General features: G+C 51.2%; 2 protein-coding genes across 2 annotated transcripts; both read left to right on the forward strand.

The window, feature by feature from the left end:
• The first annotated feature begins 15,377 nt into the window (after nt 1-15,377).
• Nucleotides 15,378-32,096, forward strand: LOC139826628 (uncharacterized). The gene is made up of 9 exons (XM_071802980.1): nt 15,378-18,069; nt 18,625-18,789; nt 21,699-23,169; nt 24,979-25,402; nt 26,073-26,134; nt 26,634-26,790; nt 27,653-27,909; nt 30,935-31,096; nt 31,419-32,096. Exons 4-9 carry the CDS (start codon nt 25,339-25,341, stop codon nt 31,728-31,730), a joined length of 1,014 nt encoding a protein of 337 aa, XP_071659081.1. The 5' UTR covers nt 15,378-18,069; nt 18,625-18,789; nt 21,699-23,169; nt 24,979-25,338; the 3' UTR covers nt 31,731-32,096.
• A 29,721-nt stretch (nt 32,097-61,817) lies between these two features.
• On the forward strand, nt 61,818-65,531 carry LOC139826629 (coiled-coil domain-containing protein 81-like). Its single transcript, XM_071802981.1, has 5 exons — nt 61,818-62,051; nt 62,722-62,783; nt 63,283-63,439; nt 64,302-64,558; nt 65,520-65,531. The coding sequence occupies exons 1-5, from the start codon at nt 61,988-61,990 to the stop codon at nt 65,529-65,531; spliced, it is 552 nt and encodes a 183-aa protein (XP_071659082.1). The 5' UTR covers nt 61,818-61,987.
• Nucleotides 65,532-70,369: the final 4,838 nt, after the last annotated feature.

Genomic DNA, 70,369 nt, shown 5'->3' on the forward strand with positions numbered 1-70,369 from the left:
AAAAGACCTCTTTAATTAGCCCTCCTGTTACTCATCTCTTCATTTTGCAGGGCTTACTGTGATTGCTGGCTTTTGGCCACACACTTATTCAGCTCATCTGAACAGAACTTCAGCTGTTGCCTGTAAGTTAGAGCTGAACATCCAAGTACAGGTATAAACACCAGAAAGTTACAGAAGAAGAAATATGAACCAATTTCTTTACAGGATATCTCACTCTGTCTGGTTTGCCGCCTCCTCAGGCGCAAAAATAATAAACCCTATTAATTTAAGTCTTATTTAGCTGTTCCATCTCTCTGCAATAATTGATTGGGCTTTAGACACTCAGCCAGAAAACACAATCAAATCAGGTTTGCCTGGTGACTGCGCCATAGCAGTGCCAGAAACCCCCAGTCCCCACACTTGCTCTAATTGACTAAAACATTTGGTCACTCGCACATTTCTATATAGACAATTAAGCTAAAGAGACACTACAAACGCAGCAAGACCAGCTGAGAGCAATAATGGATCTTTTCAGTCTATTTTTCTAGGGAGAATTACGACTTAGCGATGTTGCAGTAACTAAAGCGGGTTTTGTCTCCCCTTTGCTCCGGATGCAGCAGCCTCAGGAGCTCAACGCTGCACAATCGCTGCCTTGCAGGGAACCACACCAACGAATTATCTGCTTTTCCTGCCCTCCAAAAAAGCTGCCACGTGCTAAATCTGCATCTGTTTGGCATCTATCAGGGCTGTAGCACTTCCAGGAATGAGGGGGAAGGGCTCCAGTGCAGAGTCAAGCCACATTTTTTACAAATACCCCCAATTTTCTGAGTGCGTTTGGATGCTGGCTCCGCACCTGCCGGCTGGCACGGGGCCAAAATGTGTCAGTCACAACCAGGCAAACACAACGATACCCAGTTCCCAGGAAAGTGGCTGAACTGCAGCATTTCTTGCCAAAGTGATGCACAGAGAACAAACAGGCTCCTCGGACTCTTCCTCAGAGATCTTGGGGGAGCTGCAGCGGTCGGAAACATTGGCAGAATCTACAAGTGTCAAAAGCCTAAAAGAAGAGATCCAGAAAAAGAAAAAGAATTGCAGCCGCCTTATCTGCAACTTTGTGCACACGAGACAAGAACGGTGAGGCATGACATTTGTATTAAAAACATTTTGCCAACAGTAGATCCAAACTATCACTTCATACGTCTCCAATGGCACAGGTGGTACCTGCTAATAGAAGGTAACGTTTATCCTACCCAGTCACTGGTCCCTGCAGTTCTACATTCAGTCTTGCGTGACTAAGAATCTGCAAACGTGGTTTAAAGCAGAAAGCGTACAGCTAGTCCTGGCTGGAGGATTAGTAAGCTGTGCTGACATGCAACCAGTAGAGAGGAGCGTGGGTATGGAATTCCTGTCTCCCTGCACCAAATCAAATGACCAGCACAGCTCACAGCCACACAGAGGCTGTAACACCCCAACCACAGGGTCTAAAAAAGAAACAACAAGCAGAGAAAGCTTCAGTTCTGCTTTACATCAAGCTTAAGGTGTGCATGATGTGAGACTTGAGATGAGTGTCAAAATTAACCTTTAAGTCTTCCTCCTCAGTAGAGATCTGAGAAGACAGGCAGCTGCAGTGCATATGGAAAATCCAGCAGCTGAAAACCCATTTCACCTGCAGCAGGTCAATAGTCATAGAATCATTTTGGTTGGAAAAGCCCCTCAAGATCAGGGAGTCCAACCATAACCCACGCCTGGCACTGCCCCATGTCCCTGAGAGCCTCATTTAAACACCTTTTAAACCCCTCCAGGGATGGTGACTCCAGCACTGCCCTGGGCAGCCTGCTCCAATGCCCCACAGCCCTTTGGGGAAGAAATTGTTCCCCACATCCAACCTCAGCCTCCCCGGTGCAACTTGAGGCCGTTTCCTCTGCTCCTGGCGCTTGTTCCTGGGGAGCAGAGCCCGACCCCCCTGCCTCCAAGCTCCTTTCAGGCAGTTCAGAGATCAGAAGGTCTCCCCTCAGCTCCTGTTCTCCAGCTGAACCCCCCCAGGTCCCTCGTGAAGTGGTTTGGGATGGAAGGGACCTTAAAAATCACCTAGTGTCCACCCCCCAGCCATGGGCAGGGACACCTTCCACTGGACCAGGTTGCTGAGCATCCCAACATGGCAAAAAGTCCAGAAGAAAACCCAAAGACACCTTCCGGCACAGATCTCTACACCACCAAAAACTCATTGCAAGAAAAGGCTTGGAAAGCATACACAAAAAGGCATAATTACAAAGGAATGAAGTAGAGCAGTGGTTGAAAAATGCCCAGAAGTCACAAGAAAGACTCAGCCATCCTCCTCCAAAAATGCAGCCACCATGAGCTCGGTTATAGCCCATCTGATGTCACATTGTGCTTCACAAACTCCTCAACGACCTCCAGAGGGCTTTTCTTCTGAGGAGGGAAATACACAGCTGGCAAATCAGTGTGGGTCTACCAAGCAACCTCCACAAAAGCCCTGGGGTTGGAAGCAATGATTGTCTGTTAAAGCTGAAACATTTCGGTGCAGAAAAGAGAGCTTCACAGCAGGAGATCTTTACAGGGGGAAAAAACGTCCCAGTTTCCCGCTGTTTTACAGGAGTGTGCCGGAGCCGAAGGTCAGACACAGCGGCAAATCCATCACCACCGACTTCAGGAGCATTGGCTGGAACACAATTGCTGCACTTGAGCCACCACCCAAAAGAATGTTCTGACTAAAGCGAGAAAATGTCACTGTTGGTGAAAGGAACCTGTTCAAATTATTTCAGCGTTTTATACCAGAATAGAAGTGGAATCCGGGCAGCGGAATTTTTCAGTTTGCCCAAGTGCGACAGGAGAAAACTCCAGTTTCATTCCTAGGGCCGCTCAGTCTTTGAGAAACCCTTGAAAGGCCACCAAGAGCTATTCTTTAGGCTTCCTCTTTCCCTTAAAAGGAAAGAAAGCGCTGTTGAAAAGTATAAAAGGCTTGAGATTTGTGGAAGGGTTTGCTTCCGTGAACTGAAAGCAGGAGTGAGAACATGAGAGGGGATATTACAGGGCTCTACTTGACACGCAAAAATACTGCAGTCGCAAAATGGATGGAAAGCTTGGTCTTTCCGTGATGCTGCTTCAGATCCTTCTCGTCATACAGGAAACTAAGAACACCTTGGACATTTTTAACACGTAGTAAAAGCCTGCTAAGGTCAGTGAAAAATGCAGCTGCTTCAGCAGGCAAGCCAAGCCGAACCTGGTGTCAAGAAAACGAGACTGGCAGAGTTCAGGGCTGGGAATGCCAGGAGCTGTAAGAAATACCAACCTCACCAGCTGAGCAGAAAAGAGCTAACAAATTGTTAGGATCTGGCTTTTTGCCTAAACCCAGATGCCCATTTTAATCCAAGAGCCCCTTCTGCTTTGCAGCAGGGGACAACAGGAATAACAAAAATTTCCAATACATAAGCGCATAATTTCTTGTCAAACTAAGCCTATGATGGGGTGTCGAACATTTTCACCGGAGGCCACAGCAGCCCCGCAGTTGCATTCAAAGGGCCGAATGTAATTTGAGGATTTGGCCCACAGGGCTTGTGTTTGTTATGTGCATCGTGCTCCTTTATCGCCGACTCTGTCTCGTAACACAAAAGACATACTGGCTTTTCCTCCCTGAAACACAAACACGTATTTGCTTTCCCATCTATCAATAAATCGCCTTCCTTCCACATCAATCTTCCTCTTACTGGACATTCTGGGATTCAAATTGCTCCACCAAAGACGGTAAGATGTGTCACCTAAGTAAAAGATCTAGATGATACTTTCACCTCCATCAACTAGTACTGAAGAAAAACCAAAATCCTGGACCTTTCACAATAAGCCCCGTGGTAAGTCAGAACGCTTGCTGAGCCTGTCGCAAAACATCTGCCATGAAGATCTCACATTGGTGACCTCCACTAGTGGCAACCACGGCAAACCGTGTCTTACGGAAGTGAGGCCATGGGTATCGACCACACGGCAGCTCATCCCATTTCAATCCCTCCCCCAAATCTACCTGCAAGTTCTTGAGAGCTCCTCTCACCCAGGTGAGATGGAGAAGAGACATCCGTCCCTCAGCCCAAGTAGATTCACTAATTCCTACATTGGCTTCGCCATCCCAGGCTGCTCCCTTGAATTCTTGAATTAGATTCTGGAGGAACTGTTACTCTTTTAGCAACTAATTTGAATGAAAAAAACCTATTGCTATAATAAAAGCATTCTGAAACTAATAGACACTGGCAGATCATCTTCTCAGGGCATTTTGTCCATTAACAGCAGCTGTGTCACACACCTGTGCTGTTAGATTGCCCACAGAAGAATTCAGAAGACCTATGAAGATGTCACATATTTCCTTATTTGGAGAACAGAATCTACAATGATTATTGAAGTGTATCACCACTATCCATATAAAATAAATGAGAGATACTCCATAGATAGTGTGAGGACATCACTATCATCTGTATCACACTTGACTGATGAGTTCTCTGCCCTTACCTGAAGTTTGAGGCCAAACTTTTGCCAAGAGATTTTAAATTTAAAACCCATCACCATCCGCCAGAACAATCCTAAGAAAACAGAACTAACCAGCCACCTCCAAAAACCATCTTCCAACTGCTCTTGGACACTGCACCCAAGAAAAAGACCAGCAAGACAAAATCCCCTCAAAGGGTCCCCACGGGGAGGTTGGGAAGACACAAGAGCGCACGCAGTTCACGTTTGGGCTGCAAAGCAAGCAGAAAAGAAAAATCCAAATAAAACCACAGGATGGGACTCGAGAACAGGTTGTGTCACAGAAGAACCAGTTTCCCGGTCCCAGCTCCCCTGCCAGGGCCAGAGCAACGGGACCCTGGGCTTTCCCCTCACACCCATCTACTCTCCCCACGAAAGGACATCTGGGTTCCTCCAGCGCCCACCACAGCCCAGCCTCATATCCAGCTATCGCTCCCAATAAATCATTTGGCAAATCAAGGAGCGGTTAAAACTAACGATGGTGAACAACCCACCAGAGCACAGGTCTGTGCTGACTTTACAGCAGCAGGGAAGTCTAAAAGACAATCAATATTTTTGCACCCATAAAATAAGAGGACACTGAAGGAATATCTGTGGAGTCACACTGGGGGTTTGTTTGGGGTTTTTGCTGCTCTTGTTTTTAGTTTGGGTTTTTTTTTTGGTTGTTTTGTTTGTTTGGGCCCATTTTGGTTTTGGTTGAGTGCCTTTTTTTCCCCCAGTCATCTTTCCTATGAGAACAGCAGCTTGAGCCTCCCTCTAAGGCTGAAGAAAGATTTAAATGTACTTCCTGGGAAAAAGAAAACCACACAAAAAACCCACCACCCAAACTTTGAGCCCAGCAGGAACTGTTTCAAGCAGCTACAAGCAACTGCAGAAACAAATAAGAACGTGTTAGGCTGTACCTACTAATCACCACAGGAGACACTAATATGAAAAGTGCTTCTATCTGCATTTTAGTTCCTGACACCTACCTGAACAGATTAAATTACTAAAGCGTTCACACAGCAAAATGGAAGCACTGCAAATAGAACCCAGCCAAATACCTGAACCATCAGCCTCTCTCCAGCTCTGTGTTGCTTGCAGGCACTTAGTTTGTGCTGTATTTGTATTTTTATGCAAGACTGAACACTGATGGAAAGGGAATCAGCATTTTCTCAGGCTGCAAGATTGGCTAACAACCTCCTTTCCCATTTCAAGGGGCAGCACACTTGCTTCAAAACTGCACTGCCTGTGCCCTAAACCCAGTCCACACAAAGGCTGCAAATCTCACACAAGCTACCAGTTATCATTCAGTTTTGGAGCATTTTGGGAAGCTCAGCCTTTCAGCGGAGCAGAAACTTCAGAAAGGTGCAGAGCAGATACTTACAGTGTTGTAATGATCGACATAAACCGCATTTCCCAAGCCAAACACAGCGTATCTCAGGCCTTTCAGATACGTTTTCCCAAAGCGAAAGTCACGCGCTGCCTCTTCTAACCCCTTGCAGAACCACGCTGCACTCTCGGTTGGCTGCCCGTCAGTGTACGTAGCTACCAAGAACACACAAACGTTCCTGCCGGTTGTCTAATAATATCAAGAGAATAGAAGAGATCGGTGCATTTCTCAGAACGCTTCCCATTAGTAAGACAACTGGAACACATGGGGAGTTGGAAGAAGTTAAAAGATGAGGTTTTTTCTAAGTGGGATTTTGGTGTGGGATGCTGCAGGTGATAACCCCAACAGTGGCGAACGGCCATCCCCCCTGCAGAGACGCCTTAAATTAGCCAGGAGAGATCAAACTGTCTGTCTGCTGCTTCACAGAGGTGGTACAAGAGAACAGAACATCTCCCTTCCCCACCCCAATCGACAGCTTCTTGAGCAGACTCTTGCAGCAATCAAGTTTCTCACTGATTCAAAAAAACAACTATCAATATTCACAGAAGAAAAATGCCTCAAGGATTACTCCATCTAAATATGACCAGCAAGGAGTTTTTAGCTTATGAGCCTGTGAAGGCTGCAAATTGTCACCATCTGCTTGTTCTGGCTTTGAACCCTTCCCTGGGGATACAGAGACAGAACAGAGGGACCTGGTGCAACCGCTCTCACTGAACTCACACCTGAGTTACAGAACCAGCTCATACCAAGTCACTGTCACCATCAAAATACTCTAGGCAATCCTCTCCTAGGAATATTCAAAATTTAGGTGTTTTCTGCTGAGGGTTGATGGGCTACACTTATACAGAAGGGAAGCGACTTTTAACACACAGCATTGGGAATTTCCAGAATAATAGGAGAGAAATACAAGGGGAAAAGAGCCTTCGCAACACAAGGAAAAGCTTTTCTTTATTAGTCATATTTATAAGGTACTTACCTCCTCTGGATCATAATCTCCCATGCTGATGACTTCCACAGGCAAGCAAAGTGAAATAACGGCTTCAGCCAGACCTCTGGCAAACCTCCAAAAAAAAAAAAAAATAGGAATTTATCAATTGCTTCAACCCAAGCATGGTAGCGACCAAACAACCCCCCACACGCCCAGTCACAAGACACGTCCCACAACAGAAAGAACAAAGACATCCGAGAACTGGACACTGGACCTAGAATTCCTCATGTTAAGAAAAAAAAAAATCAAGTATATTGGCTGCAAGAAGAGAGTGACATGAATTTTAATGACTAATGATTTCACATTTACACACACCATTTTTTTCAAAAGCACCTAAACCAGTACTTGTCTCTGAGAAGACCCGCTCACAACTACGGGTACGGCAAGAGTAAACTTTAAACTTCATCATCAATGTCTCTACTGCATGCGCCATTTAAAGCAAGTAGAAAAAAATGTTATTTTTACATAATTTTACGTTATCTTTCATGTTGGGCAATGACTTCTCATGAGCTAATGAACTTTCTGATGTTTACACTGTGCAATACTTCTAAGGCAAGCAACAGACTTGAGTCTCAATATTTCAAATTACTTCATGTAGGTGGGGAAAAAAAAAAGTAACTGATACCTTTGCTGTGCCAGTCTGAGACCCATAGAAAATCTTTACTTTGCCTCCAGGGTGGCTGATCCATTTACGAGTTTGTCTTCTATTCCTTCAGAAGAAGCTGGATTCCCATTGGATTTTTCACCCTAAGAAACAAGCACCACTTCTCATTCAATCCCTTTTCAAAGTGATGTTAACCCCATTCTCCCAAAACCACTTAAAACACCTATCCTGTGAACAGACTCTCAGCACTAATTAAATGAGGCTATCAAAGCATTTTAGCTTCTCACACCCAGAGAAAGACACAACCACGTCTCTGAACTAGGCCACGCTCCAATAAACTCAGGTCACACGCAGCCGGATCCAGCTGAACGCAGGAACCTCCCAACTCGCGCAGCAGAACTTTGCTCACCTGCGCAAGGAGCTTTTACCATCCTGAACAGCCTAATCCCACTCCCGTCCTAAAACCAGCCCAACCTCATCAGTAACATCAATGGAAAGAGGAACCCGAGAACTCCAGCACAAGTAGAGTGATTGATTTGCAGTGACAGAGCAACCCAGGCTGACACGATCTCTCAGTAACGACGGGAGAAGCGTTCAGCAGAGAGCTGCTCCAACATCAGAGCAACGAGGGCACCGAGTCACCCACAAACATGAGACCGTCCAGGCTGCGGATTATAACCCTCAGGTGCACTGAACTGTAAGGAACGTTCAAGGAAGAAACGTTGTTTTCACAAAACTGGGGAGCTGGCACCTGACCCCAGCGAGGGAAGGGACCGAGACACATCAGACTGTGAATCCTGAATGTAAAACAAAATCTCTTCAAACTAATCCCAGAATGCAAACTGACACCTGTATTTACAAGTTAATCTAGAGGGAAGGACGGCCAAAGAGCCAGGAACCCATTTTTAAATAGATCAATAAGGGAAAGGGTGTTGTTCGGATTAGATGAATGAAATACGTAAACTGAGGCAGGTGTCGGGTGCTCTGTAAACCCTGAAGAACCGACCAGTGGGCAACAGGGGAGGGAAATTGCACCCAGGGTTTGGGGGGATATAAACGGGGGCTTTTTGCCCTATTATGCGTGCCTGCCTTTAGGGAGAACACCCGGTCTTGCAAAATCATTAACAAAATGTGCTTTGCTGAGAGATCCTGCCTGGGCCTGTTCTATTGGCAAGGTGATCGTTTCCTACACGACCACACCTGGGCTCCGCAGTGACCCACGGGGGGGCCCACAGTGGGGCAGCACGTGTCACTGCACCAGTGGGGACCGTCACCCGGCAGCCACTCGCCTCCACACGCAGATTTCGGGGCCTTCTTGGACAAAAGCACTTCCATCTTCCCTTGCCTTCTTTCTGGTTTTGGTGGTGAGGAACTGAACGATGATCCAAATGCTGATCCCAATGATACAGGGAATTGACCTTCTCCCCTGGAGAAGTTGTAGAAACTGAGGGCAACAGAAAGTAGAAATTTGGAAAGGTTGTTAGATGAAGCTTGGAGAGTATTCAGTAACAGGGACAAGGAAGATTCTTGAAAGGATAAGTAAGTATGGAACTGAAGAGGTTGGAAGGCTTTGAAAGCCTTTAGAGAGAAGTCAGTATATATGTTGGGAAAATGAACGTTGGGGAAGGTACAGAGGAAGTAGGCAGAGAGAGAAACAGACAGTAGCAAGTTTTGAAAAAGAGTGATGGGAACCTGGAATGAACAGAAACAAGTGGAATTTTTGGTGGATTGACAACAAGTAACAATTACATAGTAGGTAAAGGGAGTCACTGGCCAAAGTGAACGGGCATATTTTTGTGAACCTTTGAAATACAAATTGGGTAAACAAGTAGGTATTGATAAATTTCTATATATGTCCAATTCCTTCCAACCTTTTTGGGAGAAGGAATTTGGCCAGTAATAGAGAAATTAATACAAGTCAGGTTATAAACAGAATAATAAAGGACCTCTACCCAGTGGTAGCAAACACCTTTCTGACTGTATTAACTCTAATTTGATTTGGCTTACTGTTTTAGATTTGAAAGATGCCTTTTTGCCTCTCTCTCCGTGAAGCCAGCCAGACAATATTTATGTAAAACCCAGCTCACCTGGATGGTGTTGCCACAAGGATTTAAAAACAGCCCAACAGTACTAGGAAATCAGCTCGCTAAAGATCTTGAATCTTGGGAAGCCCCATCTGATGAAGGACAGATGCAACAATATGTGGATGATCGCTACCAGGACACAGAAGACATGCATAACCTGAACTGTAAGCTTATTGAACTTTGGGGGCTCCAAGGATACCAGGTATCACAGAAGACAGCCCAGATGATACAGCAACTCATGAGTAACTCATTTGGGCTATGAAATCAGCGTAGGGCAGAGGACCCTGGGCCAGGCTCGAAAGGAGGCCGTATGCCAAACATCAAAGCCTCAAACTGTAAAAGAATTACGGACCCTTCTTGGGCATGACAGAGTGGTGCCGGTTGTGGATTTATAATTATGGATTGTTTGTCAAGCCACTGTATGTGCCAGCAGCCACAGATCAGGAACACCTGCAATGGAATAAAGGAGCTACACGAGCCTTTGAAGAACTTGGTAAGGCTTTGACAGCGCCTGCTCTAGGACTCCCAGGTGTGAGTAAACCATTTTTTCTATTCTCTCACGAGAAGCAGGGAATAGCCTTGGGTACACTGGCACAGGATCTTGGCCCGTACCGACGAGCAGCGGCCTATTTCTCCAGACAATTAGATGCAACTGCAAAAGGGTGGCCGGGATGCCCGCGGGCAGTTGCTGCAGCGGTACTGAACATACAGGAGGCCCGGAAATTTACCATGGGTCAGAAAATGGCTGTGCTGGTATCCCACACGGTGCCTACAGTTCTAAAAGAAAAAGGGGGACGTTGGCTTTCCCCACAAAGATTTCTCAAATATCAAGCTAAATCATCCTCACTAACACTGTCAAGCCAGCTTCTTTCCTCAGTGACAACATTGGAAAACCAGTTCATCATAATTGCCTGGAAACCATTGAAACAACATAATCCAGCCAAGCAGATCTAAAGGACATAGGATTATGGAGAACACTGAGAACTGCCTTACGGACGAAAGCAGCAATATCCTGAACGGTGAAAGGCACGCTGGTTATGCTATAACTACTAGCCATGAAGTGATGGAATCTGGACCTCTGTCTGAAAGTACTTCAGCACAAAAGGCAGAAATAATCGCCCTTACCTGTGCTCTGGAACTAGCCGAAGGTAAAACTGTGAACGTTTATATGGACTCTAAGTATGCTTTCAGGGTCGTGCACGGAACAATTTGGAAAGAAGAAGGACTCTTGAACTCTCAAGGCACACATATCAAACGTGCAGGAGAAATATCGGCAGCTCAACTTCCTAAGAAGGTGGCAATCATGCATATCCAGGCGCACCAGAAAGCGAGCTCGGAATTGGAAAAAAGGAAATGAGCTGGTGGACAGGGAGGCAAAACTGGTGCCTAAGCAAAAGGTAAAAGTGGAAAGTGCCCTAGTCCCCGACGGGCAGGTTATTTCAGAAGGTAAGCCAGAATATACTAAGGAAGACCAGAAACTTAGTATAGATTTAGAGGAATCATATCATGAGGAAGGGTGGGCTCACGCCCCACAAGAGAAAACTTATTGTTACCTCCTATTTAGTTTGCCCTTTAGTAGCAGAAACATTATACGAACATTTGATCAAAAATAGTAACTACAAATTGGTACACTACTGTAAGACAGGTGACACAGCAACGCGCTCTTTGCCTCCAGACTAATCCTAAGAATATACCTAAGCTAGAAATGGGTCAAATTGGGAAAGGAAACGGACCTGGGCAATAATGGTAAATTGATTTTTCGGAACTCCCAAGAAAAGGGGGGTGCTGATATTGGTTGGTACTAACTGATACCTTTTCAGGTTGGCCAGAAGCACTCCCTACCAGAACAGCAAAAGCTCGGGAGGTAACTAAAACATGAGCACAAGAAACAATACCAAGGCTTGGTGTTCCAGCTGATATATCCTCTGATAAAGGGCCACATTTTAAATCAAAAATTGTACAGCAAATCAGTCAGCACTTGAGAATAGACTGGCAACTACATACACCTTATCATTCTTCCTCCAGTGGCCAGGTAGAAAGAAAAAAAAAAAGATGAAGTGAGTCATCTAATTGAACAACAAATTGTAAATCTGGGGCAGGAGGCAAATTTGGCTTGGTCTCAATCTTCACCTTTGTCCCTCTTGCATATGAACAAGGCCAAGGGCAAAGAAGGGTTAAATCCTTTTGAAATCCTGGATGGGAGACCCTATAGTGTACAGAAGGGGATGTCTGCACAAGAAGGGGATGAAATTATGACTTTTTATATGGTTATATTGCGTAAACAACTTAACAAAATTGGGAAGAGTGTTTGGAACTTGGAGTAGGGGTCTGGATGGGCCAGTACATAACATCCAATTGGGCGATTATGTGTCTGTGAAGTCTCTTGCAGAAAAGGACTTTGGAATCACAACAGGAAGCCCATTTCAAGTCCTCCTGGCATCCTTCACTGCTACCAAGATTAAAGAACGGAATGCCCGAATCCATCATTCTAGAGTGAAGAAAGTCTGCAAAGCACCACGAAGGGTAACCCAGGCGCAACCTGGAAAATGCCGTTTCTTACGGTCATAACCCTAGCACACGGATGGGACGAAAATTGCCATGAGCAAGATCTGAATAAAACCATGGGGGAACGCTTTAAATTGGTGCTTTGGAATCAAAACCATCAGAGTGTATATATTACATTGCCCACTTCCGCAGAAGAAAGCTTTACATTTGTAGTAATTAACCAAAACCTTTCTGAAATTCTATCAAAGAAATTAGGTTATGTCCACCCTGACATGTTTTGGTCCTTCTGGACCTTCTGGGTAACCTTTTGGTCCCTTTGGTCCTTCTGGGTGACCAACCCAAACGGCACTTCCTACCTCAGCAAGAAGAAACCCGAAAGAGAAGACAAATGCTACAGCTGCAGTGAGCGGGGTCACCACGCCAAAGAACGCAAGCTCCCGTCGCAGCCCAGAAGATGCCATTCCTGCCGGAGCACCAGCCACATGGCTGTCAGCTGCCCCCAAAGAGCTCAGCAGCGCAGAAGACAAACACCAGGAGCCTGACTTTTGCATTAACATTAAAAATCTGTTGAAGGATAGAGATGGGTTTTCTCAGGTAGAAGTAGCCTTCTTACCTGCGGCCAGAGAAAACATAGACAATCATCACATTAGTAAAAGAATTTACTAACCTCTTAGCAAAGGGGGGAATGATACAGGGAACTGACAATTAACTAATTAACACTTGACACTTAAGGAACTAACCCTACCCCACATCACTAAAGACACTTAGAGAGCTAACCCTTTAACCCACATCACTATTGCCTAGCCTTGCTTAACTCTGTGTAACTTATTGTACGAAAAACAGGACTTCACTGACGCCTTGCAAAGATCACAATCCTCGGGTGCATCCTTGGGTGAACTAGATTACAGAAACTTGGACACAGTTTTAACCAACTCAGCAGTCTGAGACCCAACCAACTCATCACACTGGACCAAAGGTGATCGGGTACAGAGAAGAGGACCCGGGGTCACGATCACTGCGCAGCTGCAACCAGGAGGAGCCGGAGACTCTGGAAATGGTCTCCTGAACTCATTGCAATAAGAACCGCCTTCTCGGGGACAGGTTATGAATATGTACAGGTGTTCCTAAAACTTCCGTGAATATGTAACGCTTTACTGCATTTAACCAAGCTCACAGCTACTGTAATTTTACACACGTATTAGGTGAAATGATTCCCCGTGTGTCCGGCATCGTACCTAAATACATACCTTCCTTATAACCTCAAGGGTTGTAAGGTCATTCCACGCCTCACCAACAGCAACAACAGAATCAACGTAAAGTCTGTGCAGCCATAAGGACACCAGGGAAGTATAGAAGAAGTTCCACGTATCCATTGAGACATCTAGATCTGGAATAAATAACAGATTTAGCGAAAGCAGATTCCTACAGGATGAATTCAGTGTAAGCACACAAGAAAAATAATCATACAGGTTCTGTTCTAAGGAAAGGCAGAAAATACTTTTGTGCTGTGCAAGTGCCTGAAAGTAAAGAGTCCTTGCAAAACGTTCGCTGGCCTTAGTTTTGCGCGGACCTGACACAGGCAGATCTCTGGAGCTAAAAAGCTCCATGTCAGGGGAGAAATCACTGCCACAGAGGCTGCTGCCGAACACAGCCCTTGCTTGTGTACATGAGACACCACACTGGTTACAACAACAGCTTCGACCCAGACTTTCAAGGCCAGACTAAAACCTGGAAACCTTCAAAGTACTTTTTCAGAATTCTATCATGTGGGTGACGGTTGGTTCAGAACAACCCACACTGTTCTGAACCAACTTAAAAATTCAGGGTACATAACGCTGCAGCCAGGAGTGCACCTGTGCAGTCACCGACACTACCTAGCTCAGAAAAAAAAAAAGCATTTAAGAGTTTAAATAAGGTTTGTTTGCAACACTGATGGACTGAGGAACGCAGATGACAGCCTCCTGCTGTTATCCACAGTCCTCTTGGATCTTGTTTCTGCAGACGTGAGACGAGCTCAGAAACCGAGCATTTCCAAGAGGCTGGAAGCTTTGCTAACTTATTTTTCCCCTGGGCTGTTACTAATGCTAAAAAAGCTTCTTATCCCCCTCACCCCTCCACAATTAATACTGAACCCCAAAAAAGAAAAGAGCCGAGGGGCTCCCAGGCCCGTTCAGCAGCTCATCCTGTGCCTCCAGCACGACTGGTTTATGTGGGCAGCCCACAGGGGTGGGTTTTACCCCTCCAGGGGGCTCCAGAAACCTGCAGCAGCCCAAGTACCCCACACCCTGTGCCCACCCCAGCACGCGCCATCCTGCACCCCCAGCCCATCCCTCCCGTGTTCACCCACCCCTCTAACCCCCCATACAAACCCCTCACACTGACCCCCACATCCCACACCCCAGTAACTGCCTCAGAACCACCCCCCCCAGTTATTACCCCTTCACATACCCCCAGATATCACCCCCCCCCACACACACACACACATTTTCCCGCCCCGTGGTTATTACCCTTCCCCCCTCACACACACACACTCCCAGTTATTACCCCCCCACACACACACTCTCCCCACCTCAACATCATTACACCCCCAGTTATCACCCCCCACCCTACAGCTATCACCCACCCCCCCATGGCTATTATTCACACACACAGTTATTGCCCCCTCCATAGTTATTACCCACACCCACCCCTCACAGCCCCCCCAGTTATTACCCCCACACACTTCTCCCCTCCCCACAATTATTGCCCCCAAGGGTTATTACTCTTCCCTCCCTCACACCCCCCGCCCCCCCAGCCCAGTTATTACCTTCACACACAGTTATTACCCCACACACACCCCCCCGGGGTTATCACTCACACACACACAGTCATCACCAACACCGTTATTTGTCCCTCTCACAGTTACTACCCCTCGCATCCCCCCAGTTATTACCCCCACATGCACAGCTATTACCCCCACACACACACATGCACTCCCCCCTCAGGGTTATTGCTTCGCCCCGTTATTACCCCCACACACCCTACAGTTCCCACTCACACCTCCCCAAGTCATTACCCCCGACCCCGCCGCTATCAACCCCCCACACCCACCCTCCTCTCATGGTCATTACTCCGCCCCTCACACACACCCCTTCCCCCGCCCCGTTATTACCACTGGCCCTCAGAGTTATTTAGCCCAAACCCTACGGTCACCCCCCACAGTCCTCACAGGTTCACGTCCCTCACGGTTATTCCTCCCCCCCATACACCGCAAGCTCCCCAGACCCCCGCCCCTTCCGGCCACCGTTTCCCGCCGGACGGTTCTTGCTGGCGCTCCTGGGGGCGGCGGCCACCAATGGGAAGGCAGCGTGAGGCGGCCCCTCGGCCGTGGCGCAGCGGCGGCCGCCGCCGTGTCCGTCTTCACCCCCACCAACCAGGGGGAAAGCGCCGGGAGGCGCTTCGGGATCGCCTGTTACCGCAACAAGGCCATGGGATGGCGCAGCGGAGCGTGAGTGCCGGCCCGGGGCCTGCCCGAGGGCGGGAGGGAGGCCGGCCGGCCGGCCCGTGTGGGGCGCAGGCCCGTGTGGGGCGCAGGCCCGTGTGGGGCGCAGGCCCGTGTGGGGCCCGGCTGGGGGGGGGCTTGTGTGGACCTCCCTTGGACACTCTGAAGAGCAGAGGGGCCCTGCAGAGGGACCGGGACAAATTGCAGAGCTGGGCAATCACCAAGCACATGAAGTTCAACAAGAGCAAGTGCCGGATCCTGCACCTGAGCCAACCCCGGCTGTACAGACAGACTGGGGGACGAGGTGCTGGAGAGCAGCTCCATGGAGAGGGATCGGGGGTTCTGGTGGACGGCAAGTTGAACGTGAGCCACCGGTGTCCCTGGAGCCAAGAGGGCCCCGTGTCCTGGTGCACCCAGCACAGCACGGCCAGGCGGGCAGGGGGGGATTGTCCCGCTCTACTCTGCGCTGGGGCGGCCTCACCTGGAGCATCCACTGTGTGCAAGGCTGGGGACACAGGAGAAAAGGAGACAAAGCTACTGCAGCGTGTCCAGAGGAGGCTGCGAAGCTGGTGAAGGTTTGGAGGGGAAGCCGAATGAGCAGCGGCTGAAGTCCCTGGGTTTGTTCAGCTGGAGCAGAGCAGACTGAGGGCAGAGCTCATGGGCTGCAGGTTCCTCAGCAGGAGCAGGAGGGGCAGGTCTGAGCTCTTCTCTGTGACAGTGACAGAGCCCGGGGAATGGCAGAAGATGTGCCAGGGAGGGTCAGTGGGACATGAGGAAAAGGTTCTTCACCCAGAGGTGCTGGACACTGAACAGGCTCCCAGGGAGGTGTCATGGCCCCAAGTCTGGCAGTGTTCAAGGAGAGACTGGACAATGTCCTCAGGCACACAAGGTGACCTGTGGGGTGTCCTGTGCAGGGACAGGAGTTGGACTCCGTGATCCTGGTGGCACTGGGGGAGCTGGGAAGGCCCCTTTCAAGCCAAACTATTCTGTGATCCGTGTAGGTGCCTTCCAAGTCAGCACATTCTGTGATTCTATGACCCAGTTTTGTGGGGCAGCCCCGTGTGGGCACCCAGCTGTGGCAGGGGAGAGGCCCAGGTGGGGCCTGGCTGTGGAGCCGGGGAGCTTTTGTGGTACGCGGCTCTCCAGCCCAGGAAGGTGGTGGGATCTGTGTGAATCCGGGTACGCGGAGCGCCCTTGGGCACAGGGCAGTGCCCTGCGCTTTCCTGGGGAGTTACATCTCAGGAGTAGAAGTTTCCAGGCTCGTTGGCAGCACAGGTTGTTCCTCCTTGCTAAAAACTCATGTTCTTTTTTATATTGTTGACTTCACAAATTTTCTAACCGTGCCCTAATCTCTTAGAGAAAGATTTTGATGAGGTCCTGCAGACACACAGAGTGTTTGTCAACATTTTCAAAGGCCAGGTGGCAAAGAAAGATGATCTTGTTAAAGCATTTGTGACGGATGACCAAACAGAAATCTGTAAGATGGTAGGTTTCAACCACTTCGCGGTTAGCAGCTTTATAAAAGCTTGGAGAAGACTTTCCCCTCCAGGGCTGGTGACTCCAGCACTGCCCTGGGCAGCCTGTTCCAATGCCCCACAGCCCTTTGGGGAAGAAATTGTTCCAAGATCCAACCTCAGCCTCCCCTGGGGCAACTTGAGGCCGTTTCCTCTGCTCCTGGCGCTTGTTCCTGGGGAGCAGAGCCCGACCCCCTTGGCGCCAAGCTCCTTTCAGGCAGTTCAGAGATCAGAAGGTCTCCCCTCAGCTCCTGTTCTCCAGCTGAACCCCCCAGGTCCCTCAGCTGCTCCCATCACACTTGTGCTCCAAGTCTTGAATATTTGATATGTATTTAGCTGAAAAGAGTTCTGAATACTCTGTAGAATATACAGCTTTTATACACTGATGTCTGTGGACACAGAAAAAAAAAGAATTACCAGTGCTGAAGAGTTTCTCACCTAAGGTATATTTTTAAGGATGCAGGGGATGCAAAGGGGACAGTTGCTCACTTGGGGAAGTCCAATGAAATGTTAAGAACAGATCTAATTTCTTAGTCCTTCTTGGTAGGATATGAACTGTGGGCTTGTTGTGAATTCAAGGAAATCTGCGCATCTTTTTTTGTAGTTTTTCTGTGGTGAGTTTTTTCTTTGAAATCTCTCCGTGCTGTCTGTCATAATGACATACATTATTAATACTGTTATTTTTTTTATCCACTTCACATCTGACCAAACCATTCAAGCAATTGTTAAATTTAACAGAGTTACTAGATTTTTCACTCTGTAGTCAAACCCATGACATTTATTAACTGGGTTTTTTTAGTTATTTACTGTCCAGATTTTAACAGAAGGAGAGCTGCAGGTATCGGACAAAGAACGGCACACACAGCTGGAGTAGATGTTTAGAGACATCGCGACCATTGTCGCTGACAAATGCGTGAATCCCAAAACAAAGAGGCCGTACACAGTGATCGTCATAGAAAGAGCCGTGAAGGACATTCACTACTCCGTCAAACCAAACAAGAGCACGAAGCAGCAGGTCTGTTTTCTTGCAAAATCGGTTTCAGGTCAGAGGTGGTGGCTTCAAGTGTAATTTCTCTGTTTGCAGCCACAGAGGGATCAGCAAAGCCCTGGGGGCTGAATTCTGCAGAGTGATTCTTCATCCAGCCGGTGGTTGAATGCTGGATGCAAACAGCTGCTGAAACTCGTGCAGTTTGTTTTCTAACAATTCAGGGAAGGGAGAAAGAAAGAAAGAAACTAATTAAAGCAGCAACAGTGATACGCCTGGAACAGAAAGAAAAGTTTTGTCCTTTAGTTTGATTGAGGTAATAGATTGGGCCTTGCATCTGAGCCACATGTTGGTTTGCAGTATAAGTGCTATTTAAGATTTCAGACGGGTTTTTTAAGTGTTGGAGGGATCACGAATAACAAGAACTCTGCCTTTCCTTGTTAATCTACCAAAGCAGCGTTCGAGCAAACTCCCTGCAGCGCTGACAAAAGTGTCAGAAGCTGATGCGAAGGATTTGAGGTTTTGGTCTGTGTGACGGTTTTCAAGCAGGTGTGTAAATGCTCTTTGTTTTTAACACCTTTGTAGGCACTGGAAGTGATCAGACAGTTAAAGGAGACCATGCAAATCAAACGTGCTCACATGAGGCTGCGATTTATTCTTCCAGCAAGGGAGGGGAAGAAACTGAAAGAGAAGCTCAAGGTGCTGATTAAAGTGATTGAGAATGAAGATTTCCACCAACAGTTAGAAATTGTAAGCGATAAAGCCTGGCAACTGTGTGGGAGTGTTATTTTTCTCTGCTAAAGTGGCTGAAGCATTTCAAAGGGTTTCCCCAGCTGTGCTTGGCAGAGAGCTAAAGCCAGATGCCTTTCTCTGATGTCTGCATCACCCAAGACACTTCACTTTTGGTTTTCCACCAAGCTGAGTGGTGCAGTCGATGCACTGGAGGGAAGGGGTGACATCCAGAGGGACCTGGACAGGCTGGGGGGTCCATGTGAATCTTGTGAAATTCATCCAGGCCAAGTGCGAGGTCCTGCACCTGGGTCAGGGCAATACCCAGTACCAGCACAGACTGGGGGAGGGAGGGAGGGTCAGACGGATGGGCAGCAACCCTGTGGAGAAGGGCTGGTGGGTAACAAAAGGGCCATAAGCTGGCAGTGTGCTCTTGCAGCCCAGAAAGCCAAGTGTGTCCTGGGCCACATCACCAGCAGGTGGAGGGAGGGGATGCTTCCCCCTCTGCTCTGCTCTCCTGGGGCCCCCCAGAGAACTGAGTCCAGCTCTGGGGTCCCCAGCGCAAGACAGACATGGACCCCAGGGGGTCTGTCCCTCTGTCACCAGTGCTGCCTCAGGCCCTCCAGCATTTTAGAACGATGCTAAAACCCAACCTGTGGCTGGCAATGCCAACCCAGGCGATGTGATGGTGAGTTTTGACCCACACTTATATTAACCCTCCTAAAACCAACATGGAAATGGCAGATGTTTGTGCCTCCTTGTGTGCAAGCAGCTCTGGCTGCCTCCTCCCACATCCCACCCTTGCAGCTCCAGGACAGACCCCACACTGGTGGCCCTGCCTGCATCTCCCGTCCCAGAACAGCCAAAGGAGCTGCTTGTTTTGGCCTCCAGCTGGCTGATTTAGCCTGGTTCCCTTTCTCCATGAGTGATAAAACCCGGTGCTGAGGCTCCGGTGTCAGTCCCAGCCTGTGCCTATCCTTCGTTGTGTGTCATTTCATGTGATTTTGATCACATCCTTGAAAACAAAAACAAACCTCCAACGCACTCAACGTCAGCCCTCCCAGGGCAGAGATATTTCCGCGTGGTGAACGCTCCCGTGCAAATTCTCCCGTGTCCTATTTTAGGTTTCTCACCGGCAGCGGCTGCAGACAACTGCGCTGGAGCTCCTGTCAAGCCTTTGGCAGTGGTTGTTGTGGAAGGAATAAGGGTCTCTCAGGGCAGAAGAGGAAATCTCTCCTTTCCTTCCCTGGGCTGTGTCACCCCCCCCCACCTGCCACCTAATGAAACCCCAATGGCATCAGCCCTTTCCCTCCCCTGCATTTCTTAATTTATTCCTTACATTATTAATTTTCCTATATTGGAGGGCACCGTGCAACCTTTCTTTTTCCAGTGTTTGGGAATGTGTGTGCTCCCCTGCGCACTGGTGGCGTCACCATCATTGGAGGGGTTGGACAGATGCAGAGATGAGGTTCTCAGGGACATGGGTTAGTGCTAGGGGTGGGTTATGGTTGGATTCCATGATCTTGAGGGTCTCTTCCAGCCAAAATAATTCAATGATTTTATGACCTCCATCATGGGGACGCCCCGACATGGGCTCTACTGCCCCATGGCCCCCATGGGGTGGGGACAGTGCCCTACTGTGCCCCATGCAGCTCCCCTGCCCAGTGCAGGCAGGCTGTCCCAGGCAGGGCTGTCCTGTGTGGCTCAGGGGTCACTTTGGCAGAGGGATGCTCCTGACCCTGCTGCTGCCTTCCTGGTTGGTTGTATTTTGGTGTTTTCTTACTCTAGAAACCCAGGCATTGCCTCTGGTGTCTTCCCACTCGCTCCTGTACCTTTTTGCCACTTGTCACATCCATTTCCACGGCCGCCTCTCCCGGGCCAGGCTAAGACAGCGGCAGTCAGTCCGATTGCACCCAGTGTTGTCTCCCGGGCAGGAGCTCGCTGGTGGGGTGACGTCTTCTCCTCGCCTCGCAGACATGGTGAGGAGTTGGGATGCGGTGTCTGAACACATTCAGGGAATGCTCATGATAAAGCAGTTGGCCTTTATCTTCTGCTCACAACTTAACAGTTTCAGGAGACCTGAAATTCCTGTGTTGCTGCGTGTCGTTGCTCTTCCCCTCCTTTCAAGGCAGCTAAAGCATCTCAGTGTTCCCTTGCATCTGGCAAACAGGCCACAGACCGGATTCTCCAAAAACTGAGATGGAAAAATGGAGTCCAGCTTTGTCAGAGAGAAGTCTTCAACACGTTTTGTGGCTTCTCTGTTGGCCAGAGTGCAAAGACCAGACCAAGAGCCTGAAACAACTGGCACCAGGGGAGGTTTTAGGTGGGATATAGGGGACAATTTCTTCCTGAAAAGGGCTGTCGGGCATTGGAACAGGCTGCCCATGGCAGTGGTGGAGTCACCATCCCTGTATGTCCCTTGGGACAGCCGTGTCATAGAATCACAGACTCATTTTGGTTGGGAAAGACCCTCAAGATCATTGAGTCCAACCGTTAACCCAGCCCTGGCACTAACCCACGTCCCTGAGAACCTCATCTCCGTCTGTCCAACCCTCCAGGGATGGTGACCCCACCACTGCCCTGGGCAGCCTGTTCCAATGCCTGACAGCCGTTTGGGGAAGAAATTGTTCCCCAGATCCAACCTCAACTTCCCCCGGCGCAACTTGAGGCCATTTCTGTTTGTCTTATCGCTTGTTACGCTTAGGGTGGTGAGAGCCTGGCCCAGGTTGGCCAGAGAGGTGGTGGATGCCCCGTCCCTGGAGACATCCCAGGCCAGGCTGGACGGGGCTCTGAGCAACCTGAGCTGGTGACAATGTCCCTACTCAGGGCAGGGGGTGTGGTGGGTTGCAACTTGGGCAGCTTTTGCAACGGATTTGTGGTGTCTCTGCACCCCTGTGCAGTTGTATGGATGTGACTGTGCTTGGCTGCAGGATGCTGGAGGAGGAGCTGAGGGCAAAACTGCAGTCCGAAGAGGCCCGGCGAGACCGGTCGCGAGCCCAGCTGCTGAAGAACGAGGAGCTTCTCCTTGAATTTGAAAACAGAATCGACCGCCTCCTCTTCCATCTGCACGGCATCACCGTGCCTGGCCAGGTATTCACCCAGCGCTGGGTGGCGCAGTGACGCAGCGCGGTGACACTTGGCGCAGCCACCGTCACCCCAGGTGGCTCATTTTGCCCACCAAGGTGGTTCTCTCCGTCTCCAGGATGACTCTCTCCTGTCCCGGGGGGTGGAGGAGAAGCTCCAGTACCTGGGCCAGAAGCTGCAGTACCTGGCACAGCGGGCGGCCCACCTGCCCCCTGAGTGCAAGATCCTGGATAAGAGCAACGAGATACGTGGGATGTCCATCCCTGCTGGGGTCTTCGGGGACCCGCAGCAGGCTCCTCCTGATGGCCCGTCCCAAGTGTCCCCCAGGGGGACATCAAGGGCACCTCTTGGGTTGTAACACCCACCTCCCCTTCAGCAATTAACCCAGGGTGTCTTTCACAGATTTTTGTGAAGGCCAGGGATTTTCTGGAGAAAAAAATGTCGAGTGATCCTCAGAACGTGGTGGTTTCCTTTGAGGAGAGAGACAGCAGCGATGACGGTAGGAGAGCTTAGCGGGGACGTGTCCCACGGCGACTGTCCCTGCCCCTGCCTGTTGGGATTTGTGACCATCCTCGCCTGTCTCTCCCTGTCCCAGCAGAGCCCAGCCCATGAGTTCTCTCCAGACCTTGGGGCTGTCTCCAAGGCTTTGAGCATGGGTGGTGCTTTTAGGTGGGGATGTGGGAGCATGAAGGCAGCTGGCGGGGTGGTGAGCATCGAACCACAGAAGGAACAAGAAAAGATGCTGTGGGGCAAGGAGGGAGAGCCTTGTCTTCGAAATCACCTGGTTGTGAAGAACAACCAGTGCTGGGGTCTGTCTGTGGCCTCTTCCTATTGGATGCTCTTGGAGGAGCCACTGAGTTTCTGAGCTTGCCACCTGTTTTGAATGAAGCTGGAGCTGCGTCCAGCACCGCGTGGCTCCAGACCTTTCTGGGAAGCCCCAGCAGCTGGGGATGGGCCACAGCAGCGGCACTGCCAGGCCCTGCAGGTCAGCCTGGGATGCTGGGCAGGAAGAGCCAGGGCTTGGCAGGAAAGCTCCCTGTGATGTCACCAGCCCTCCAAAGCGTGCTGGCTCTCCCTGGTGACATGGGCACAGCAGAAGTGGCCCTGCAGACCCTCCCCGGCCCGTTTCTCTCTGTTCCCTCCTCCAGAATCCTCTAAATCTGATGACGAAGATGACGAGCACGTCCCCACCCGGGAAGACATCAAGAGGGAGGGGCAGCTGCTGATCCAAAGCAAGAAGACAGCCAGCGTGTCACGGAATGCACCCCGAGATTAGTTTAAGGGACAAGAGGGTCCAAAACAACTTTTATTAAACCGGTGAGAAACAGGGTTTTAGCCCTCCAAAAGTGACTTAAATATAGGTTCGGGTATCAGTTGAGGAAAATTATGAAGGGGCAGCAACTAGTACAACAGGAGGTCCACAGTGTGCATGCACGTGGCTTCACCCAAAACAATGCCGGAACCGCCCCTGAGGCCCAGAGGAGTACACGCTTGCCTGAACACGGTGCGGGATTATTCTTAAAGGGATATAGGTACTCGTAGTGAGTACGGAAAGTGTACGCTCGCGATTCCGCGAGGGTAAATTTATAATACACTCGCAATCCTGCGAGGGTTAATTTACTTACACGTGCAAATGTGCACGGAATACTACACGTGCTTATATGGAAGCACGGGAGGAAAATACACTCGCGATTATGCGAGGAAATAATTTTATACGTGTGCAAATGTGCACAGAAGGTTACTCGTGCATATGTGCACGGAAAGTATAAATACACTCGCGATTATGCGAGCAAATAATTTTATACATGCTTATATTAAGCACGGGAAGTTACAGGTGCAAATGTGCACGGAAAGTATAAATATACTCGCAATCCTGCGAGCCGTTTTACTCACACCCGTGGCGGCAAGGCAAGCGGAGTCTCCATCCCGGGGAGGAGGGCTCTCGGCGGCAGCATCTCGCCCGTGCTCCGAGAGACCCGCGACAATGGGCGGAGTCTCGACGAGAGTCCCGTTTTTTATAGGCTGATCAGACCTGACTCTAGGCATTCTAGAAGCTTCTCTGCACCCCCACACCGGTTGTGGGGTGCCCCTGAAGCCTCCAAACATCCCCCACACTGGCCGCGGGCACCCAGCGGCTCACTGGCGCCTCGGCACTCCCGTCTCCTAATGACCCTGAGCCCTTCTCTCTGTCACCCTCTTCCCGAATGTTCTGCAGGGTATGCTAAATTAGGCTTTTAGACATATCTGTGGAACAGGTTTTTTTCTACAAAGACTACATACAGGTTGCATTGTTTAATGGCAGCATGTACTAATATTATATGCTCAGGTTTCACAGCCACTGATAACATATCCATTTAGGCCAGTTTGATTAACAAATATATCGTTAAGTCTATTACAGTCTCTAACCCCAGGAAAAATACACCCACGTGTTTAGTGAGAAATTATATTACGGATATACCCTTGCCTGAATCTGGCAAGGAATTATTCAAGAAAATCCACGGGTTTATAATGAGGAAAACACCCGCCCAAGCGGCGAGGAATTATTTAATACACTCGCTGATCTGGTGAGGAAATAGCTCAGTTCTACCTAGTAAGTTATCGCTCACCCCAGCGAGGCGACGAGGCTGACCCAATCCCGGGAGGCTACTTTAGGTGGCGATCCTGCCTAAGGGGAGGCTTCAGGCAGACAGACCCGCAGCTCCGAGAAGACCACAAACGGCCATTCAACGGGACCCCGTTTATATCCGTGTCAGATCTGACTGTGGGCGGTCTAGAAGCTTCACGTCTTCTCTGCACGCCCCTACTGTGGCAGGGCAGCCGCGCTCCCCGCTGCAGACACGTTGGGTGAGAGAGGCAGGAAGAAGCGGGGAAGGGTAGAAGAAAGCCCATCGGCGCTTGCAGCCCGGTGTCCCCATGTGGGGACATGGCAGGGGCGGCCTGGGGAAACCCCTCCCGCTCGGGAGACAGTGGGGTGGGGGCAGCTCCCAGAAACCCCTGCCCACTGCAGAGCCCCTGGCAGGGCCTGGGGGGCAGGTGTGTGCAGCCCCTCTGTGACACGGTCCGAGGTCACAGTGGGACAGCCAGACGTCACAGTGGTGACAGTCCCCCTTTCCCTGTCGTGACCAGCATCTGCCCCACTCACCCCGGTGAGGCCGAGTCGACTCCAAGTGCTGAGAGCTGCTCTCGCCACCGCTCTGCTCTGGAGTAGCTGCTCTGCAGTGAGGAGGAGAAGGCGGAGAGAGGGAGCACGACAGCACCAAGGAGTGTGAAAGGTGGAGAAGGAGAAGGAGGAGGAGGAGGAGAAGGAGAAGGAGAAGGAGGAGGAGGAGGAGAAGGAGAAGGAGGAGGAGGAGGAGAAGAGAAAAAGAAGGAGGAGGAGGAGGAGGAGAAGGAGGAGGAGGAGAAGGAGGAGGACAAGGAGAAGCAGTAAAGCCATTGTCCAGCCACTTGCTGCAGTTGTTGACTTGAAGCAGCAGTGGAACTAAGATGGCAAGACAGCTCTTCTTGCAGCCTCACCTGAGCCCAACTATTGAGAAGCTCGAGCGTTATGGTAAGGCCTTCAGGCCCAATTTCACATGTGTGTCTGGGTCAAGGACATCTCTGAAATCAGGATGGAAACCCAAGGACTGTGGGGGGTGGTTGCTCAGGAGTGGTGACTGCAAGGAGGGACCTGCTTGACCATCCCAAAGGGCTGAGGGGCTGATGTGGCAGCCAGGGCTCCTGGTTCCCTTCCTGACGTGGCCCCTGCCTTCCTGGGGCAGCCCAGGCAGAAACCCCTGACCCCAAAGGGCTGCCCTTGCCTGGCGCTGGGCATTGCCCACGCTGAGCTCATGTCTGAATGGAAGAGCTGAAGGTGTTCGTGGGCCACGTGGGCTCTGTGTGTTCAGAGATGTGACCCGGCAAAACTGGCCCCTGCTGGGGAGACACCAGGGCCTGCCCTGAGCCTCCGAGAGCCGCGTGGAGCACAGCCCCGTGCCCCCGCGGGCATGGCAAAGCACTGCCGGCTTCCCGTGGGAGTGGGTCACACCCTGGAGAGCTGCACCTGCAAGGAAAGGAGCCCCTTGGAGGCAGCATGAGGTGTCCTTTGGTTCTTGCCGGGCTGGAGAGAGACCACCTGAAATGCCTGAGTGAAAGATGCATCGCTCCTTGGACAGGAGTGGGCCGAATGGTCTTGAGCTTGCTGCCTCAGAGCATGACAGGTCTTTCCCTTGTTTTTCCAGAGTTCGCTAAGATTTGGGCCAGCACATCGTATCACCTCAGCCTGCAGCTGGCTCTCCACCAGGTGGGCCTTACCTCCTTCTCCCCTCACACCCTGATGAACGCTGATCAAGTCCTGACAGCCCTTTGCCATGGGGTGCAGCTGTTCTTCCCCTGCGTTGAAAGCGGGAGCAACGCCCCAGCACGACACTGCAATGCACACAGTGACATGGACACCTTCTCTGTCCATTCAGATGTACAAGAAGGTCCCCCCGTCAGAGTTGCATGTGAAAACCTGGAAGCCTGGGACACATCTGGATTTATTCCAAGTGTGGGAACCCCCTGCCTTCTATCTGATTGAGCCAGAGGGTGTTTGTCAGCTTTCCCTCACCTATTTGGTTCTTCGTAGCTGAAGGGGGGTGAGAGGGAAAAGCGCAGCCCCTGTTTGTGTTCTCCCAAGGAGCCCATCTTGCTCCTTTGTGCCTCAGGCCAGGGCAGGGCACTAAACGCCATCAGCCTCCTCTGACAAGTCACCCGTCTGCCCCTCCAAGACTTCTTCCCATCCGCCATCTCCTCTGTTCCAGGCTGTCCGCATTCCCGGAATCGGGACTTTTGCGGTTGTCAGAAAGCGAGTAGCCCTCAGCGAGCAGGATCTGGTGATCGTGGAGAGACCCGTGTTTCGACCTGAAAAGGCTGTTGTGCAGGACCATGAGCTCCGCTATGGTTGCAAAGACTTCCCTGGTAAGCAGCGTGAAAGCGGCGCTGGCCCTTGAGCAGGGTGGGGAGGGGTGCTCTGCTCCCCAGAGGTGACTGAGGGGAGTACCAGCCACCCACCGCGGTCCTGCCAAGAGCTTCACTCGACAAAACCAGCCGGCTGTGAAAGGACCCTGCCTAGCTGTTTGTTTTAAAGAATCACCAGAGGACAATACAGCTAAGAGCGCACTCTCTTTGTCCTGCTTCAACAACAGGTTCCCTCACAGCTTCCTTGGTGTGGTGTCTTCTGGTTCCGTGATGCTTCAACTCTTGCTCCCCCTTTCCGCTGCACTAGACCTCCTCCAGGCAAATGCCGGGGCTCTTCCCAGCTCCCTCAGCCTCCTTGCACGGGGGAAAAGCAGGGGAAACCCAGGGGGGTAAGATGGTTCCTTCCAAAAGCCACTGACGGCGACACCTGCGCCTTCTAGTCACTACTGCCTTTGGGGCAGCTGTTGTGGGACCCTGGGGAGCACCCAGAGCTTGGGGCTGTGTTTGGGGTGCGTTTCTCTCTAAAGACAAAGACAGCACCGAGTGTGGGCTGGCACCCTCCAGCTTGCCCTGGGACCTGGTGCCTATCTCCCCACTTTGTCCCGCAGTCACTCTTCTTCCCACCAAGTGCCTAAGACTCTTTGTTTCCCTTTCTGTATCAGAGAAACCACAGCTGTCTGCTCCGCACCTCACTGTCCACTTTAAGAGGAAAGGACAAGCCGAGCGTCTCCTCAGAGGCGCTGGCCCAGCCAGACAGCCCAGTACCAAAGTGTTGCCCGAGGGCCTGGAGGCTGCAGACCTTTGATTGTAGCCTGCCCAGCAGGTCTGCAAGCTCATGTGTTCCTCTTCTCTTGTCTTTCAGGCCATCAAGATTTCGAACAACTGCCGTATGCTGAGATAGCCTCAGAGAACGCTGTCTCTGAGGGCACCGTGCAGCTCTACATGGAAAGGACCACGCACCTTTTCCATGCCTGCCTAGAGAACAGGAAGAACGTTGCCATCATCTGGAGGGACGTGGGCATGCTGATTGCCGAGGGAAAAGAGATAAAAAAGAGATTTTACTTACACTTTTTGGAAAGGCTGAATGGCACTGGCAAGATGCTGCAAGCTCTTCTCGAGGTAGGATTTTCACTTTCCCAGCCCCACTCCTGCTGCTTCTGAAATGCTTTCTGGGGGCTGCTTTCCCCTGGCCGACCATGCCTTGTTCAGTCACCTGGGCTCCTGGAGCTCTAGAGCACAGCAGGCTCTCTGCAGAGCACCTCCCTGGCGTGCAATGGCCTGGCTTTGCAAGAGCCACCCCCAGAGGAGCTGCACTTTGCGAGAAAAGGCCGGCGTTGATGGCGCGGAGCGCTGCGTGCCCCACTCTGGGGGCCGGGAGCAGAGGCACAGGCAGAGCAAGGCTTGCTGAGCCCAGAGCCCTTGGGCGGCTCTGGCTCTTTGCTGGCGCTGGGCTGAGGCGGAGCGAGCAGCCGGCCCTTCCCAGTGTCCGCTCCTCCCGTCATCCGTCTCTGTCCTCGTTGCAGATGCCGGAGATGAGGGACTCAGTCATCTCACGCCATGACACCGCTGCTTCCCAGACCTCCTCTGGACGTGTTATCGTCCTGCCATGGTATGTTTGACTTCACTTGGAGGAACGTGGGACAGTGGCACGGCTTATGCATCTGTCCTACTGTGGAGCTAGAGATGCATTTAGGCAACATTTCCCACTACGTTTCTCCTGCTCCTTTTCTTTCCTCTGTGGGAGAGACTGCTCTTAGGTCCGGAAACGTTAATCTGCAAGGCTCTACAAGGAACTTGGAGGGCAAGATCAGAATTCGAAAGGGTGTTAGAAAATCAGAGCACTAGATAATATTCTGCTCTCCATGTGCACTGTGAGCAGGATCATTTCCCCAGAAGCAGCAAGGGGGTTTTGTGGGAGGACGGCCATTCTCACGGGAAGGATGGAAAAACACGGGCACAGGCTGACGGGGTCTCACCTAGCCCTCCCGGCACTGGAGTTTCTACTGCAGCCCTCCGGGTTGGGCTGCCTTGGGAAACAATGTGGTGTCCTTTCTTCAGCCTGGTACCTTCTTGCTCTTCCAGGTACCAACTTGAGACCGTGCCGAAAATGCCAGCGCTGATAGACCTGAAAGGATGTGTGAAGGGAAAAGGTGATGGCCTGTGGTGTGAACCTGCCCCAGCAGCAAATCTGTGTGCACGGGACCAATGCAGAAACCCCAGAGCCGGATTCCCTTGAGATAAATGATTCCCCTCCCCAGAATGGCTCCTGGACAGCACGAGTATCTCCCATGGAACCCCCCGTTTCAGCACACCGATGAGAGAAAGCCATGCAAACAGTCTTCCCCAGGGAATAACGGTGCACTGTAGGCATGGGGCGTTGGATGTTAAAACAGTGTCAGAAAAGGCCTAAGACCTCCCAGGAAACATGGCTTTCCCCCAAAGGGATGAAAAGGACCACCTTCCCCAGTGTTACCACAGCCCTGAGCAGACCCGCACGTCACTCTCCTTGGAACTGGCACACAAGTGGCACCCGGTTCCCAGAACAACACCGAGATGCTGTTCTGAAGAACCGTCTCCTTTCCCGTTTCTAGAGGATGCTGCCGAGAAGCGCCTCCTCCGTCGAGCAAGGCTTCCTCCAAATCGGTTACCTGCCCTGACTGTGAAGCCGGAGCAGGGTCAGAAAGCTGAGGGGAGTGAGCCTCGCGCCAGGTGAGACACTCGCATAAATGGGTGAGCGTGACCCCCTGCTCCGGGCTCTGTGGGAGCGAGACGTTTCTCCTGGAAACACCCCAAGTGCGCTTTTCCCACGTCCCACTAACTCATGGTTTCTTGCTCATGGCAGTGTCTTGTAGCTTCTTGGCAGACTCTGCTGGCACCACTATTTCTTTCTTCCCTTCCGATGTGCAGATCTCTTGAGTAACCAAGTGCAAAGGTTGATTCCAGGAGCAGAAGGTCATTTTGGCTTTCCCTTCAGGTTGAAATGAGCCTGGCCTTTCTGTTTGCTGAGAACAGAGTTCTGCAGTTAGTTACTGCAGAGGATTGCCCTGAGCAACCAGGAGCCTCTTCTACGCTGACGCCTGTCTTACGCAGAGCCCAGTGGCAGGATGGCCCTTCTCGTGGGGTCGTGTCCTCCTCCCTTTGACACTGTGTCCCCAGCGCCCAACCTGCCCGTACAGGGCATAGCGCTATCTCCGGGCACAGGACCCTGTTCCTCTGGTTGCTCCAGCAAGAGAGGGCCGAGACCTGGGCATCCTGGGTTGCAGGGGGGGCTGTTGGGCACATCCGAGGCTGACAGCTTGGGGTCTTCTCTGTGCCTGGGGACTTGATCACAAGGATGTGAGCAGAGCACGTTCTGCTGCAGAAGCAGGTGCGCCACCTGGAAGCACAGGATGCAGAACCAGCTCCTCCTGCGCTCCTGCCAACACGCCCTGTTGTGTCTTTGCAGGCAGCTACCGGTCATCCAGAGGAGCTGCTTGAAGGAAAAGGAGGAGAAAGGAAAGCTACCGCCTCTGGTTGCACCCAGAGAAGTGGACTTCATAGCCAGAGCCATTGAGAGGAGAGAAAAGGTACCCGACACCGGATGCTGCCGGAGCACATCCTACTGGACTGTAGAGCAGCGTTGCTCCACACGTGCCAGTGCTCACAAGATTCTTCACTGGGTGTTCACGGGACCACTGACCAGTTGCTTTGGTGTTTGCTTGAAGGGAGGCGGGTCACTGTCAGTTGAGAATACACTTGTCACTTCCAGTAGCCTGGAAACACCCCCAGAGCCCTCACTTGAGGCCGTTTCTGTCGGCCAGGTGACTGCAGGGCTTGTCTGGGCTCGCCAGCTGCCGGCTGGTTTGTAGCCCGGTGGTGGCTTATCTCCCTGGTCATTCCAGACGGGCTCCTCGGTGGAGCCTGCGGGAACCTGGGAGCAAACCAGCGTGGACAGCAAGGCAGAAGAGAAGGGAGGGGGGGAGGGAGGGAAGGAAGGAGGGAGGGAGGGAGGGAGGGAGGGAGGGAGGGAGGCAGGCAGGCAGGCAGGCAGGAAGGAAGGAAGGAAGGAAGGAAGGAAGGAAGGAAGGAAGGAAGGAAGGAAAACAGCTCAGCCGTGGCAGGGAAGGCTAATGCTGCCTGCTATTGCATTTTGTTTGTCCCCCAGAATAAATGGGAGAAGAAGGAGGAGCAGCTTCCACCGTATATCCAGAAATACCTGGAAGAACAGGAAGAGAAGGAAACAGAGCTGGCAGAGGCCGAGGCAGAAGAGGAGATGCCCAATGTGGAAGGAAATGGAGAAAAGCCAAAGGAGATGCAGAGGAGCCAGGTACTTGGGATTCCTGCAGAAAAAGAGCACTTTCTCCCGTGGGGCGGCTGAGACTGCAAAGTACCCTGGTACCCAAGCCGTCATAGCAGCCTTGCTGCAGCAGAACCGGGCGGGTGATGCTGCCCTTCCTGAGCAAGAAGGGGGACACAGAGTTGCAGTGAAACCCTGGTGACACTCAGAGGTCACCCCAGGGCCTGCTGAGCTCCTTCTCCCGGCTCTCCCCGTCCCGTGTGGTCCATTCAGAAGTGTTCTGGGGTCTGCGTGCTGGGAAGCAGCACCCTCCGGGTGCAGGGCTGTTGTATGAGAGTCTCCTCCTGTGCAGGAATCCAGCTCCCCCGAGTGCTCCTCAGACAGCTCCTCGAGCAGCGTGGAGTCAGACGAGTCCAGCTGTGACCTGCTGGAGATGAACATGGAGGGCTGGGAAGAGGCCGGAGAAGAGCCCCCCAGCGTCCCTGAGGACAACAGCGTCCCCCAGAAGCGGTACGAGATCTACTCCACGTCGGCCAGTGCCAGGAGACCGTCTCAGGCGCTGAGGCTCGCGAGAGACACGTCCAGCAAGAGCCTCCTCCGGCGTGACGAGCGCCAGTGCCGGCCAGCCAGGCTGCTGACACCAGCTCTCCCTTCTGTTCAGTAAAGCCCCACCTGCAAACCGCTGGGTCTGACACTGTGGGTGTTTCCTTGGTGGCTGTGGAAGCTGCGCTGGGCAGTGGCGCAGGGAAAGGCCACTGCAGGGAAGAGGGCTGGAGCCTCAGCCTCAGCCCTGCTCCAAGGGCAGCCCTCCCCAAGGCTCTGCTGTACCGGCTCGGCTGCGGCCCTGCTCTTTGTGCCCCTGCACCCCGCGTCCCTGGCACGGAGCCTGCCGCAGCTGCACATCCCGGACAGGAGCGGGAGGAGAAGGAGGAGGAGGAGGAAGAGGAGGAGGAGGAAGAGCCTGGGCACCCTGGGGAGCCGAGCTGCAGGGGAAAGCATCCGGGGGCTCGCCCAGCCAGGGCACTGCGGGGCGCCCAGAGCTGTGCAGGAACCACCGTGTGCCACAGGGACAATGGCACCCCAGGCAGGAGCCGTGCCTGGGGAGAGGAAAGCCATGGCGGGCAGCTGGACTCTGCCAAAGCTCTGCTGGGGCTCCCGACCCTTTTGTTCCACAGCCCCTGGCAGGAAAGGCAGGCTGGAGCCGAGGTGGGATGGGGACACCTCCGAAAGCTCCTCTGCGGAGCCCTGGGTTGGCATAAAGCGTGTCACAGGGGCCTGAGAGCGGCTGTGTGGCAGGAGGGAAGGAAGTTCGAAACTGCTGGCTGTTGGGCACCCTCACCCTGCCCGTGCTCTGTGGGGACTCCACGCAGCGGGTGTCAGCGATGCTGGCAGAGCCCAGGCAGGCTTAACCGCGCTACGAGAGATCGGGCCCATTTGTCAGACCTCTGTGGGATATTTTTTCCTGAAAAGCCCTGATTTTTGGGCATCCTGACTTTGCCTCCATAGGAGTAATTCCTACTGCCATTTACACTCTAAACAGCTGTGCCTTTCTCATGGCACCACGCGTGAGGTTGGCCAACGGTCAACAAGAATGGCTTGCCTCTTCTTAGGTGAATCTAAGCAGCTAAGGAATATATGGATATATATATGTATATATGAAGACTTATGTAGATAGGTGCCATGCAAACACCTGCCCCTGAGTTACCTACCTGCTTCCCCTCCTGCTCTAGTAGGCAGAAACGGGATTTCTTCCCTATGATGCCAGTGACTTCAGACACCCACTTTGCTTTATCTTGACGTGCCGCACACAGGATCACCTTTCTTTGCACTGGAAGAGAGTCTGGATCACTGAGAGACAGAAACCTGCAGTCGTTGCTACTCTGTAAATCAGGTCTTTTGCAGTCTTCAAGATGGATATAAAATGTAGCGAGAAGTCACTTGCAGAAATCATAGTCCTGTTTCTCCTGTAGTGTTCCTGCGCTTGCCCAAGGCGGGGGCTGGAGAAAGCGTAGGACAAGCTGAGGCACCATATGGAAGTACAAGAAAGTACAACTTTCACCCTTTGGCAAACAAGATTTGAGCAAATCAGATTGCAGTCTGGGTAATTCAGTGAGAAGGGAAACTGTGCGTGAATTTGGGGGTGGGAGGGGCTGTTTCTGTGAATAAAATGTCACACAGATGTGTTTGACATTCAAGAAGTTAACAGCAATCACTATCCTAAAAAATATAAACACCCCTTCCTTCCCCAAAGCGTTAGAGGCCTTCAGACAATACACACAGACTCACGGAGATTCCTAGATCCAAATCAGTTCACATTCCAGCAACTTTTAAATACAACCTCATACAATATCAAGTTCCCATCCATCATAGCATTTCGGGTTTGTTTTGGTTTTGGTTTTGTGGGGGGTTTTTGTGGATTTTTTTTTCCCCCCAATCGGAATCAGAGTTTAACAATTTAAATTCTTTCCTGGTCTAAAAATTATTAGATAACAATAAGAGTAAATTACCTTAGAGTACCATACTTCATCCCATTTTTTCCAAAGTTCTGCAGAACAACATTAATTGCAATACAGCACTAAAACCCAGAATTCCACATTTAAGCCACATTTGAGTACAGTATCGTTTCAAGTTTCTTTTATCAGAATATTTCCCCAAAAGTTACTCTAATGCGTAAGGATGCATCCTAAGGGGGAGCAAGGTGGTATTTTAGCAGCGGAACCGGTTCCCATTTCGTAATTATCTCCCCAAACAAAATTCTTTTGGTACGAAATACATATATATATATATATGCCAACTAAAATACTGAGCTCAGATATGACAACCAAGTACCAAGTTCAAATATGCAGTTGGATCACAGTTACTTATTCAAGACAATATCTCCATTTTAGCACTGCACCTCAAAATTATTTTAGCATTGATCTCAAAATTATTTGATAACAATAAGAGTAATATTTCCTTTTGGGGTCTTCTGGCTTCTCACTGGGTCTTTTCACTGATATCACGTGTGCCTTTGTTTAGTTCAGCTGTAGACACTGTTTATGGTCCATAGCCTTCCGGGTACTGTTTGTGTGAATAAATCCTTTTCTTCTCAGCAAAGTGCCAAACAGGCCCCGTTCTGCAGACGTCTGTGATGCCTCCACGTTAGCCTTGCATTGTTATTTTTTTCCCCAGTCAGTTCCGTTCTTCCCAGCAAAGTGTGAACCAGACCTTATCTTGCAAGTCTTCAGTGTAGTTTGTAGGTGCTTTTGGTAAATATGAGCAGAACTTTACAGCTCCAGATTTTAGCAAAGATTAGTTACAAAGTTTTCTTTTACAGCAAAGATTTTAGCTTCCTAAGTAACATGAAGCAGCAAGTATATTAAAAATCATGCAACCTTATACTTCCAGATAATTCGTTATTTCTAGTATGCATTTGCTTAAGCTAAACGATTGCTATGAAACATAAATTGGGCTCATCCACTGAGCTGTGAGCAGTAAAACCATGGCCATACGGCTGGTTATTCAGCAGAGCGAGCTCAAAGTAGGCTCATCCAGGCTGTCATATTTATAAAATAAAGTTGTTGGCTCATAGTCAAATTGCAGACAGTGGGAAAGGTCTGCACAAGACCCCCTGCACCCACAACCCATTGGTGTTCAGCTGCTGTTCTGCTTCCCTGTGGGTCTCCTGGAAGGAGCTCTTGGCCTGGCTGCAGCCCAGGCCTTTCCCTCCTCTGGAGTCTGAACCAAACTGCCGCTGGGCTGGCTGGAGGGGGTCAAGTGCATCCACCACACCTGGGAACCTGTATCGTTCCTCCTCGTGCACCACAGCTGCCCCGGTCCCTTCCCTGGAGCCAGCCCCAGGATGGACTCCATCCACCCCAGCAGCCTGATCACCACGTGGTCCTCTTGGGAGTCACAGAATCAGAGTGGTTGGGCTGCAGGAGCTCTGCAGATCCCCAGCCCAGCCCTGCTCACACAGGGTCACAGAGCAGATCACACAGGTGGGTCCAGGCGGCTTTGGATGTCTCAGAGAAGGAGACTCCACACCCGCTCTGGGCAGCCTGGGCCAGGCTCTGGCACCTCCCAGCAAACAAGTTTCTGCTCATGTTCACATGGAGCCTCCTGTGTCACGGTTGAGACGGACAAATGGCATAGACCAAGTTCTCTGAGGATAAAAGCAGCAGATGCCATTTATTGCCACAAGTGCATTTTTATACAGTTTTACCAATTCAAGTGTCTCTTCACTATTGGTTACAAGTTACAGCAGTAACATCTCTTTGGCTATTTTTGCTGTCATCAATGTTACTCTTTTACTCCCTTCTCCCTCCCGGGTACATCCTTAACATCTCCGGATACTCCATCACTCCCATCTTTCTCATGGGTAGGCCTTCATATCTTCAAGGCTAATTTTTGTTCCCATGCCCTCCGTCAGGGAATCCACAGACCCACCATAGTCCCACATAACTGTGCACAATATTCCTGCCCTTCCAAAAATAAGCAAAAAATCTCACTCAAAACCCCCCACACCACAAAGATTTTTATTAGAGAAGTCTCACGATCGTAAGCCCGTATTTTATTAGAGACTTGTCCCAGCTGCCCGCAGAATATTTCATTTTTAGTAGAGATGCAGCGCATCCCCCTCCCCACTCCCCTGGGTATTATTTTTATCAGCTTTTGCTTTATCCCCTCCTATAATGGTTGCTCTGTTCCTTGAGCAATGCTTAGTGCTGTGGAGTCTTGGAAGAAACTTTGAGGGAAAATGCAGCACAGGTATAAAGTATCATTGACTCCAGTGATGTAGTGATTGACGTGGATACCTGCTGGGGACCAAGAAGGTGGGGAGATGCTGGTGGTGGTGACCACGAAAGGAGAAGAAGAACAATGAACATGAAAACTCAAGAAATGAGACCTCCCTGAACCACAGGTGAGATCCCAGAGGAGGAGAGTTGAAGGGCAAAGGAGTTCAGGACAACTGGCAGTTTTTCAAACCCTATTCAGTGCAAACGGTGCCAATAATAAAGCGAAGATCGCAAGCGTAACAAGAAACCAATCTGGCAGAATCACAGGCTCTTCTGCACCCTTGTGATCCTCCAGCTGAAAATAAAAGGAAAAGCACAAGAAGACAGGGTCATAATCAGAAAGGTCAAGGCAGAAAATCAGATAAAACTAACAAAGGACATCCAAAAGGGCTAACAAGGAAGAGCCCAGACAGGAGTAGGGAGAGGACAGGTCAGAGATATTTAATCTAAATGCAATGTTTTCACTTGGATGGTTAAACCCACACACATACACACCCGGCTGAGCCGCTCACCAGGGTCCGCACCCATCTCACCCCACCGACCACCTTCACATTTCCTCCTAGAAAAGCCTCAGGTTGTTACAGTGCTGGCAGAGCAGCACAGAAAGGCACCAAGACTTCACTTTTACCATTCACAGGGGCATGAATTAGGTGTATTCTCTCATGTCCTGTCCCTCACCCCATCTAGAGGGTTATTTCAAGAGCTCCTGGAAGACAGGCAGGCCCAAAGGTCAAGAAACCAGCAAATAATCTAATCGGAAGGAAACAAGGAAGCTTGGGTCACAATGTATTAATTCTGGAAACAAAAAATAAGCAGATTGAAACACTGGGAGAAGAGATTATTAACTCAGCAGAACAAGGACTGGTGGCTGGAGATGGACAGAGACTCTGAACTTTCAGGCTCAGGTCCTGAGTTTCACAAACCTGCAGTGTCCACTCCTTTAATATCATAAAATTTATATTTCCCTGAAGAATTTAGGCCCTTGAGTCAAGTTACTTAATGAGAAGAAACTTTTGTTTTAATCTATGTTTTCAGTTTCTTCTTCATTTTTTTTTAAAAGACCTCTTTAATTAGCCCTCCTGTTACTCATCTCTTCATTTTGCAGGGCTTACTGTGATTGCTGGCTTTTGGCCACACACTTATTCAGCTCATCCGAACAGAACTTCAGCTGTTGCCTGTAAGTTAGAGCTGAACATCCAAGTACAGGTATAAACACCAGAAAGTTACAGAAGAAGAAATATGAACCAATTTCTTTACAGGATATCTCACTCTGTCTGGTTTGCCGCCTCCTCAGGCGCAAAAATAATAAACCCTATTAATTTAAGTCTTATTTAGCTGTTCCATCTCTCTGCAATAATTGATTGGGCTTTAGACACTCAGCCAGAAAACACAATCAAATCAGGTTTGCCTGGTGACTGCGCCATAGCAGTGCCAGAAACCCCCAGTCCCCACACTTGCTCTAATTGATTAAAACATTTGGTCACTCGCACATTTCTATATAGACAATTAAGCTAAAGAGACACTACAAACGCAGCAAGACCAGCTGAGAGCAATAATGGATCTTTTCAGTCTATTTTTCTAGGGAGAATTACGACTTAGCGATGTTGCAGTAACTAAAGCGGGTTTTGTCTCCCCTTGGCTCCCGATGCAGCAGCCTCAGGAGCTCAACGCTGCACAATCGCTGCCTTGCAGGGAACCACACCAACGAATTATCTGCTTTTCCTGCCCTCCAAAAAAGCTGCCACGTGCTAAATCTGCATCTGTTTGGCATCTATCAGGGCTGTAGCACTTCCAGGAATGAGGGGGAAGGGCTCCAGTGCAGAGTCAAGCCACATTTTTTACAAATACCCCCAATTTTCTGAGTCTGTTTGGATGCTGGCTCCGCACGTGCCGGCTGGCACGGGGCCAAAATGTGTCAGTCACAACCAGGCAAACACAACGATACCCAGTTCCCAGGAAAGTGGCTGAACTGCAGCATTTCTTGCCAAAGTGATGCACAGAGAACAAACAGGCTCCTCGGACTCTTCCTCAGAGATCTTGGGGGAGCTGCAGCGGTCGGAAACATTGGCAGAATCTACAAGTGTCAAAAGCCTAAAAGAAGAGATCCAGAAAAAGAAAAAGAATTGCAGCCGCCTTATCTGCAACTTTGTGCACACGAGACAAGAACGGTGAGGCATGACATTTGTATTAAAAACATTTTGCCAACAGTAGATCCAGACTATCACTTCATACGTCTCCAATGGCACAGGTGGTACCTGCTAATAGAAGGTAACGTTTATCCTACCCAGTCACTGGTCCCTGCAGTTCTACATTCAGTCTTGCGTGACTAAGAATCTGCAAACGTGGTTTAAAGCAGAAAGCGTACAGCTAGTCCTGGCTGGAGGATTAGTAAGCTGTGCTGACATGCAACCAGTAGAGAGGAGCGTGGGTATGGAATTCCTGTCTCCCTGCACCAAATCAAATGACCAGCACAGCTCACAGCCACACAGAGGCTGTAACACCCCAACCACAGGGTCTAAAAAAGAAACAACAAGCAGAGAAAGCTTCAGTTCTGCTTTACATCAAGCTTAAGGTGTGCATGATGTGAGACTTGAGATGAGTGTCAAAATTAACCTTTAAGTCTTCCTCCTCAGTAGAGATCTGAGAAGACAGGCAGCTGCAGTGCATATGGAAAATCCAGCAGCTGAAAACCCATTTCACCTGCAGCAGGTCAATAGTCATAGAATCATTTTGGTTGGAAAAGCCCCTCAAGATCAGGGAGTCCAACCATAACCCACGCCTGGCACTGCCCCATGTCCCTGAGAACCTCATTTAAACACCTTTTAAACCCCTCCAGGGATGGTGACTCCAGCACTGCCCTGGGCAGCCTGCTCCAATGCCCCACAGCCCTTTGGGGAAGAAATTGTTCCCCACATCCAACCTCAGCCTCCCCGGTGCAACTTGAGGCCGTTTCCTCTGCTCCTGGCGCTTGTTCCTGGGGAGCAGAGCCCGACCCCCCTGGCTCCAAGCTCCTTTCAGGCAGTTCAGAGATCAGAAGGTCTCCCCTCAGCTCCTGTTCTCCAGCTGAACCCCCCCAGGTCCCTCGTGAAGTGGTTTGGGATGGAAGGGACCTTAAAAATCACCTAGTGTCCACCCCCCAGCCATGGGCAGGGACACCTTCCACTGGACCAGGTTGCTGAGCATCCCAACATGGCAAAAAGTCCAGAAGAAAACCCAAAGACACCTTCCGGCACAGATCTCTACACCACCAAAAACTCATTGCAAGAAAAGGCTTGGAAAGCATACACAAAAAGGCATAATTACAAAGGAATGAAGTAGAGCAGTGGTTGAAAAATGCCCAGAAGTCACAAGAAAGACTCAGCCATCCTCCTCCAAAAATGCAGCCACCATGAGCTCGGTTATAGCCCATCTGATGTCACATTGTGCTTCACAAACTCCTCAACGACCTCCAGAGGGCTTTTCTTCTGAGGAGGGAAATACACAGCTGGCAAATCAGTGTGGGTCTACCAAGCAACCTCCACAAAAGCCCTGGGGTTGGAAGCAATGATTGTCTGTTAAAGCTGAAACATTTCGGTGCAGAAAAGGGAGCTTCACAGCAGGAGATCTTTACAGGGGGAAAAAACGTCCCAGTTTCCCGCTGTTTTACAGGAGTGTGCCGGAGCTGAAGGTCAGACACAGCGGCAAATCCATCACCACCGACTTCAGGAGCATTGGCTGGAACACAATTGCTGCACTTGAGCCACCACCCAAAAGAATGTTCTGACTAAAGCGAGAAAATGTCACTGTTGGTGAAAGGAACCTGTTCAAATTATTTCAGCGTTTTATACCAGAATAGAAGTGGAATCCGGGCAGCGGAATTTTTCAGTTTGCCCAAGTGCGACAGGAGAAAACTCCAGTTTCATTCCTAGGGCTGCTCAGTCTTTGAGAAACCCTTGAAAGGCCACCAAGAGCTATTCTTTAGGCTTCCTCTTTCCCTTAAAAGAAAAGAAAGCGCTGTTGAAAAGTATAAAAGGCTTGAGATTTGTGGAAGGGTTTGCTTCCGTGAACTGAAAGCAGGAGTGAGAACATGACAGGGGATATTACAGGGCTCTACTTGACACGCAAAAATACTGCAGTCGCAAAATGGATGGAAAGCTTGGTCTTTCCGTGATGCTGCTTCAGATCCTTCTCGTCATACAGGAAACTAAGAACACCTTGGACATTTTTAACACGTAGTAAAAGCCTGCTAAGGTCAGTGAAAAATGCAGCTGCTTCAGCAGGCAAGCCAAGCCGAACCTGGTGTCAAGAAAACAAGACTGGCAGAGTTCAGGGCTGGGAATGCCAGGAGCTGTAAGAAATACCAACCTCAACAGCTGAGTAGAAAAGAGCTAAAAGATTGTTAGGATCTGGCTTTTTGCCTAAACCCAGATGCCCATTTTAATCCAAGAGCCCCTTCTGCTTTGCAGCAGGGGACAACAGGAATAACAAAAATTTCCAATACATAAGCGCATAATTTCTTGTCAAACTAAGCCTATGATGGGGTGTCGAACATTTTCACCGGAGGCCACAGCAGCCCCGCAGTTGCATTCAAAGGGCCGAATGTAATTTGAGGATTTGGCCCACAGGGCTTGTGTTTGTTATGTGCATCGTGCTCCTTTATCGCCGACTCTGTCTCGTAACACAAAAGACATACTGGCTTTTCCTCCCTGAAACACAAACATGTATTTGCTTTCCCATCTATCAATAAATCGCCTTCCTTCCACATCAATCTTCCTCTTACTGGACATTCTGGGATTCAAATTGCTCCACCAAAGACGGTAAGATGTGTCACCTAAGTAAAAGATCTAGATGATACTTTCACCTCCATCAGCTAGTACTGAAGAAAAACCAAAATCCTGGACCTTTCACAATAAGCCCCGTGGTAAGTCAGAACGCTTGCTGAGCCTGTCGCAAAACATCTGCCATGAAGATCTCACATTGGTGACCTCCACTAGTGGCAACCACGGCAAACCGTGTCTTACGGAAGTGAGGCCATGGGTATCGACCACACGGCAGCTCATCCCATTTCAATCCCTCCCCCAAATCTACCTGCAAGTTCTTGAGAGCTCCTCTCACCCAGGTGAGATGGAGAAGAGACATCCGTCCCTCAGCCCAAGTAGATTCACTAATTCCTACATTGGCTTCGCCATCCCAGGCTGCTCCCTTGAATTCTTGAATTAGATTCTGGAGGAACTGTTACTCTTTTAGCAACTAATTTGAATGAAAAATACCTATTGCTATAATAAAAGCATTCTGAAACTAATAGACACTGGCAGATCATCTTCTCAGGCCATTTTGTCCATTAACAGCAGCTGTGTCACGCACCTGTGCTGTTAGATTGCCCACAGAAGAATTCGGAAGACCTATGAAGATGTCACATATTTCCTTATTTGCAGAACAGAATCTACAATGATTATTGAAGTGTATCACCACTATCCATATAAAATAAATGAGAGATACTCCATAGATAGTGTGAGGACATCACTATCATCTGTATCACACTTGACTGATGAGTTCTCTGCCCTTACCTGAAGTTTGAGGCCAAACTTTTGCCAAGAGATTTTAGATTTAAAACCCATCACCATCCGCCAGAACAATCCTAAGAAAACAGAACTAACCAGCCACCTCCAAAAACCATCTTCCAACTGCTCTTGGACACTGCACCCAAGAAAAAGACCAGCAAGACAAAATCCCCTCAAAGGGTCCCCACGGGGAGGTTGGGAAGACACAAGAGCGCACGCAGTTCACGTTTGGGCTGCAAAGCAAGCAGAAAAGAAAAATCCAAATAAAACCACAGGATGGGACTCGAGAACAGGTTGTGTCACAGAAGAACCAGTTTCCCGGTCCCAGCTCCCCTGCCAGGGCCAGAGCAACGGGACCCTGGGCTTTCCCCTCACACCCATCTACTCTCCCCACGAAAGGACATCTGGGTTCCTCCAGCGCCCACCACAGCCCAGCCTCATATCCAGCTATCGCTCCCAATAAATCATTTGGCAAATCAAGGAGCGGTTAAAACTAACGATGGTGAACAACCCACCAGAGCACAGGTCTGTGCTGACTTTACAGCAGCAGGGAAGTCTAAAAGACAATCAATATTTTTGTACCCATAAAATAAGAGGACACTGAAGGAATATCTGTGGAGTCACACTGGGGGTTTGTTTGGGGTTTTTGCTGCTCTTGGTTTTAGTTTGGTTTTTTTTTTTGGTTGTTTTGTTTGTTTGGGCCCATTTTGGTTTTGGTTGAGTGCCTTTTTTTCCCCCAGTCATCTTTCCTATGAGAACAGCAGCTTGAGCCTCCCTCTAAGGCTGAAGAAAGATTTAAATGTACTTCCTGGGAAAAAGAAAACCACACAAAAAACCCACCACCCAAACTTTGAGCCCAGCAGGAACTGTTTCAAGCAGCTACAAGCAACTGCAGAAACAAATAAGAACGTGTTAGGCTGTACCTACTAATCACCACAGGAGACACTAATATGAAAAGTGCTTCTATCTGCATTTTAGTTCCTGACACCTACCTGAACAGATTAAATTACTAAAGCGTTCACACAGCAAAATGGAAGCACTGCAAATAGAACCCAGCCAAATACCTGAACCATCAGCCTCTCTCCAGCTCTGTGTTGCTTGCAGGCACTTAGTTTGTGCTGTATTTGTATTTTTATGCAAGACTGAACACTGATGGAAAGGGAATCAGCATTTTCTCAGGCTGCAAGATTGGCTAACAACCTCCTTTCCCATTTCAAGGGGCAGCACACTTGCTTCAAAACTGCACTGCCTGTGCCCTAAACCCAGTCCACACAAAGGCTGCAAATCTCACACAAGCTACCAGTTATCATTCAGTTTTGGAGCATTTTGGGAAGCTCAGCCTTTCAGCGGAGCAGAAACTTCAGAAAGGTGCAGAGCAGATACTTACAGTGTTGTAATGATCGACATAAACCGCATTTCCCAAGCCAAACACAGCGTATCTCAGGCCTTTCAGATACGTTTTCCCAAAGCGAAAGTCACGCGCTGCCTCTTCTAACCCCTTGCAGAACCACGCTGCACTCTCGGTTGGCTGCCCGTCAGTGTACGTAGCTACCAAGAACACACAAACGTTCCTGCCGGTTGTCTAATAATATCAAGAGAATAGAAGAGATCGGTGCATTTCTCAGAACGCTTCCCATTAGTAAGACAACTGGAACACATGGGGAGTTGGAAGAAGTTAAAAGATGAGGTTTTTTCTAAGTGGGATTTTGGTGTGGGATGCTGCAGGTGATAACCCCAACAGTGGCGAACGGCCATCCCCCCTGCAGAGACGCCTTAAATTAGCCAGGAGAGATCAAACTGTCTGTCTGCTGCTTCACAGAGGTGGTACAAGAGAACAGAACATCTCCCTTCCCCACCCCAATCGACAGCTTCTTGAGCAGACTCTTGCAGCAATCAAGTTTCTCACTGATTCAAAAAAACAACTATCAATATTCACAGAAGAAAAATGCCTCAAGGATTACTCCATCTAAATATGACCAGCAAGGAGTTTTTAGCTTATGAGCCTGTGAAGGCTGCAAATTGTCACCATCTGCTTGTTCTGGCTTTGAACCCTTCCCTGGGGATACAGAGACAGAACAGAGGGACCTGGTGCAACCGCTCTCACTGAACTCACACCTGAGTTACAGAACCAGCTCATACCAAGTCACTGTCACCATCAAAATACTCTAGGCAATCCTCTCCTAGGAATATTCAAAATTTAGGTGTTTTCTGCTGAGGGTTGATGGGCTACACTTATACAGAAGGGAAGCGATTTTTAACACACAGCATGGGAATTTCCAGAATAATAGGAGAGAAATACAAGGGGAAAAGAGCCTTCGCAACACAAGGAAAAGCTTTTCTTTATTAGTCATATTTATAAGGTACTTACCTCCTCTGGATCATAATCTCCCATGCTGATGACTTCCACAGGCAAGCAAAGTGAAATAACGGCTTCAGCCAGACCTCTGGCAAACCTCCAAAAAAAAAAAAAAATAGGAATTTATCAATTGCTTCAACCCAAGCATGGTAGCGACCAAACAACCCCCCACACGCCCAGTCACAAGACACCTCCCACAACAGAAAGAACAAAGACATCCGAGAACTGGACACTGGACCTAGAATTCCTCATGTTAAGAAAAAAAAAAATCAAGTATATTGGCTGCAAGAAGAGAGTGACATGAATTTTAATGACTAATGATTTCACATTTACACACACCATTTTTTTCAAAAGCACCTAAACCAGTACTTGTCTCTGAGAAGACCCGCTCGCAACTACGGGTACGGCAAGAGTAAACTTTAAACTTCATCATCAATGTCTCTACTGCATGCGCCATTTAAAGCAAGTAGAAAAAAATGTTATTTTTACATAATTTTACGTTATCTTTCATGTTGGGCAATGACTTCTCATGAGCTAATGAACTTTCTGATGTTTACACTGTGCAATACTTCTAAGGCAAGCAACAGACTTGAGTCTCAATATTTCAAATTACTTCATGTAGGTGGGGAAAAAAAAAAGTAACTGATACCTTTGCTGTGCCAGTCTGAGACCCATAGAAAATCTTTACTTTGCCTCCAGGGTGGCTGATCCATTTACGAGTTTGTCTTCTATTCCTTCAGAAGAAGCTGGATTCCCATTGGATTTTTCACCCTAAGAAACAAGCACCACTTCTCATTCAATCCCTTTTCAAAGTGATGTTAACCCCATTCTCCCAAAACCACTTAAAACACCTATCCTGTGAACAGACTCTCAGCACTAATTAAATGAGGCTATCAAAGCATTTTAGCTTCTCACACCCAGAGAAAGACACAACCACGTCTCTGAACTAGGCCACGCTCCAATAAACTCAGGTCACACGCAGCCGGATCCAGCTGAACGCAGGAACCTCCCAACTCGCGCAGCAGAACTTTGCTCACCTGCGCAAGGAGCTTTTACCATCCTGAACAGCCTAATCCCACTCCCGTCCTAAAACCAGCCCAACCTCATCAGTAACATCAATGGAAAGAGGAACCCGAGAACTCCAGCACAAGTAGAGTGATTGATTTGCAGTGACAGAGCAACCCAGGCTGACACGATCTCTCAGTAACGACGGGAGAAGCGTTCAGCAGAGAGCTGCTCCAACATCAGAGCAACGAGGGCACCGAGTCACCCACAAACATGAGACCGTCCAGGCTGCGGATTATAACCCTCAGGTGCACTGAACTGTAAGGAACGTTCAAGGAAGAAACGTTGTTTTCACAAAACTGGGGAGCTGGCACCTGACCCCCGCGAGGGAAGGGACCGAGACACATCAGACTGTGAATCCTGAATGTAAAACAAAATCTCTTCAAACTAATCCCAGAATGCAAACTGACACCTGTATTTACAAGTTAATCTAGAGAGAAGGACGGCCAAAGAGCCAGGAACCCATTTTTAAATAGATCAATAAGGGAAAGGGTGTTGTTCGGATTAGATGAATGAAATACGTAAACTGAGGCAGGTGTCGGGTGCTCTGTAAACCCTGAAGAACCGACCAGTGGGCAACAGGGGAGGGAAATTGCACCCAGGGTTTGGGGGGATATAAACGGGGGCTTTTTGCCCTATTATGCGTGCCTGCCTTTAGGGAGAACACCCGGTCTTGCAAAATCATTAACAAAATGTGCTTTGCTGAGAGATCCTGCCTGGGCCTGTTCTATTGGCAAGGTGATCGTTTCCTACACGACCACACCTGGGCTCCGCAGTGACCCACGGGGGGGCCCACAGTGGGGCAGCACGTGTCACTGCACCAGTGGGGACCGTCACCCGGCAGCCACTCGCCTCCACACGCAGATTTCGGGGCCTTCTTGGACAAAAGCACTTCCATCTTCCCTTGCCTTCTTTCTGGTTTTGGTGGTGAGGAACTGAACGATGATCCAAATGCTGATCCCAATGATACAGGGAATTGACCTTCTCCCCTGGAGAAGTTGTAGAAACTGAGGGCAACAGAAAGTAGACATTTGGAAAGGTTGTTAGATGAAGCTTGGAGAGTATTCAGTAACAGGGACAAGGAAGATTCTTGAAAGGATAAGTAAGTATGGAACTGAAGAGGTTGGAAGGCTTTGAAAGCCTTTAGAGAGAGGTCAGTATATATGTTGGGAAAATGAACGTTGGGGAAGGTACAGAGGAAGTAGGCAGAGAGAGAAACAGACAGTAGCAAGTTTTGAAAAAGACTGATGGGAACCTGGAATGAACAGAAACAAGTGGAATTTTTGGTGGATTGACAACAAGTAACAATTACATAGTAGGTAAAGGGAGTCACTGGCCAAAGTGAACGGGCATATTTTTGTGAACCTTTGAAATACAAATTGGGTAAACAAGTAGGAATTGATAAATTTCTATATATGTCCAATTCCTTCCAACCTTTTTGGGAGAAGGAATTTGGCCAGTAATAGAGAAATTAATACAAGTCAGGTTATAAACAGAATAATAAAGGACCTCTACCCAGTGGTAGCAAACACCTTTCTGACTGTATTAACTCTAATTTGATTTGGCTTACTGTTTTAGATTTGAAAGATGCCTTTTTGCCTCTCTCTCCGTGAAGCCAGCCAGACAATATTTATGTAAAACCCAGCTCACCTGGATGGTGTTGCCACAAGGATTTAAAAACAGCCCAACAGTACTAGGAAATCAGCTCGCTAAAGATCTTGAATCTTGGGAAGCCCCATCTGATGAAGGACAGATGCAACAATATGTGGATGATCGCTACCAGGACACAGAAGACATGCATAACCTGAACTGTAAGCTTATTGAACTTTGGGGGCTCCAAGGATACCAGGTATCACAGAAGACAGCCCAGATGATACAGCAACTCATGAGTAACTCATTTGGGCTATGAAATCAGCGTAGGGCAGAGGACCCTGGGCCAGGCTCGAAAGGAGGCCGTATGCCAAACATCAAAGCCTCAAACTGTAAAAGAATTACGGACCCTTCTTGGGCATGACAGAGTGGTGCCGGTTGTGGATTTATAATTATGGATTGTTTGTCAAGCCACTGTATGTGCCAGCAGCCACAGATCAGGAACACCTGCAATGGAATAAAGGAGCTACACGAGCCTTTGAAGAACTTGGTAAGGCTTTGACAGCGCCTGCTCTAGGACTCCCAGGTGTGAGTAAACCATTTTTTCTATTCTCTCACGAGAAGCAGGGAATAGCCTTGGGTACACTGGCACAGGATCTTGGCCCGTACCGACGAGCAGCGGCCTATTTCTCCAGACAATCAGATGCAACTGCAAAAGGGTGGCCGGGATGCCCGCGGGCAGTTGCTGCAGCGGTACTGAACATACAGGAGGCCCGGAAATTTACCAGGGGTCAGAAAATGGCTGTGCTGGTATCCCACACGGTGCCTACAGTTCTAAAAGAAAAAGGGGGACGTTGGCTTTCCCCACAAAGATTTCTCAAATATCAAGCTAAATCATCCTCACTAACACTGTCAAGCCAGCTTCTTTCCTCAGTGACAACATTGGAAAACCAGTTCATCATAATTGCCTGGAAACCATTGAAACAACATAATCCAGCCAAGCAGATCTAAAGGACATAGGATTATGGAGAACACTGAGAACTGCCTTACGGACGAAAGCAGCAATATCCTGAACGGTGAAAGGCACGCTGGTTATGCTATAACTACTAGCCATGAAGTGATGGAATCTGGACCTCTGTCTGAAAGTACTTCAGCACAAAAGGCAGAAATAATCGCCCTTACCTGTGCTCTGGAACTAGCCGAAGGTAAAACTGTGAACGTTTATATGGACTCTAAGTATGCTTTCAGGGTCGTGCACGGAACAATTTGGAAAGAAGAAGGACTCTTGAACTCTCAAGGCACACATATCAAACGTGCAGGAGAAATATCGGCAGCTCAACTTCCTAAGAAGGTGGCAATCATGCATATCCAGGCGCACCAGAAAGCGAGCTCGGAATTGGAAAAAAGGAAATGAGCTGGTGGACAGGGAGGCAAAACTGGTGCCTAAGCAAAAGGTAAAAGTGGAAAGTGCCCTAGTCCCCGATGGGCAGGTTATTTCAGAAGGTAAGCCAGAATATACTAAGGAAGACCAGAAACTTAGTATAGATTTAGAGGAATCATATCATGAGGAAGGGTGGGCTCACGCCCCACAAGAGAAAACTTATTGTTACCTCCTATTTAGTTTGCCCTTTAGTAGCAGAAACATTATACGAACATTTGATCAAAAATAGTAACTACAAATTGGTACACTACTGTAAGACAGGTGACACAGCAACGCGCTCTTTGCCTCCAGACTAATCCTAAGAATATACCTAAGCTAGAAATGGGTCAAATTGGGAAAGGAAACGGACCTGGGCAATAATGGTAAATTGATTTTTCGGAACTCCCAAGAAAAGGGGGGTGCTGATATTGGTTGGTACTAACTGATACCTTTTCAGGTTGGCCAGAAGCACTCCCTACCAGAACAGCAAAAGCTCGGGAGGTAACTAAAACATGAGCACAAGAAACAATACCAAGGCTTGGTGTTCCAGCTGATATATCCTCTGATAAAGGGCCACATTTTAAATCAAAAATTGTACAGCAAATCAGTCAGCACTTGAGAATAGACTGGCAACTACATACACCTTATCATTCTTCCTCCAGTGGCCAGGTAGAAAGAAAAAAAAAAAGATGAAGTGAGTCATCTAATTGAACAACAAATTGTAAATCTGGGGCAGGAGGCAAATTTGGCTTGGTCTCAATCTTCACCTTTGTCCCTCTTGCATATGAACAAGGCCAAGGGCAAAGAAGGGTTAAATCCTTTTGAAATCCTGGATGGGAGACCCTATAGTGTACAGAAGGGGATGTCTGCACAAGAAGGGGATGAAATTATGACTTTTTATATGGTTATATTGCGTAAACAACTTAACAAAATTGGGAAGAGTGTTTGGAACTTGGAGTAGGGGTCTGGATGGGCCAGTACATAACATCCAATTGGGCGATTATGTGTCTGTGAAGTCTCTTGCAGAAAAGGACTTTGGAATCACAACAGGAAGCCCATTTCAAGTCCTCCTGGCATCCTTCACTGCTACCAAGATTAAAGAACGGAATGCCCGAATCCATCATTCTAGAGTGAAGAAAGTCTGCAAAGCACCACGAAGGGTAACCCAGGCGCAACCTGGAAAATGCCGTTTCTTACGGTCATAACCCTAGCACACGGATGGGACGAAAATTGCCATGAGCAAGATCTGAATAAAACCATGGGGGAACGCTTTAAATTGGTGCTTTGGAATCAAAACCATCAGAGTGTATATATTACATTGCCCACTTCCGCAGAAGAAAGCTTTACATTTGTAGTAATTAACCAAAACCTTTCTGAAATTCTATCAAAGAAATTAGGTTATGTCCACCCTGACATGTTTTGGTCCTTCTGGACCTTCTGGGTAACCTTTTGGTCCCTTTGGTCCTTCTGGGTGACCAACCCAAACGGCACTTCCTACCTCAGCAAGAAGAAACCCGAAAGAGAAGACAAATGCTACAGCTGCAGTGAGCGGGGTCACCACGCCAAAGAACGCAAGCTCCCGTCGCAGCCCAGAAGATGCCATTCCTGCCGGAGCACCAGCCACATGGCTGTCAGCTGCCCCCAAAGAGCTCAGCAGCGCAGAAGACAAACACCAGGAGCCTGACTTTTGCATTAACATTAAAAATCTGTTGAAGGATAGAGATGGGTTTTCTCAGGTAGAAGTAGCCTTCTTACCTGCGGCCAGAGAAAACATAGACAATCATCACATTAGTAAAAGAATTTACTAACCTCTTAGCAAAGGGGGGAATGATACAGGGAACTGACAATTAACTAATTAACACTTGACACTTAAGGAACTAACCCTACCCCACATCACTAAAGACACTTAGAGAGCTAACCCTTTAACCCACATCACTATTGCCTAGCCTTGCTTAACTCTGTGTAACTTATTGTACGAAAAACAGGACTTCACTGACGCCTTGCAAAGATCACAATCCTCGGGTGCATCCTTGGGTGAACTAGATTACAGAAACTTGGACACAGTTTTAACCAACTCAGCAGTCTGAGACCCAACCAACTCATCACACTGGACCAAAGGTGATCGGGTACAGAGAAGAGGACCCGGGGTCACGATCACTGCGCAGCTGCAACCAGGAGGAGCCGGAGACTCTGGAAATGGTCTCCTGAACTCATTGCAATAAGAACCGCCTTCTCGGGGACAGGTTATGAATATGTACAGGTGTTCCTAAAACTTCCGTGAATATGTAACGCTTTACTGCATTTAACCAAGCTCACAGCTACTGTAATTTTACACACGTATTAGGTGAAATGATTCCCCGTGTGTCCGGCATCGTACCTAAATACATACCTTCCTTATAACCTCAAGGGTTGTAAGGTCATTCCACGCCTCACCAACAGCAACAACAGAATCAACGTAAAGTCTGTGCAGCCATAAGGACACCAGGGAAGTATAGAAGAAGTTCCACGTATCCATTGAGACATCTAGATCTGGAATAAATAACAGATTTAGCGAAAGCAGATTCCTACAGGATGAATTCAGTGTAAGCACACAAGAAAAATAATCATACAGGTTCTGTTCTAAGGAAAGGCAGAAAATACTTTTGTGCTGTGCAAGTGCCTGAAAGTAAAGAGTCCTTGCAAAACGTTCGCTGGCCTTAGTTTTGCGCGGACCTGACACAGGCAGATCTCTGGAGCTAAAAAGCTCCATGTCAGGGGAGAAATCACTGCCACAGAGGCTGCTGCCGAACACAGCCCTTGCTTGTGTACATGAGACACCACACTGGTTACAACAACAGCTTCGACCCAGACTTTCAAGGCCAGACTAAAACCTGGAAACCTTCAAAGTACTTTTTCAGAATTCTATCATGTGGGTGACGGTTGGTTCAGAACAACCCACACTGTTCTGAACCAACTTAAAAATTCAGGGTACATAACGCTGCAGCCAGGAGTGCACCTGTGCAGTCACCGACACTACCTAGCTCAGAAAAAAAAAAAGCATTTAAGAGTTTAAATAAGGTTTGTTTGCAACACTGATGGACTGAGGAACGCAGATGACACCCTCCTGCTGTTATCCACAGTCCTCTTGGATCTTGTTTCTGCAGACGTGAGACGAGCTCAGAAACCGAGCATTTCCAAGAGGCTGGAAGCTTTGCTAACTTATTTTTCCCCTGGGCTGTTACTAATGCTAAAAAAGCTTCTTTCCCCCTCACCCCTCCACAATTAATACTGAACCCCAAAAAAGAAAAGAGCCGAGGGGCTCCCAGGCCCGTTCAGCAGCTCATCCTGTGCCTCCAGCACGACTGGTTTATGTGGGCAGCCCACAGGGGTGGGTTTTACCCCTCCAGGGGGCTCCAGAAACCTGCAGCAGCCCAAGTACCCCACACCCTGTGCCCACCCCAGCACGCGCCATCCTGCACCCCCAGCCCATCCCTCCCGTGTTCACCCACCCCTCTAACCCCCCATACAAACCCCTCACACTGACCCCCACATCCCACACCCCAGTAACTGCCTCAGAACCACCCCCCCCAGTTATTACCCCTTCACATACCCCCAGATATCACCCCCCCCCACACACACACACACATTTTCCCGCCCCGTGGTTATTACCCTTCCCCCCTCACACACACACACTCCCAGTTATTACCCCCACACACACACACTCTCCCCACCTCAACATCATTACACCCCCAGTTATCACCCCCCACCCTACAGCTATCACCCACCCCCCCATGGCTATTATTCACACACACAGTTATTGCCCCCTCCATAGTTATTACCCACACCCACCCCTCACAGCCCCCCCAGTTATTACCCCCACACACTTCTCCCCTCCCCACAATTATTGCCCCCAAGGGTTATTACTCTTCCCTCCCTCACACCCCCCGCCCCCCCAGCCCAGTTATTACCTTCACACACAGTTATTACCCCACACACACCCCTCCGGGGTTATCACTCACCCCGCCGCTATCAACCCCCCACACCCACCCTCCTCTCATGGTCATTACTCCGCCCCTCACACACACCCCTTCCCCCGCCCCGTTATTACCACTGGCCCTCAGAGTTATTTAGCCCAAACCCTACGGTCACCCCCCACAGTCCTCACAGGTTCACGCCCCTCACGGTTATTCCTCCCCCCATACACCGCAAGCTCCCCAGACCCCCGCCCCTTCCGGCCACCGTTTCCCTCCGGACGGTTCTTGCTGGCGCTCCTGGGGGCGGCGGCCACCAATGGGAAGGCAGCGTGAGGCGGCCCCTCGGCCGTGGCGCAGCGGCGGCCGGCGCCGTGTCCGTCTTCACCCCCACCAACCAGGGGGAAAGCGCCGGGAAGCGCTTCGGGATCGCCTGTTACCGCAACAAGGCCATGGGATGGCGCAGCGGAGCGTGAGTGCCGGCCCGGGGCCTGCCCGAGGGCGGGAGGGAGGCCGGCCGGCCGACCCGTGTGGGGCGCAGGCCCGTGTGGGGCGCAGGCCCGTGTGGGGCGCAGGCCCGTGTGGGGCCCGGCTGGGGGGGGCTTGTGTGGACCTCCCTTGGACACTCTGAAGAGCAGAGGGGCCCTGCAGAGGGACCGGGACAAATTGCAGAGCTGGGCAATCACCAAGCACATGAAGTTCAACAAGAGCAAGTGCCGGATCCTGCACCTGAGCCAACCCCGGCTGTACAGACAGACTGGGGGACAAGGTGCTGGAGAGCAGCTCCATGGAGAGGGATCGGGGGTTCTGGTGGACGGCAAGTTGAACGTGAGCCACCGGTGTCCCTGGAGCCAAGAGGGCCCCGTGTCCTGGTGCACCCAGCACAGCACGGCCAGGCGGGCAGGGGGTGATTGTCCCGCTCTACTCTGCGCTGGGGCGGCCTCACCTGGAGCATCCACTGTGTGCAAGGCTGGGGACAAAGGAGACAAAGCTACTGCAGCGTGTCCAGAGGAGGCTGCGAAGCTGGTGAAGGTTTGGAGGGGAAGCCGGATGAGCAGCGGCTGAAGTCCCTGGGTTTGTTCAGCTGGAGCAGAGCAGACTGAGGGCAGAGCTCATGGGCTGCAGGTTCCTCAGCAGGAGCAGGAGGGGCAGGGCTGAGCTCTTCTCTGTGACAGTGACAGAGCCCGGGGAATGGCAGAAGATGTGCCAGGGAGGGTCAGTGGGACATGAGGAAAAGGTTCTTCACCCAGACGTGCTGGACACTGAACAGGCTCCCAGGGAGGTGTCACGGCCCCAAGCCTGGCAGTGTTCAAGGAGAGACTGGACAATGTCCTCAGGCACACGAGGTGACCTGTGGGGTTTCCTGTGCAGGGACGGGAGTTGGACTCCGTGATCCTGGTGGCATTGGGGGAGCTGGGAAGGCCCCTTTCAAGCCAAACTATTCTGTGATCCGTGTAGGTGCCTTCCAAGTCAGCACATTCTGTGATTCTATGACCCAGTTTTGTGGGGCAGCCCCGTGTGGGCACCCAGCTGTGGCAGGGGAGAGGCCCAGGTGGGGCCTGGCTGTGGAGCCGGGGAGCTTTTGTGGTACGCGGCTCTCCAGCCCAGGAAGGTGGTGGGATCTGTGTGAATCCGGGTACGCGGAGCGCCCTTGGGCACAGGGCAGTGCCCTGCGCTTTCCTGGGGAGTTACATCTCAGGAGTAGAAGTTTCCAGGCTCGTTGGCAGCACAGGTTGTTCCTCCTTGCTAAAAACTCATGTTCTTTTTTATATTGTTGACTTCACAAATTTTCTAACCGTGCCCTAATCTCTAGGGAGAAAGATTTTGATGAGGTCCTGCAGACACACAGAGTGTTTGTCAACATTTTCAAAGGCCAGGTGGCAAAGAAAGATGATCTTGTTAAAGCATTTGTGACGGATGACCAAACAGAAATCTGTAAGATGGTAGGTTTCAACCACTTCGCGGTTAGCAGCTTTATAAAAGCTTGGAGAAGACTTTCCCCTCCAGGGCTGGTGACTCCAGCACTGCCCTGGGCAGCCTGTTCCAATGCCCCACAGCCCTTTGGGGAAGAAATTGTTCCAAGATCCAACCTCAGCCTCCCCTGGGGCAACTTGAGGCCGTTTCCTCTGCTCCTGGCGCTTGTTCCTGGGGAGCAGAGCCCGACCCCCCCTGGCTCCAAGCTCCTTTCAGGCAGTTCAGAGATCAGAAGGTCTCCCCTCAGCTCCTGTTCTCCAGCTGAACCCCCCCAGGTCCCTCAGCTGCTCCCATCACACTTGTGCTCCAAGTCTTGAATATTTTATATGTATTTAGCTGAAAAGAGTTCTGAATACTCTGTAGAATATACAGCTTTTATACACTGATGTCTGTGGACACAGAAAAAAAAAGAATTACCAGTGCTGAAGAGTTTCTCACCTAAGGTATATTTTTAAGGATGCAGGGGATGCAAAGGGGACAGTTGCTCACTTGGGGAAGTCCAATGAAATGTTAAGAACAGATCTAATTTCTTAGTCCTTCTTGGTAGGATATGAACTGTGGGCTTGTTGTGAATTCAAGGAAATCTGTGCATCTTTTTTTGTAGTTTTTCTGTGGTGAGTTTTTTCTTTGAAATCTCTCCGTGCTGTCTGTCATAATGACGTACATTATTAATACTGTTATTTTTTTATCCACTTCACATCTGACCAAACCATTCAAGCAATTGTTAAATTTAACAGAGTTACTAGATTTTTCACTCTGTAGTCAAACCCATGACATTTATTAACTGGGTTTTTTTAGTTATTTACTGTCCAGATTTTAACAGAAGGAGAGCTGCAGGTATCGGACAAAGAACGGCACACGCAGCTGGAGTAGATGTTTAGAGACATCGCGACCATTGTCGCTGACAAATGCGTGAATCCCAAAACAAAGAGGCCGTACACAGTGATCGTCATAGAAAGAGCCGTGAAGGACATTCACTACTCTGTCAAACCAAACTAGAGCACGAAGCAGCAGGTCTGTTTTCTTGCAAAATCGGTTTCAGGTCAGAGGTGGTGGCTTCAAGTGTAATTTCTCTGTTTGCAGCCACAGAGGGATCAGCAAAGCCCTGGGGGCTGAATTCTGCAGAGTGATTCTTCATCCAGCCGGTGGTTGAATGCTGGATGCAAACAGCTGCTGAAACTCGTGCAGTTTGTTTTCTAACAATTCAGGGAAGGGAGAAAGAAAGAAAGAAACTAATTAAAGCAGCAACAGTGATACGCCTGGAACAGAAAGAAAAGTTTTGTCCTTTAGTTTGATTGAGGTAATAAATCGGGCCTTGCATCTGAGCCACATGTTGGTTTGTAGTATAAGTGCTATTTAAGATTTCAGAGGGGTTTTTTAAGCGTTGGAGGGATCACGAATAACAAGAACTCTGCCTTTCCTTGTTAATCTACCAAAGCAGCGTTCGAGCAAACTCCCTGCAGCGCTGACAAAAGTGTCAGAAGCTGATGCGAAGGATTTGAGGTTTTGGTCTGTGTGATGGTTTTCAAGCAGGTGTGTAAATGCTCTTTGTTTTTAACACCTTTGTAGGCACTGGAAGTGATCAGACCGTTAAAGGAGACCATGCAAATCAAACGTGCTCACATGAGGCTGCGATTTATTCTTCCAGCAAGGGAGGGGAAGAAACTGAAAGAGAAGCTCAAGGTGCTGATTAAAGTGATTGAGAATGAAGATTTCCACCAACAGTTAGAAATTGTAAGCGATAAAGCCTGGCAACTGTGTGGGGGTGTTATTTTTCTCTGCTAAAGTGGCTGAAGCATTTCAAAGGGTTTCCCCAGCTGTGCTTGGCAGAGAGCTAAAGCCAGATGCCTTTCTCTGATGTCTGCATCACCCAAGACACTTCACTTTTGGTTTTCCACCAAGCTGAGTGGTGCAGTCGATGCACTGGAGGGAAGGGGTGACATCCAGAGGGACCTGGACAGGCTGGGGGGTCCATGTGAATCTTGTGAAATTCATCCAGGCCAAGTGCGAGGTCCTGCACCTGGGTCAGGGCAATACCCAGTACCAGCACAGACTGGGGGAGGGAGGGAGGGTCAGACGGATGGGCAGCAACCCTGTGGAGAAGGGCTGGTGGGTAACAAAAGGGCCATAAGCTGGCAGTGTGCTCTTGCAGCCCAGAAAGCCAAGTGTGTCCTGGGCCACATCACCAGCAGGTGGAGGGAGGGGATGCTTCCCCCTCTGCTCTGCTCTCCTGGGGCCCCCCAGAGAACTGAGTCCAGCTCTGGGGTCCCCAGCGCAAGACAGACATGGACCCCAGGGGGTCTGTCCCTCTGTCACCAGTGCTGCCTCAGGCCCTCCAGCATTTTAGAACGATGCTAAAACCCAACCTGTGGCTGGCAATGCCAACGCAGGCGATGTGATGGTGAGTTTTGACCCACACATATATTAACCCTCCTAAAACCAACCTGGAAATGGCAGATGTTTGTGCCTCCTTGTGTGGAAGCAGCTCTGGCTGCCTCGTCCCACATCCCACCCTTGCAGCTCCAGGACAGACCCCACACTGGTGGCCCTGCCTGCATCTCCCGTCCCAGAACAGCCAAAGGAGCTGCTTGTTTTGGCCTCCAGCTGGCTGATTTAGCCTGGTTCCCTTTCTCCATGAGCGATAAAACCCGGTGCTGAGGCTCCGGTGTCAGTCCCAGCCTGTGCCTATCCTTTGTTGTGTGTCATTTCATGTGATTTTGATCACATCCTTGAAAACAAAAACAAACCTCCAACGCACTCAACCTCAGCCCTCCCAGGGCAGAGAGATTTCCGCGTGGTGAACGCTCCCGTGCAAATTCTCCCATGTCCTATTTTAGGTTTCTCATCGGCAGCGGCTGCAGACAACTGCGCTGGAGCTCCTGTCAAGCCTTTGGCAGTGGTTGTTGTGGAAGGAATAAGGGTCTCTCAGGGCAGAAGAGGAAATCTCTCCTTTCCTTCCCTGGGCTGTGTCACCCCCCCCCACCTGCCACCTAATGAAACCCCAATGGCATCAGCCCTTTCCCTCCCCTGCATTTCTTAATTTATTCCTTACATTATTAATTTTCCTATATTGGAGGGCACCGTGCAACCTTTCTTTTTCCAGTGTTTGGGAATGTGTGTGCTCCCCTGCGCACTGGTGGCGTCACCATCATTGGAGGGGTTGGACAGATGCAGAGATGAGGTTCTCAGGGACATGGGTTAGTGCTAGGGGTGGGTTATGGTTGGATTCCATGATCTTGAGGGTCTCTTCCAGCCAAAATAATTCAATGATTTTATGACCTCCATCTTGGGGACGCCCCGACATGGGCTCTACTGCCCCATGGCCCCCATGGGGTGGGGACAGTGCCCTACTGTGCCCCATGCAGCTCCCCTGCCCAGTGCAGGCAGGCTGTCCCAGGCAGGGCTGTCCTGTGTGGCCCAGGGGTCACTTTGGCAGAGGGATGCTCCTGACCCTGCCACTGCCTTCCTGGTTGGTTGTATTTTGGTGTTTTCTTACTCTAGAAACCCAGGCATTGCCTCTGGTGTCTTCCCACTCGCTCCTGTACCTTTTTGCCACTTGTCACATCCATTTCCACGGGCGCCTCTCCCGGGCCAGGCTAAGACAGCGGCAGTCAGTCCGATTGCACCCAGTGTTGTCTCCCGGGCAGGAGCTCGCTGGTGGGGTGACGTCTTCTCCTCGCCTCACAGACATGGTGAGGAGTTGGGATGCGGTGTCTGAACACATTCAGGGAATGCTCATGATAAAGCAGTTGGCCTTTATCTTCTGCTCACAACTTAACAGTTTCAGGAGACCTGAAATTCCTGTGTTGCTGCATGTCGTTGCTCTTCCCCTCCTTTCAAGGCAGCTAAAGCATCTCAGTGTTCCCTTGCGTCTGGCAAACAGGCCACAGACCGGATTCTCCAAAAACTGAGATGGAAAAATGGAGTCCAGCTTTGTCAGAGAGAAGTCTTCAACACGTTTTGTGGCTTCTCTGTTGGCCAGAGTGCAAAGACCAGACCAAGAGCCTGAAACAACTGGCACCAGGGGAGGTTTTAGGTGGGATATAGGGGACAATTTCTTCCTGAAAAGGGCTGTCGGGCATTGGAACAGGCTGCCCATGGCAGTGGTGGAGTCACCATCCCTGTGTGTCCCTTGGGACAGCCATGTCATAGAATCACAGACTCATTTTGGTTGGGAAAGACCCTCAAGATCATTGAGTCCAACCGTTAACCCAGCCCTGGCACTAACCCACGTCCCTGAGAACCTCATCTCCGTCTGTCCAACCCTCCAGGGATGGTGACCCCACCACTGCCCTGGGCAGCCTGTTCCAATGCCTGACAGCCGTTTGGGGAAGAAATTGTTCCCCAGATCCAACCTCAACTTCCCCCGGCGCAACTTGAGGCCATTTCTGTTTGTCTTATCGCTTGTTACGCTTAGGGTGGTGAGAGCCTGGCCCAGGTTGGCCAGAGAGGTGGTGGATGCCCCGTCCCTGGAGACATCCCAGGCCAGGCTGGACGGGGCTCTGAGCAACCTCAGCTGGTGACAATGTCCCTACTCATGGCAGGGGGTGTGGTGGGTTGCAACTTGGGCAGCTTTTGCAACGGATTTGTGGTGTCTCTGCACCCCTGTGCAGTTGTATGGATGTGACTGTGCTTGGCTGCAGGATGCTGGAGGAGGAGCTGAGGGCAAAACGGCAGTCCGAAGAGGCCCGGCGAGACCGGTCGCGAGCCCAGCTGCTGAAGAACGAGGAGCTTCTCCTTGAATTTGAAAACAGAATCGACCGCCTCCTCTTCCATCTGCATGGCATCACCGTGCCTGGCCAGGTATTCACCCCAAGTGGCTCATTTTGCCCACCAAGGTGGTTCTCTCCGTCTCCAGGATGACTCTCTCCTGTCCCGGGGGGTGGAGGAGAAGCTCCAGTACCTGGGCCAGAAGCTGCAGTACCTGGCACAGCGGGCGGCCCACCTGCCCCCTGAGTGCAAGATCCTGGATAAGAGCAACGAGATACGTGGGATGTCCATCCCTGCTGGGGTCTTCGGGGACCCGCAGCAGGCTCCTCCTGATGGCCCATCCCAAGTGTCCCCCAGGGGGACATCAAGGGCATCCCTTGGGTTGTAACACCCACCTCCCCTTCAGCAATTAACCCAGAGTGTCTTTCACAGATTTTTGTGAAGGCCAGGGATTTTCTGGAGAAAAAAATGTCGAGTGATCCTCAGAACGTGGTGGTTTCCTTTGAGGAGAGAGACAGCAGCGATGACGGTAGGAGAGCTTAGCGGGGACGTGTCCCACGGCGACTGTCCCTGCCCCTGCCTGTTGGGATTTCTGACCATCCTCGCCTGTCTCTCCCTGTCCCAGCAGAGCCCAGCCCATGAGTTCTCTCCAGACCTTGGGGCTGTCTCCAAGGCTTTGAGCATGGGTGGTGCTTTTAGGTGGGGATGTGGGAGCATGAAGGCAGCTGGCGGGGTGGTGAGCATCGAACCACAGAAGGAACAAGAAAAGATGCTGTGGGGCAAGGAGGGAGAGCCTTGTCTTCGAAATCACCTGGTTGTGAAGAACAACCAGTGCTGGGGTCTGTCTGTGGCCTCTTCCCATTGGATACTCTTGGAGGAGCCACTGAGTTTCTGAGCTTGCCACCTGTTTTGAATGAAGCTGGAGCTGCATCCAGCACCGCGTGGCTCCAGACCTTTCTGGGAAGCCCCAGCAGCTGGGGATGGGCCACAGCAGCGGCACTGCCAGGCCCTGCAGGTCAGCCTGGGATGCTGGGCAGGAAGAGCCAGGGCTTGGCAGGAAAGCTCCCTGTGATGTCACCAGCCCTCCAAAACGTGCTGGCTCTCCCTGGTGACATGGGCACAGCAGAAGTGGCCCTGCAGACCCTCCCCAGCCCGTTTCTCTCTGTTCCCTCCTCCAGAATCCTCTAAATCTGATGACGAAGATGACGAGCACGTCCCCACCCGGGAAGACATCAAGAGGGAGGGGCAGCTGCTGATCCAAAGCAAGAAGAAAGCCAGCGTGTCACGGAATGCACCCCGAGATTAGTTTAAGGGACAAGAGGGTCCAAAACAACTTTTATTAAACCGGTGAGAAACAGGGTTTTAGAACTCCAAAAGTGACTTAAATATAGGTTCGGGTATCAGTTGAGGAAAATTATGAAGGGGCAGCAACTAGTACAACAGGAGGTCCACAGTGTGCATGCACGTGGCTTCACCCAAAACAATGCCGGAACCGCCCCTGAGGCCCAGAGGAGTACACGCTTGCCTGAACACGGTGCGGGATTATTCTTAAAGGGATATAGGTACTCGTAGTGAGTACGGAAAGTGTACGCTCGCGATTCCGCGAGGGTAAATTTATAATACACTCGCAATCCTGCGAGGGTTAATTTACTTACACGTGCAAATGTGCACGGAATACTACACGTGCTTATATGGAAGCACGGGAGGAAAATACACTCGCGATTATGCGAGGAAATAATTTTATACGTGTGCCAATGTGCACAGAAGGTTACTCGTGCATATGTGCACGGAAAGTATAAATACACTCGCGCTTATGCAAGCAAATAATTTTATACATGCTTATATTAAGCACGGGAAGTTACAGGTGCAAATGTGCACGGAAAGTATAAATATACTCGCAATCCTGCGAGCCGTTTTACTCACACCCGTGGCGGCAAGGCAAGCGGAGTCTCCATCCCGGGGAGGAGGGCTCTCGGCGGCAGCATCTCGCTCGTGCTCCGAGAGACCCGCGACAATGGGCGGAGTCTCGACGAGAGTCCCGTTTTTTATAGGCTGATCAGACCTGACTCTAGGCATTCTAGAAGCTTCTCTGCACCCCCACACCGGTTGTGGGGTGCCCCTGAAGCCTCCAAACATCCCCCACACTGGCCGCGGGCACCCAGCGGCTCACTGGCGCCTCGGCACTCCCGTCTCCTAATGACCCTGAGCCCTTCTCTCTGTCAGCCTCTTCCCGAATGTTCTGCAGGGTACGCTAAATTAGGCTTTTACACATATCTGTGGAACAGTTTTTTTCTACAAAGACTACATACAGGTTGCATTGTTTAATGGCAGCATGTACTAATATTATATGCTCAGGTTTCACAGCCACTGATAACATATCCATTTAGACCAGTTTGATTAACAAATATATCGTTAAGTCTATTACAGTCTCTAACCCCAGGAAAAATACACCCACGTGTTTAGTGAGAAATTATATTACGGATATACGCTTGCCTGAATCTGGCAAGGAATTATTCAAGAAAATCCACGGGTTTATAATGAGGAAAACACCTGCCCAAGCGGCGAGGAATTGTTTAATACACTCGCTGATCTGGTGAGGAAATAGCTCAGTTCTACCTAGTAAGTTATCGCTCACCCCAGCGAGGCGACGAGGCTGACCCAATCCCGGGAGGCTACTTTAGGTGGCGATCCTGCCTAAGGGGAGGCTTCAGGCAGACAGACCCGCAGCTCCGAGAAGACCACAAACGGCCATTCAACGGGACCCCGTTTATATCCGTGTCAGATCTGACTGTGGGCGGTCTAGAAGCTTCACGGCTTCTCTGCACGCCCCTACTGTGGCAGGGCAGCCGCGCTCCCCGCTGCAGACACGTTGGGTGAGAGAGGCAGGAAGAAGCGGGGAAGGGTAGAAGGAAGCCCATCGGCGCTTGCAGCCCTGTGTCCCCATGTGGGGACATGGCAGGGGCGGCCTGGGGAAACCCCTCCCGCTCAGGAGACAGTGGGGTGGGGGCAGCTCCCAGAAACCCCTGCCCACTGCAGAGCCCCTGGCAGGGCCTGGGGGGCAGGTGTGTGCAGCCCCTCTGTGACACGGTCCGAGGTCACAGTGGGACAGCCAGACGTCACAGTGGTGACAGTCCCCCTTTCCCTGTCGTGACCAGCATCTGCCCCACTCACCCCGGTGAGGCCGAGTCGACTCCAAGTGCTGAGAGCTGCTCTCGCCACCGCTCTGCTCTGGAGTAGCTGCTCTGCAGTGAGGAGGAGAAGGTGGAGAGAGGGAGCACGACAGCACCAAGGAGTGTGAAAGGTGGAGAAGGAGAAGGAGGAGGAGGAGGAGAAGGAGGAGGAGGAGGAGGAGAAGGAGAAGGAGGAGGAGGAGGAGAAGAGAAAAAGAAGGAGGAGGAGGAGAAGAGAAAAAGAAGGAGGAGAAGGAGGAGAAGAAGGAGAAGAAGGAGGAGGAGAAGGAGGAGGACAAGGAGAAGCAGTAAAGCCATTGTCCAGCCACTTGCTGCTGTTGTTGACTTGAAGCAGCAGTGGAACTAAGATGGCAAGACAGCTCTTCTTGCAGCCTCACCTGAGCCCAACTATTGAGAAGCTCGAGCGTTATGGTAAGGCCTTCAGGCCCAATTTCACATGTGTGTCTGGGTCAAGGACATCTCTGAAATCAGGATGGAAACCCGAGGACTGTGGGGGGTGGTTGCTCAGGAGTGGTGACTGCAAGGAGGGACCTGCTTGACCATCCCAAAGGGCTGAGGGGCTGATGTGGCAGCCAGGGCTCCTGGTTCCCTTCCTGACGTGGCCCCTGCCTTCCTGGGGCAGCCCAGGCAGAAACCCCTGACCCCAAAGGGCTGCCCTTGCCTGGCGCTGGGCATTACCCACGCTGAGCTCATGTCTGAATGGAAGAGCTGAAGGTGCTCGTGGGCCACGTGGGCTCTGTGTGTTCAGAGATGTGACCCGGCAAAACTGGCCCCTGCTGGGGAGACACCAGGGCCTGCCCTGAGCCTCCGAGAGCCGCGTGGAGCACAGCCCCGTGCCCCCGCGGGCATGGCAAAGCACTGCCGGCTTCCCGTGGGAGTGGGTCACACCCTGGAGAGCTGCACCTGCAAGGAAAGGAGCCCCTTGGAGGCAGCATGAGGTGTCCTTTGGTTCTTGCCGGGCTGGAGAGAGACCACCTGAAATGCCTGAGTGAAAGATGCATCGCTCCTTGGACAGGAGTGGGCCGAATGGTCTTGAGCTTGCTGCCTCAGAGCATGACAGGTCTTTCCCTTGTTTTTCCAGAGTTCGCTAAGATTTGGGCCAGCACATCGTATCACCTCAGCCTGCAGCTGGCTCTCCACCAGGTGGGCCTTACCTCCTTCTCCCCTCACACCCTGATGAACGCTGATCAAGTCCTGACAGCCCTTTGCCATGGGGTGCAGCTGTTCTTCCCCTGCGTTGAAAGCAGGAGCAACGCCCCAGCACGACACTGCAATGCACACAGTGACATGGACACCTTCTCTGTCCATTCAGATGTACAAGAAGGTCCCCCCGTCAGAGTTGCATGTGAAAACCTGGAAGCCTGGGACACATCTGGATTTATTCCAAGTGTGGGAACCCCCTGCCTTCTATCTGATTGAGCCAGAGGGTGTTTGTCAGCTTTCCCTCACCTATTTGGTTCTTCGTAGCTGAAGGGGGGTGAGAGGGAAAAGCGCAGCCCCTGTTTGTGTTCTCCCAAGGAGCCCATCTTGCTCCTTTGTGCCTCAGGCCAGGGCAGGGCACTAAACACCATCAGCCTCCTCTGACAAGTCACCCGTCTGCCCCTCCAAGACTTCTTCCCATCCGCCATCTCCTCTGTTCCAGGCTGTCCGCATTCCCGGAATCGGGACTTTTGCGGTTGTCAGAAAGCGAGTAGCCCTCAGCGAGCAGGATCTGGTGATCGTGGAGAGACCCGTGTTTCGACCTGACAAGGCTGTTGTGCAGGACTATGAGCTCCGCTATGGTTGCAAAGACTTCCCTGGTAAGCAGCGTGAAAGCGGCGCTGGCCCTTGAGCAGGGTGGGGAGGGGTGCTCTGCTCCCCAGAGGTGACTGAGGGGAGTACCAGCCACCCACCGCGGTCCTGCCAAGAGCTTCACTCGACAAAACCAGCCGGCTGTGAAAGGACCCTGCCTAGCTGTTTGTTTTAAAGAATCACCAGAGGACAATACAGCTAAGAGCGCACTCTCTTTGTCCTGCTTCAACAACAGGTTCCCTCACAGCTTCCTTGGTGTGGTGTCTTCTGGTTCTGTGATGCTTCAACTCTTGCTCCCCCTTTCCGCTGCACTAGACCTCCTCCAGGCAAATGCCAGGGCTCTTCCCAGCTCCCTCAGCCTCCTTGCACAGGGGAAAAGCAGGGGAAACCCAGGGGGGTAAGACGGTTCCTTCCAAAAGCCAGTGACGGCGACACCTGCGCCTTCTAGTCACTACTGCCTTTGGGGCAGCTGTTGTGGGACCCTGGGGAGCACCCAGAGCTTGGGGCTGTGTTTGGGGTGCGTTTCTCTCTAAAGACAAAGACAGCACCGAGTGTGGGCTGGCACCCTCCAGCTTGCCCTGGGACCTGGTGCCTATCTCCCCACTTTGTCCCGCAGTCACTCTTCTTCCCACCAAGTGCCTAAGACTCTTTGTTTCCCTTTCTGTATCAGAGAAGCCACAGCTGTCTGCTCCGCACCTCACTGTCCACTTTAAGAGGAAGGGACAAGCCGAGCGTCTCCTCAGAGGCGCTGGCCCAGCCAGGCAGCCCAGTACCAAAGTGTTGCCTGAGGGCCTGGAGGCTGCAGACCTTTGATTGTAGCCTGCCCAGCAGGTCTGCAAGCTCATGTGTTCCTCTTCTCTTGTCTTTCAGGCCATCAAGATTTCGAACAACTGCCGTATGCTGAGATAGCCTCAGAGAACGCTGTCTCTGAGGGCACCGTGCAGCTCTACATGGAAAGGACCACGCACCTTTTCCATGCCTACCTAGAGAACAGGAAGAACGTTGCCATCATCTGGAGGGACGTGGGCATGCTGATTGCCGAGGGAAAAGAGATAAAAAAGAGATTTTACTTACACTTTTTGGAAAGGCTGAATGGCACTGGCAAGATGCTGCAAGCTCTTCTCGAGGTAGGATTTTCACTTTCCCAGCCCCACTCCTGCTGCTTCTGAAATGCTTTCTGGGGGCTGCTTTCCCCTGGCCGACCATGCCTTGTTCAGTCACCTGGGCTCCTGGAGCTCTAGAGCACAGCAGGCTCTCTGCAGAGCACCTCCCTGGCGTGCAATGGCCTGGCTTTGCAAGAGCCACCCCCAGAGGAGCTGCACTTTGCGAGAAAAGGCCGGCGTTGATGGCGGGGAGCGCTGCGTGCCCCACTCTGGGGGCCGGGAGCAGAGGCACAGGCAGAGCAAGGCTTGCTGAGCCCAGAGCCCTTGGGCGGCTCTGGCTCTTTGCTGGCGCTGGGCTGAGGCGGAGCGAGCAGCCGGCCCTTCCCAGTGTCCGCTCCTCCCGTCATCCGTCTCTGTCCTCGTTGCAGATGCCGGAGATGAGGGACTCAGTCATCTCACGCCATGACACCGCTGCTTCCCAGACCTCCTCTGGACGTGTTATCGTCCTGCCATGGTATGTTTGACTTCACTTGGAGGAACGTGGGACAGTGGCACGGCTTATGCATCTGTCCTACTGTGGAGCTAGAGACGCATTTAGGCAACATTTCCCACTACGTTTCTCCTGCTCCTTTTCTTTCCTCTGTGGGAGAGACTGCTCTTAGGTCCGGAAACGTTAATCTGCAAGGCTCTACAGGAACTTGGAGGGCAAGATCAGAATTCAAAAGGGTGTTAGAAAATCAGAGCACTAGATAATATTCTGCTCTCCATGTGCACTGTGAGCAGGATCATTTCCCCAGAAGCAGCAAGGGGGTTTTGTGGGAGGACGGCCATTCTCACGGGAAGGATGGAAAAAAGCGGGCACAGGCTGACGGGGTCTCACCTAGCCCTCCCGGCACTGGAGTTTCTACTGCAGCCCTCCGGGTTGGGCTGCCTTGGGAAACAATGTGGTGTCCTTTCTTCAGCCTGGTACCTTCTTGCTCTTCAGGTGCCAACTTGAGACCGTGCCTAAGATGCCAACGCTGATAGACCTGACGGGACGTGTGCAGGGAAAAGGTGATGGCAGTGGAAAGAAAGGTCGGGGACCAGTGGGTTGCTGGCAGGGGGCTGCAGGGTTTCCTTCCACGGCACATGGAGGGGATCAGAACTGAGGTTACCCCAGGAGGCCTGGAAGAGGGAGAGGCTCCTCCTGTGACTCTCTGGACCCATCATGGTAATGCTCCGGTGCCCCATCATGGGACAAGGTCTCAGGACAGTCCTGCACCACAAAGGGCCTCTTGGACTGCTGAAGGACACCTTTCCAGTGGCCTCCACTCCCTGCTTGGGCTGCAAACAGTGCAAAGCTCTAAGCCTGCTTCTTTCCATCATGTGCTCAGATGTCTCAGAGGCAATGCCTGTGGTGTGAACCTGCTCCAGCAGCAAATGTGTGTACACAGGACCAATGCAGAAATCCCAGAGCTGGGTTCCCTTGAGCAAAATGATTCCCCTTCCCAGAATGACTCCCGGAGACCACCGGCTCTGCCAGGGAACCCCCTGTTTCAGCACAAGGATGAGAGAAAGCCATCCAGATAGTTTTCCCCAGGGAACCCCAGGGAATAATAGTGCACTGTAGGCACGAGGAGCTGGACCAGAAAAACAGTGTCAGAAAAGGCCTAAGACCTCCCAGGAAACATGGCTTTCCCCCAAAGGGATGAAAAGGACCACCTTCCCCAGTGTTACCACAGCCCTGAGCAGACCCGCACGTCACTCTCCTTGGAACTGGCACACAAGTGGCACCCGGTTCCCAGAACAACACCGAGATGCTGTTCTGAAGAACCGTCTCCTTTCCCCTTTCTAGAGGATGCTGCCGAGAAGCGCCTCCTCCGTCGAACCAGGCTTCCTCCAAATCGGTTACCTGCCCTGACTGTGAAGCCGGAGCAGGGTCAGAAAGCTGAGGGGAGTGAGCCTCGCGCCAGGTGAGACACTCGCATAAATGGGTGAGCGTGACCCCCTGCTCCGGGCTCTGTGGGAGCGAGACGTTTCTCCTGGAAACACCCCAAGTGCGCTTTTCCCACGTCCCACTAACTCATGGTTTCTTGCTCATGGCAGTGTCTTGTAGCTTCTTGGCAGACTCTGCTGGCACCACTATTTCTTTCTTCCCTTCCGATGTGCAGAACTCTTGAGTAGCCAAGTGCAAAGGCTCGTTCCAGGAGCAGAAGGTCATTTTGGCTTTCCCTTCAGGTTGAAATGAGCCTGGCCTTTCTGTTTGCTGAGAACAGAGTTCTGCAGTTAGTTACTGCAGAGGATTGCCCTGAGCAACCAGGAGCCTCTTCTACGCTGACGCCTGTCTTACGGAGAGCCCAGTGGCAGGATGGCCCTTCTCGTGGGGTCGTGTCCTCCTCCCTTTGACACTGTGTCCCCAGCGCCCAACCTGCCCGTACAGGGCGTAGCGCTATCTCCGGGCACAGGACCCTGTTCCTCTGGTTGCTCCAGCAAGAGAGGGCCGAGACCTGGGCATCCTGAGTTGCAGGGGGGCTGTTGGGCCCATCCGAGGCTGACAGCTTGGGGTCTTCTCTGTGTCTGGGGACTTGATCACAAGGATGTGAGCAGAGCACGTTCTGCTGCAGAAGCAGGTGCGCCACCTGGAAGCACAGGATGCAGAACCAGCTCCTCCTGCGCTCCTGCCAACACGCCCTGTTGTGTCTTTGCAGGCAGCTACCGGTCATCCAGAGGAGCTGCTTGAAGGAAAAGGAGGAGAAAGGAAAGCTACCGCCTCTGGTTGCACCCAGAGAAGTGGACTTCATAGCCAGAGCCATTGAGAGGAGAGAAAAGGTACCCGACACCGGATGCTGCCGGAGCACATCCTACTGGACTGTAGAGCAGCGTTGCTCCACACGTGCCAGTGCTCACAAGATTCTTCACTGGGTGTTCACGGGACCACTGACCAGTTGCTTTGGTGTTTGCTTGAAGGGAGGCGGGTCACTGTCAGTTGAGAATATACTTGTCACTTCCAGTAGCCTGGAAACACCCCCAGAGCCCTCACTTGAGGCCGTTTCTGTCGGCCAGGTGACTGCAGGGCTTGTCTGGGCTCGCCAGCTGCCGGCTGGTTTGTAGCCCGGTGGTGGCTTATCTCCCTGGTCATTCCAGACGGGCTCCTCGGTGGAGCCTGCGGGAACCTGGGAGCAAACCAGCGTGGACAGCAAGGCAGAAGAGGAGGGAGGGAGGGAGGGAGGGAAGGAAGGAAGGAAGGAAGGAAGGAAGGGAGGAAGGAAGGAAGGAAGGAAGGAAGGGAGGGAGGAAGGAAGGAAGGAAGGAAGGGAGGGAGGAAGGGAGGAAGGAAGGAAGGGAGGGAGGAAGGGAGGAAGGAAGGAAGGGAGGGAGGAAGGAAGGAAAACAGCTCAGCCGTGGCAGGGAAGGCTAATGCTGCCTGCTATTGCATTTTGTTTGTCCCCCAGAATAAATGGGAGAAGAAGGAGGAGCAGCTTCCACCGTATATCCAGAAATACCTGGAAGAACAGGAAGAGAAGGAAACAGAGCTGGCAGAGGCCGAGGCAGAAGAGGAGATGCCCAATGTGGAAGGAAATGGAGAAAAGCCAAAGGAGATGCAGAGGAGCCAGGTACTTGGGATTCCTGCAGAAAAAGAGCACTTTCTCCCGTGGGGCGGCTGAGACTGCAAAGTACCCTGGTACCCAAGCCGTCATAGCAGCCTTGCTGCAGCAGAACCGGGCGGGTGATGCTGCCCTTCCTGAGCAAGAAGGGGGACACAGAGTTGCAGTGAAACCCTGGTGACACTCAGAGGTCACCCCAGGGCCTGCTGAGCTCCTTCTCCCGGCTCTCCCCGTCCCGTGTGGTCCATTCAGAAGTGTTCTGGGGTCTGCGTGCTGGGAAGCAGCACCCTCCGGGTGCAGGGCTGTTGTATGAGAGTCTCCTCCTGTGCAGGAATCCAGCTCCCCCGAGTGCTCCTCAGACAGCTCCTCGAGCAGCGTGGAGTCAGACGAGTCCAGCTGTGACCTGCTGGAGATGAACATGGAGGGCTGGGAAGAGGCCGGAGAAGAGCCCCCCAGCGTCCCTGAGGACAACAGCGTCCCCCTGAAGCGGTACGAGTGTGCCCGCTCCAGCCGAGCCCCGGGGGCGGTGGGGCGTGAGCCGGTGGTGGTGGGTACGGGGAGCCAAACCCTGAGCCACGGGGCTGCACAGGACGCCCCGGGATTTCTGCAGCCACGGGAACGGGCTGGGTTAGACCCCACGGCAGGGGCCAAAGCAGGTGTGGGGCTGAGTGTGGGAAGAGGCAGGACGGTCCCAGCTGCAGAGTCAGGGAGACTTTGTCCTTGCTGTTGCAGGAGCCTTTCCCCACGGACAGACCGGGCCCTGCGGGAGGTGGTGACCTGCATCCTGGGGCAGGTGGCCCGCAAGAGAAGAGGGGAGAGGGATGAGCAGCTGGATCTGCAGGACAAGCTCCAGTGGTAAATCTCTCCGGACACGGGCAGTGCTTCCTCTCCCGCAGTCCCTTCCTCCTGCTCCCCGCAGCCCCGCGGGAGAGAGCCGCTTCTCCTGGCACCGGCCTCTCGGCAGAGCCGCTCCTGCGGCCGCGGCTGGCGCCCAGCTGGGAGCCCGGCTGGAGCGCTCTCCTGTGCTCACACCACCTCTTCCCGCTGTGTGTCTGCAGCGAGCTGGCAGTGCTGCGGTGGGAACGGTCGGGGAAAGAGGCAGGCAGCAGCCAACACCTGCGGGAAGCTGCACCCCAAGCTGCACCCCCTGCCAAGGCGGGGAAGAGGAGGGCAGGACCGGTACGTCCCCAAGGCTTGATGTGGTGGCGTTTGTAATGGCGACGGCGCAACGGTGCGGCCAGGCTGGTCTGGGACAGCAAGCAGCCGGGTTGCTTTCAGCCCCGCGCTCCCTTGGCTCAGGGGTCGTTGCAGAAAGGCTCTGCAGTCAGGACCGTGAGCAAAGCAGGGCTGATGGAGAGGCTGAAAAGAAGGGGCAGGAGGGAGGGGGAGCGCTGAAATCCCCCCAGCCCTTGCCAGGGACACTAACACTGCCTGCTGCTGCATTGCCGTGGTCCTGCAGGCGCAGCCCCGCGTGTGCACGGAGGAGGAAACACGCAAGCTCTGGGAGTCCTTGTGCAGCAAGATAGAGCAGAAGCGCAGCAGTGGCACCGCCAAAGGCCTGGAAAAAAGAGCCAGAGCAATGGGAGGCCCAGGTACCGCAGGCACTGAAAAACAACTGGGGAAAGAGCATTCCCAGTTGAGTGTTTGCCTTTTGGAGTGCTCGCCTCTGAAAAAGGGGGTGTGGGCCAGCTTCAGGCCAGAGCTGGGCAAAGAGGGTGTTTTCCTGACAGCCCTGGGGGCACGGAGAGCAGCAGGGTGGGACTGCATCCCAGGGACCTGGACCTGCTCTCTCCAGACAGCAGCAGATCCCACCACATGTGTCCTGACCAGACTTGTTGCTCTGCACCTCTCTGTGCATACAAGACTACAGAGCTTTGTATTCAACTCCTCAGTTCTGGAGAACAGATCTACTCCACGTCGGCCAGTGCCAGGAGACCGTCTCAGGCGCTGAGGCTCGCGAGAGACACGTCCAGCAAGAGCCTCCTCCGGCGTGACGAGCGCCAGTGCCGGCCAGCCAGGCTGCTGACACCAGCTCTCCCTTCTGTTCAGTAAAGCCCCACCTGCAAACCGCTGGGTCTGACACTGTGGGTGTTTCCTTGGCGGCTGTGGAAGCTGCGCTGGGCAGTGGCGCAGGGAAAGGCCACTGCAGGGAAGAGGGCTGGAGCCTCAGCCTCAGCCCTGCTCCAAGGGCAGCCCTCCCCAAGGCTCTGCTGTACCGGCTCGGCTGCGGCCCTGCTCTTTGTGCCCCTGC

Source organism: Patagioenas fasciata (genome assembly GCF_037038585.1).
Source record: "Patagioenas fasciata isolate bPatFas1 chromosome 19 unlocalized genomic scaffold, bPatFas1.hap1 SUPER_19_unloc_1, whole genome shotgun sequence".
NCBI lineage: Eukaryota > Metazoa > Chordata > Aves > Columbiformes > Columbidae > Patagioenas > Patagioenas fasciata.

What these genes read in the sequence shown, in the direction of transcription:
- LOC139826629 (XM_071802981.1), top strand. Translation starts at nt 61,988, where the DNA reads ATGGCAAGACAGCTCTTCTTGCAGCCTCACCTGAGCCCAACTATTGAG. An exon ending in TGAGAAGCTCGAGCGTTATG is followed by an intron (nt 62,052 to 62,721) that starts GTAAGGCCTTCA and finishes TTGTTTTTCCAG; the next exon opens with AGTTCGCTAAGATTTGGGCC. An exon ending in TGCAGCTGGCTCTCCACCAG is followed by an intron (nt 62,784 to 63,282) that starts GTGGGCCTTACC and finishes CCTCTGTTCCAG; the next exon opens with GCTGTCCGCATTCCCGGAAT.
- LOC139826628 (XM_071802980.1), top strand. Translation starts at nt 25,339, where the DNA reads ATGGCAAGACAGCTCTTCTTGCAGCCTCACCTGAGCCCAACTATTGAG. An exon ending in TGCAGCTGGCTCTCCACCAG is followed by an intron (nt 26,135 to 26,633) that starts GTGGGCCTTACC and finishes CCTCTGTTCCAG; the next exon opens with GCTGTCCGCATTCCCGGAAT. An exon ending in AGGAGATGCAGAGGAGCCAG is followed by an intron (nt 31,097 to 31,418) that starts GTACTTGGGATT and finishes CCTCCTGTGCAG; the next exon opens with GAATCCAGCTCCCCCGAGTG.